At 44.7% G+C, this 72,089-nt stretch overlaps 1 protein-coding gene across 2 annotated transcripts; it reads right to left on the reverse strand.

Annotated features, from left to right (window-relative positions):
- Positions 1-6,406: 6,406 nt before the first annotated feature.
- Positions 6,407-54,774, reverse strand: CARNS1 (carnosine synthase 1). Of its 2 annotated transcripts, none has more exons than XM_040320830.1 (10): positions 54,690-54,774; positions 25,700-25,715; positions 21,040-21,298; positions 19,519-19,608; positions 12,812-13,275; positions 12,522-12,726; positions 11,772-11,857; positions 11,309-11,540; positions 10,283-10,566; positions 6,407-8,146 (listed from the first exon to the last, which is right to left on the reverse strand). In XM_040320830.1, the coding sequence occupies exons 2-10, from the start codon at positions 25,700-25,702 to the stop codon at positions 6,776-6,778; spliced, it is 2,994 nt and encodes a 997-aa protein (XP_040176764.1). In that variant the 5' UTR covers positions 25,703-25,715; positions 54,690-54,774; the 3' UTR covers positions 6,407-6,775. The 2 variants fall into 2 exon arrangements, with proteins under 2 accessions (XP_040176764.1, XP_040176763.1); XM_040320829.1 differs by lacking the exon at positions 54,690-54,774 and adding an exon at positions 27,518-27,612.
- Between the last annotated feature and the right edge of the window lie 17,315 nt (positions 54,775-72,089).

Here is a 72,089-nt window from a genome sequence, read left to right on the forward strand (position 1 = left end):
GTTCGGGTGACTCCTGAATTTAGAAAAGAGTCACCTGGAACCCTCACAGTCCTACATGTTTCTCAGAGCCCTCTTCAACACAGTATTGGGCATCATCTCGCTGCCCGAGGAGAAGATTGCAGTGGTCCGAGACAGAATCCGCTCAGCTCTCGCTTCATCTCACCTTGCCCTCCAGTATCTGAAATTTATTGACACCATGGCGGCCACAATTCCCATGGTGAAGTGGACACAGGGGTGGACACGACCTTTCCAGAAATGTTTTCTCCAGCAATGGAGATCAGACAGTAAGAGCCAATGCATCTACCTTACCCCAACTATGAGGGTGTCTCTTCTTTGGTGGCTTCGGCAGGAAAACCTTCGCAATTTCTACTCGATAGTTCCCATCACAAGGAAGCAAGGAAGAACCCGCAGCTGGTCCCTGCTACAGGAAGTAGAGCCAATTATGAGCTGGGCACAGAAGAACTTGTCCAACATTTCAGCGGTCGACATACCTGGGATCCAGAATGTTCAGGCAATATTCCGTTCTCGTTTTCAGATGAACAACAACGTGTGGTCTCTCCACAAATAAATTTTCGAGTGGCTCTTGACCGTGGGAGTGCCACCAAAAGTCAACCCTTTTGCCTCCCCATGCAACAACAAATTGGCCAAGTACTCCTTAAGGTTCCGAGACCCTCAGGCCTATGGGATACATGTCCTCACAGATCAGTGGAGGTTCCAAAAAGCTTATGCCTTTCCTCCAATGCCTGTGATACTCCAGTTCCTCCAGAGACTCAGAACAGAGAAGGTGGAGGGGATTGCAATAATTCCTTTCTGGCCCAATAGGCCATGGTTCCCTCTCTTGACACTCCTTAGTTATCGGGACCCAGTTCCCCTGCCACTCAGGCCAGAACTATTGTCTCAGGGCACAACACTGCACCCTTGTCTTTCCCACCTGCGCCTCAGGGCTTGGTTCTGGAGAAGGGAAGGCTCAAAGCTGTAGGCTGCCCAGAAGAGGTCATCCCTACCCTCCTGAACTCCATAAGAAGAAGAAGAAGCACCAACAGGGTCTATGAACAAATATGGGCCAGGTTCATGGATTACATGTCCTCCAGGTCCAACCCATGTAGTGCTCTGGCAGTCCAGGACATTCATAGCTTCCTGCAATCAGGTCTAGACCTATCGGTTAGAGCACTTTGGGTACAGGTATCGGCCATCTCGGCTTTCGCAGTAGAAAGTAGAGAGTAGAAAAATCAAGATGTCCACCCCTTGATGTGGGGCACACTCTGAGGCAATGTCTGTAAGCCACGGCTCCCTTTCATCGATCAGATTTTCTCTTCGTCCTTCTCCATGGGGAAAACAGAGGATCATTCAGACCATTCAATGGGCTTATAAAGCAAAGGCCTCTGGAAGCAGTGACAGCGCAGTGACAGCGCATTCAACCCGGAGCATTTTCAACATTTTGGGCAGCTTAGCTCCACGTCGCCCCTAAAGTGATCTGTATGGCGGCTTCCTGGTCGTCTAGCAACACATTTGTGTCTGATTGAACCAGCTGCCTTATAATCTGTCAATTTTGGCTTGCAAGTACTGTTGGTTGGTGTTAAATAAAATTTTCTTTGCTCAGCATTTTCCCTCCCAGTCGTGTATGGCAAGTTATTTCCCACACTGATGCTGCCATTGAGTCTGTCAGGAAAAATTGAAAATTTCCTATCAAATACTTACTGTAATTTTCCTATTCTGATAGACTCCATGGTAGTAAGGCCCCGTACACACGACCGAACATGTCCGCTGAAACTGGTCCGAGGACCAGTTTCATCGGACATGTTCGGTCGTGTGTAGGGCCTAGCGGACAGTTTTCCGGCCTAGCGGACAGGTTTCCAGCGGACAAAAGTTTCTTAGCATGCTAAGAAACTTGTCCGCTGGAAACATGTCCGTCGGACATGTCCGATGGTTAGTACGACTCATCGGACATGTCCGCTGGTTATGACGTATAACTAGCGGCCTGAAATCCCGGGCATGCGTTGAATTGATTCAACGCATGCGTGGAAGCATTGAACTTCCATGTTAGAGAACGTCGGTGTCTTCTACGTCACCGTGTTCTCTGTCCACGGGGATTTTGGTCTGATGGTGTGTACACACATCAGACCAAAAGCTCCCAGCAGACATGTCCGATGAAAACGGTCCGCGGACCGTTTTCAGCGGACATGTCTCCTCGTGTGTACAAGGCCTAAGAGTCCCCTCCCAATGCCTGGAGTAGGCTAGCTACGGAACATGGCTTAAAATCCAGAGCAAAGGTTTATGGGAGAGTTGTCCTATAGTGTAGTTATGAAGGCGGGGATAACTACATGTATGCTGCCATGGAGTCTATCAGGAAAGGAAAATGACAGTGAGTATTTGATAGGAAATTTTCCGTTATTAGGAAATATGAATAACAAATGGTCAGCAGAATGTACAGGAAGTTTTTGGCAGGATCGACAGTTTTTTTTTTTAAAGAACACTTTCAATAATTTATTTACCAGCAAATAAGAAAGGAGCCGAACGGCGAGTCTGCGCTATACTGCGCATGCGCATCGCCGTTCGGCTCCTTTCGCCAATCGTGACGCGGCTTATGCGACGGGGGGGAGCTCGTTTTTGGTCAAACGTCAATCACAGACATGTTAGGAACGCCCACTCCCGCGGGACTCGCAAGCCGGATGCCACGGGTGAATATGCTGTACAAAGGTATGTACAGCATAAAAAAAAAATTAATAGCCTTAATCGTATTGTAATGTGGGGGGCAGTGTAATAAAAAAAAGTAGTTTTTAGGGTGAACCACCCCTTTAAGGGGAAATTTCACCCACCTATGTTCCTCTGTGTTAATTTTTTGTTCTGGAGTTTCTTCTTTCTTTTATCCTAATTTCATATAGTTACCCGCCCCCAGCAAATCCCTGCAGTAATAAACCATTCTGCTACCACACTCCGGATCTTGCAGTGTTATTTTCCTCTATGACATCATTGGGAGCTGGTGGTCTCTTTCTGGTTCTTGCAGACAACCCCCTGGCGACATGTCACCAGGTCCTTCTTCCTGCAGCTGTTGTGTGAAAGCTGGCGCCTGCTGGGATATGTGATGTGCACGCTCACTTTACTGTATGTATAAAGGAGAAGTGTGTTGTCACCCTAGGCAGCTCGCTCCTGCTTTGAAATATACAACGCTGTCCCCGCTCCTCATTTCTATAACACAGGGAAGAGGTGTTTTTTACTTTTACAGAGGTGAACTGAGTAGGGCTAAAAGCACTGCTTGGTGTTTCAGTGCATCACAGACAGAGTATACATGAAGTTACAAGCCCACTGGTTTTTCAACAGTATCAGCAGGTATTTTTTTTCTTATGGAACTTATATAACATTTTTTTCAGTTGTATATTTAGCAGACCCCTCCCCACTCTCTCCTTACACAATTTGATTGACAGCAGCTGGAGCCAATGAGTCTCGGTCACAGTGTTGGATCGAGATTGGGCTCAGATAAGTATTCAGAGGGGGACTGGGGAGGTGCTAAACATTTTTTTTTGCGCAGAGAATGCAATAAGGTAAAACATTTTTTTAGCCCTTTCAACCACTTTAAAGCGGTGTTCCACCCCAAAAAGAAATAAATTCAAAACCAGCAGCTACACATACTGCAGCTGCTGGATTTTAATAAATGGACACTTACCTGTCCTGAAGTCCAGCAATGTCGGGTGCTGTCGCCGCCATTGTGGGTAAGGGTACCCGGCAGTGTAGCCTTTCGGGCTTCACCCCGGGAACCCTACTGCTCACGCGCGAGGCCCGCTCCTCTCTCCTATTGGCCTGGGGAGGAGGAGGGAGCCTCGCGCTGATGTCATGGGCTGCGGTCCGTACTCCCGAAAGTGAGAAAGGATACCTGTCAAAGACAGATATCCTGTCCCCCCTCCCCTCCGAAAGGTGCCAATTGTGGCACTGGAGTGGGGAGGAATCCGATGAGCGGATCCACTGTTGGGTGGAACTCCGCTTTAAGTCAAACATGTGCCCAGAATAAACCAAAAAATCTTTTATCCCCCAAAAAAAATTTTTTTAGATTTGTTATTTTGAAGAGCCAAAATAAAGGAAAAGTAGTGATTTAAAAAACAATAATTATCAAACCAATTATTTTTGTGCATTCATCCTCTCACTGTCCTTAATACTAAAAAAATGGAAGGGGTGTGTCCTTTACCTGTATACTTCGTGATTAAGGCTAGGTTCATACTGGTGCAATGTGGGAATCACAGCAATTATTGTGCGGGTTCCTGTATCACATCTGAATCGCAGGCAAGTCACACTGCGCTCTGGAAACCACTGCTGGTGTCAATATAAAGTTAATGATGCCCCCAAATCGGTTTGCAGAGCGCAGTGTACTGATGGAATCGGATCGCATAGGTCTGAACACCCATGCAATCCGATTCCAGCATGGACAAAAAAAAGGGTCGTGCACCAATTTGGTGTAAATGCGATGCAATGTCAGCCAAACTATATGGCTGAATTTGCATTGCACAGACATCGCATGTGATGTGCACAGAAATGCAGTGCGAATCACATGCAATGTCTGCAATTGCAAAAGTGTATTTTATGTTACCATTTCAGTATAGGCTCATAGGAATAATATTTTTGGCACTTGGCACATACACGATTATCTGAAATACCCAACAAGAAACAACTAAGCATTCCTAATTAGGAATAACATTTTTAATTTGTTTTGATTATACATAGGCAAGCCAAAGCATCTACACAGTGACTATACAATTAAGATACAATAAAACTTTATTACAATGATCAACAATCCTTTCAAGACTGACAATTCAGTGTAAAGGGTATTAAACATAGTTACTTAAAGAAGATGTACAGTTTAAGTGAAAAACAGACTCATAAGTCTAATGACAGTAATTTGTTTCACAGTGGCATTATAAACAACAGGAGGACATCTTTCCCATGTTGTTTACAAGGCTTAGTGACCAAAGATCTGTCCTATATAATACATTACATTACACATGCGTTTTCATTCCTACGTTGATGTGCTCATTGCCATTGCATCAACCTGGAAAAGCTGCAATACTGGACACATCCCTAGTTGGTGCGTTAACAGTTCCTGGTTCTGGAATCACTGGGCAGCTAAGAAAATTGACAGATGTTCCATGTTACTGTGTTGAGGATGGAGATGGGGGGGGGGGGGTCACACATAAATTGTTCATTTGTATTTAAACTGGGGTTTGAATTTAATGAGAATAACAGTTTGTAATTAATCTTAGAAGCCGAATGCTGAGCAATTTTTATTAATATGACACTATACTGCTTAATGCTTATTTCCAGTTTTTTTTTTTTTACAACATCTGTTCTGTATTTTACATTGTGTTATGTTCCTTGTTATGAATCCCTGGTGTTCCTGCCAGTTCCTCTGCTTTCCTATTAAAAACTGACCATGCTAGGCACATTAGAGCACAGTGTGGTCAGTCCCCTAGCCATACTGGGAACTCAGTCTGCTCTCCTGCAATGATCATACTTGTCCTGACACCCCCCCCCCCCCCCATGCACAGCCATTCCATGGAAAGCTCAGTGTGCTGCTGCTTCCAGCTGAGAACAGAGGGAATGTGATCACTTATAAAAATGAATATCTATATTTATACTTTTTATATCGATACATAAATGTTTTGCCTTTCATATCAATTTAAAACTGAATGGGTTGTTTTATAAAGTGAAAGGTTACAATCGCATTGATGTATGTCAGTGACCTGAAACAAGTATGCAGATTTTGGGGCAGATCCACAAAGGTTTTACGCCGGCGTATCTCCTGATACACCGCGTAATTTCAAATTTTGCGCATCGTATCTTTGTTTTGTATCCTCAAAACAAGATACGACGGCATCTCGGCTAGATCCGACAGGCGTACGTCTTAGTACGCGGTCGGATCTAAGCTGCAATTTTTCGGCGGCCGCTGGGTGGCGTTTCCTTTGAATTCCGCATCGAGTATGCAAATTAGCTAGTTACGGCGATCCACGAACGTACGTCTGGCCGGCGCATTGTTTTTACGTCGTTTGCGTTCGGCTTTTTCCGGCGTATAGTTAAAGCTGCTATTATGAGGCGTACTCAATGTTAAGTATGGCCGTCGTTCCCGCGCCCAATTTTGAATTTTTTACGTCGTTTGCGGAAGTCGTTCGCGAATAGGAATTTGCGTAGAATGACGTCACCGTCGTAAGCATTGGCTGGTTCCGGTTTAATTTTGAGCATGCGCACTGGGATACCCCCACGGACGGTGCATGCGCCGTTCAAAAAAAACGTTGTTTACGTCGGGTCACGACATATTTGGATAAAACACGCCCCCATTACATCCATTTGAATTCCGCGCCCTTACGCCGCCAGAGATACACTACGCCGCCGTAACTTACGGCGCAAATTCTTTGAGGATTCTAAATAAAATAAGTTACGGCGGCATAGTGTATCTTAGATACACTGCGCCCGGCGCAGAGGTACGTGGATCTGGCCCTTTGAGTTTAAACTTCCCCAGCAACTGCTAAAGTGAGTAAGTAGTAGAATTGAAAATTTACAATTTGTGATCTATCCATCTTAAAAATGAATATAAGTTCAATTTGTTATATCAAATGATTAACCATATTTAAATTTCTTGAAAACAGGAAAACAGCAATAGTCACGTTACCCAAGGAATAGGGGAACCAACATTGTTGTTCTTTGCAAAATGGCTTGTTGCTTTTTTAAAGTTATAATGCTGTTATGATATGGCCATATTAGAAATGGTACTTAGAGTTCTTCTTTAATGGATTTCTTATTGAAACTCTCCAGTTAAATACGGTACTGGGTAGTTCAGTTTGTCAAACCCGAGTACTGAGCATACCCCAAGAAGTTTTTGTCTTGCTTCCTTCTGATTCTTTCCCTCACAAGCCACATTGCAGAAAGGTTCCTGATCTGGTCCATGCACTGAGCTACCCTCCAGACGGTTGAAGCGGATGTGCCCAGCATTATGAAGCTCTACCAATCTCTGTGGGTTTGCTGTGCTACTTAAAGCTTCCTCATGAGATTCCCCTGTACACATCAGCCCAACAAGTACTGTAGACTCTAGAGAACCTTTTTCAGGCAATGCTGGCTCAATACCACAAGACAGTGCCAGAGCCACAAGCACTAGGTCTGTGCCATAAATATGGCGAATCCAGTCTCGTAAATAAAACCCACCCATGCGAGGATTAATCTCTAGTAACCTTGGACCAGATTCAGTCAGTTTAAGTTCTACATTGAAAACCCCGGGATAAAGGTTTAGTGCCTGGCAACTGCGCAAAGCAGCCTGAACTAATTGGCAGCGTCTTTCTTGATTTAGACGGGAGGGAAGTGCTGCTGCTGTTTCAGTAAAACCAGGAAGGAGTGTTGGCCCATTATCGGACACATATGCAGCCAAAAGACGGCCATTAGGACCTAAAACCAGATCCACATCGTGCTCAGTGCCAGTAATGTACTCTGCAAGAAGAGGCAGGGGTGTAGTTTGAATAATATCTCTGGCAGGCTGGCTTTGGTTAAGATTGGTTTCTCCATTCTGTACTCCTACACCAGCTATTTCTTGTCTCAAACTTAACCCCACTTCACCATTACAGATTTTACTTTCATCTATTCCAACACCTGTTTCATTTTTTGGCTTGCAAGTTTCAGGATCCACTCCCATTTTTTTAACTAGCTTCCTACACTCTTCTGCACCCTGCACTAAGCGTACACCAACAGCACCTGCACCAGATTCTGGTTTTATAACCAAAGGGTAGGAAAGAACAGATTCTGCAGCTTCTATTCCACCAGTTCCTGGACCCAGAGGGAAACAAGGCACAGCAAATGCCTTAGCATATGGATATGGTGGCAATTTTGAGGCCATGTTGAGGAGACATAGTTGTGTTTGTGTCTTGCGTTTGGCAAGTCTCACTGCACTTGGAGGAGGACCAGGAAGACCTAGTAAGCGGCATAGTATGGCAGTGAGGATAGTGCACTCATCCCAGAATGCCATACAGCCAGAAAAATGTAGAGCTTTCTCCTTAACTATGGTCAAGATATTCTGAGCATGTTCCTCATCTTCACAGGAGTGGTCATCATAGTCATAGTGGATGAATGTGGTCACAAGAGAAGAGGCAAAATGGTTTGGATTCGACTCCACTAAATGGATCTAAAAGAAACAGGGGTGTGAAAAGAAGTAACAGGTTTTATGAAAACACCATCAAAAACAAAGGAATCAAAACAGTCAGTATACCAGTAAACACAACAATATTACATTTGTATGTCTGTTGCTGGCAGATGCAACCATTGCCAAGAACATGGAACATATATAAATATAGGGCCTACAAACATCTGGGTGCCTGTAATGTTCTAGAGACTAAAACCTGGTACACACAGTCTGCTTATCGGCAGGTTCAACAGAAACTGGACGACTGGCCTGTGTGTACATCAGCCTGTCCGACAGAAGCCAGCCGAACGGGCATGCTGATCGGCATCCTTATTAGCACTGGCAGCCAATGGCTGCCAGCGCTGACCGATGTGTTCTGGTAATGGGGCAGTCCCCTGTTAAAACACAATAGCTCAGTGGGGAGATCGCTGTACGAATATTGCATAGTTAGTACAGCCAGCTCCTCCCGGGCTTCTCTGTGTTTTTGGTTAAAAAAAAAAAAACGTAAAGTGTGTACTGAGCCTAACCCTGGCCTACTATAAAATAACAGATGACCTAAGACCATTGGAAAGTACATTGCTTTGCTGTACAACTTTGTAATTGTTTTTGTAAAGACCTAACTGAATGTTCAAACTCTGCCCTGAAACTAGTATGTAAATTGTTAGATGGGGAACAGCTGCTTCCATCAGAGATATCATACATTTTCTTTCTGACAGAGTCCTTAAGAGCCCTTTCACACTATGCCGCTCCGAGCATCGGCGGTTAACACGCCTTTTAACCACCGATAACGGCCAAAAAAGGGTTAAAACTGCCCGCAATGCACCGCTACAGTGGGCAGGAGCGTATTAAGAGCAGTGAGTTCACCGCTCCTAATGCGCTCCAGAGAAGCTGCTGGCAGGACTTTTTCTGACGCCCTGCCAGCGCACCGCTCCAGTGTGAAAGCCCTCGGGCTTTCACACTGGAGTGAATGGAGCAGCTGTTTTAGGGTGATTTGCAGGCGCTATTTGTAACACTATAGCACCTCCAAAATACCCCAAGTGTGAAAGGGATCTAAATACACCAGCAAATTATATTTTAGGTACAGGTGGATGTAGATGGACCACTCATGCTGGTATGCACTGCTGTATTTCTCAAGGACCCTAGGAGAGTGGAAATCTCTTCAGGGTTTCTTTGCCCTGTTATTACTATTCTAAACCCAATAACCCAAAGGTCCTAAAGTCCTTCTTCTCATCACAACTGTGCTAAGAAGAATCAATTGTTTGGAGTTTAACTGAAACATTTTATTTCAGGTATGGCATTTTATTCATAGCAGCACATTGGTTCAACCTGGACCAATGTACCTATGCATATACGATACCCAGTGCAGGGACAAGGTCATCTAGAGCCCAGGGCAAACATGCCAAATTGAGCCCCCCCCAAGATGTATGAGCATCATATGTCAGCAAAAATTCCCCACAAAAAAAGTGAAAAGCATTCATCTGCATGTTTACCCCTAAGCATAAATTCCCCCTCCTCCCAGAACAAATCCACCCCCTGCTGAAATCACCTTCCCAGCACACATCCCCCCCCCAGCTCAAATCCTCTAATTTCCCGTTTGCCCCTAGCACAAATCCTACCCCCTAAAAAAATGTCCCCCTCCTACAAATTCTCTATCCCTCAAATTTCCCCTCTAAGCACAAATCCTCTCCCCCCAGTCTAAATCCCCCCCCCCCAGCATAAGTTGTCTCCAATCCCTCATCCTAGTACAAATCCCCCCCAAATGTATTTTTCTAGCACAAATCTCCTCCCCCGCAACCATATAACCTTTTCTAGCACAACCCCCCAAAATTCCCACTCTTAGCACAAATCTTTGTCCCCATCCCCCCTCCTAGCATAAATCCCCTCAAATCTCCACTCCTTGCAAACCTCCCCAAATTTACCCTCCTAGAACAATCCCCTGGCACTATTCGGGGGAATACTTTTCAATTTCTCAATGAATTCAAAGTTTTTCATAATTAGACAAGGTCGAGGGGCAAGGCTGTGACAGAAACATTGAAGACAGGTGGTCCCACACCACAGAGAAAACTAAAGTGTATGAGTCTTATATCATCAAATAGAATGATGTATTTGCAGTATAAAGAAAGTTACGTCTTTACACACCTTTATTCCATAGTCACGAGCTGCTTGCCAGATAAATCCTTTACTGATGCCACCAGCTCCAATCACCAGGACCTCTTTCCCTTCCATCATATAGGTCATGGAGCGTCTCAGCATAGTCTCTATCAAAGGGCTTGATGCAGAGCTAACAGTTACAGATTTCGCTGCAGCCAAGCTTCCTAGAAGACACTCATGTATTCCACAGGTCTCCAGGCAGAGGGCAGTGGTGACACCAAGAACTACTGGGGTTACCATGTAGTCGATGCAAGTAAGCAGAAGATCAACTCCTAGAGTTCAAACAAAGAAATAAATATAGTTTTATTCTGGAGAGGTTAACAGGAAGTGAGAAATTCAGACAAAGAAAAAAAACATTTAGAAGGGAAATGGAAGGAAAAGGTAAGTGACCCAACAATGCACTAGCTTAAAGGAACCTATTTAGAAAATAAAAAACTAACCTTTACAACCCCTTTAAAGTGGAGTTCCACCCATTTTTTTTATGTTTGTCTGTGCTGCATGCTCTAATCTCATAGTGTTCAGAATGGACAATTTTTATTTAATTTGTTGCTTGTAAATACCTTTATTTTGTAGTCCTTCATTACTTCCTCCTCCTTATTTGCCTAGGCTATTTGCAAGGGTTTCTGGGATAGGCATCATGTTTCCCAGTAGTCCTTGCAAACCTGACTGAAACCCATTACATTGCTTGTGCACTGAGCATGTGCGAGATATGCAAAGCTGAAATCCAGGAAGTCATACAGTCTGGCTTCATGATGCCCACACTTAAGATGGCCACGGTCTATTTCTAGATTATAAACTATTTAAATGCTGTAACAACCTAACAAAATGGACCTTAGTTTACAGACTAACTTTACTAGAATACATTAAGCTTGTGTATTACAGGGGTATTTATATTTAAAAAGTGAAATTGTGGGTGGAACTCCCCTTTAAAGTCTGTGTTCTTATCTTTGTAAAAAGGTCTTATATTTGTTAATGCTACAGGCTACATTTTTTAAGAACTTTTGTAATCCTTACCAAGTACATCAGTTTGCACCTTGCTTCCGCCTCTTATTTTTGGGCTCAGTTTTTTCTCTTCCTCTATTATCACTTTCATGACCCTTTCTGAGGTCTCTTTGAGTTGGACCCGAATATTGTTCTTCTGTCCCTCATCTTGTATTCCCCATAATTCCAAGGTTGTGTCCAGTGACTGGGGAAGAGCCGATCGATGGCAGATAGGTTTTTCTGCCCGGCCCACGGTACATACCACCTAGAACCGAAGCATCAAAACCCTTCTAAATAACAGAAAACATAAGACCAGCAGCACAAGATAAAACAATTGCTGATTAGCCAAAAATACACTATTTGCTCATGAAATTTGAGATAGTGATTTTCAATTATGAGAAAATCTAAAAGAACTCTTGTCTTCAGGGGCTCAGGATAAGGGTTTGTAGATTGGAGGGGTTACAAGCCCCAGGATAATAGGGGGCAGCCCCGTTACCTTGCTTAGAATTGGTTGGTCTCCGCGAGATCGGCAGACAACGGCACAGAGACGAATCGCCAGCTCTGGGGGGCGCACGGAGCAGCCTGGGGGGTGGGGCAGAGACAGTAATACAGGAAGAAAGAGGGGGAGAAGGAAAAGAGGCAGAAGTCGAAGAAAGTGGAGAATGATAGAAGTAAAGATGTACAAGGAAGAGAGAAAGAAAGAACTGACCCTCCTTCAATACAGAAGTAATATATCTCACAATAAAAAAAAATATTTGGGATGAGAAGAGGGAAGCCTCTTCTCAGATTTCTATGAAGCTGCTGTCCTGTGCTGGAAAAGAATGTCACCTCTATACACCTAGAAAAGATGTGAAATCTTACCCAGCACAGGAGGCAGGCCTTATGATTGAGTAAGGGCCCAGCGAGATACAGAGGAGGTCAAAAAGGACAAGTGTGACAGGGTGTGCAATAAGAGAGGAACATGTTTAATACAGAACATGAAAAAAATGCAGATTGAGTATAAAGCAAGAACAGGAAAACAGGAAATCGAGGTAAAGATGAAAGGTGTCAAGAAAAAAATAAAAATAAAAACAAAAGCAGTAAAAATAAATAAATAATGAGACAAAATGAAGAGAGAGAGAGAGATGGGAAGGAAGAGACAGAAGGAAAGGGGTATCAGGAGAGGATGCTGCAGAGTATCACTCTCTCTTTGCCCCTCCCATAAAGAAGCAAATAGATTCCCCCCCTATTACATCCCAATACTTACGTGGTATACAGGCAGGAGGCTGCGGTGGCTTGAGTCTGCGTGGGGGCATCGTGGTTATAAACCCCTCAAGCAGAACTGCTTGACTCTCTGGATACTCAGAAAGAATGTCCAGCACAGCACCAGACACAGCACTTGGGTCATTAGTGGAATAGAAGGTTGGTGAAGGAGAAGGGTTTGGACTAGGCCAACAAGTCTTCACCACAACCTGAAATAAAATACAACTATTTATAGAATCTGCATAAGCAAACTATATAGCCGAGTCATAAAATTGAAAGACATGTCTTTCCTACCTTATGATGACCCTTTAATTTCAGTGATGTAAGAAATGCAGAGATCTCTTGTTGTACTCTTTGTTCTCTACCTTCCTTTTGAAGGAGCTCCACCACTTTTGTGGATTTAGCCTCCCCATTATGTGGTTCCCAAGGGTCTAACTGGTGAGAAGAATTAAGAATCAGGGCAGGAGGAAGTGGAATTTCTTTGTGATCTAGCAACAGGCGCACTCCCAAAGTATCAGCAAGGAGGCAGGAAAGCTGGGGAGATCCTCCCATCGGGCAGTCCCACTGATCTTCCAGCAAGAACTGCTCTCCTAACCAGGAGAGGTATGTTACTTTTCGAGGAGGAGAGAAGATATCCAAGTAGGTTTGACCCCCATGATCAAATGTTATAGCCTGTCTGATGAAGACAGGTGATGGGCACGCTGAGGCAGGAGGCCGTGGGCAGAACCATGATGAGGACAGGCAGAGGAATATTTTGCCTGTAATGAAAAGAAAAATCTGTAATAGAAAACCTGTAAATTGCATTAAAGAGGAACTGCAGTCTGCTCACATAATTTGTAATATGTTTGTCATTCTGAAGGTTCCCTGGCGCCCACTGCAGTGTCTCAGCCAATCAGGAGGGAGAGTCCCAGACATCTCTCCCGCAACATCACTGGATCAAGATGGGGTTTAGGTATTAGGGGGGCTGCTACACACAGAAGTTGTTTTATCTTAATACATAGAATGCATTTAGATAAAAAACATTCTGCCTATAGAACCACTTTATTTTCTTATAGTCAGTATTTAAATTTTATATATAGATGGGTAGACCCAGCAGCCCCTTTAAAGCGGAGCTCCACCCTAAAGTGGAACTCACGCTGATCGGAACCCTCCCTCACATTTGACACCTTTCAGGGGGGAGGGGGGTGCAGATACCTGTCTAAAGACAGGTATTTGCACCCACTTCCGGCCACACAGTTTCGGGTAAACTGCGGGCAGAACGTTACCTCCCGCCCTCCCCCGTTGTGCTCTGAGAACACTCGGCTCCCAAAACACAGCGGGAGCCAATCAGCGGCGCAGCGCAACTCGCGCATGCGCCGTAGGGAACCCGGGTAGGGAACCCGGGTAGTGAAGCAGGAACGCTTCACTTCCTGGTTCCCTTACTGAGGATGGCGGGGGGAGCAGCAAAGTGACGAGCGATCGCTCGTCCTCTGCTGCGGACGGCGCTGGACTCCAGGACAGGTAAGTGTCCTAATATTAAAAGTCAGCAGCTGCAGTATTTGTAGCTGCTGGCTTTTAATTTTTTTTTCATGGCACATCCGCTTTAAGTGTGAAACACTTAAAAGCAGGCGCTAGCCCTTCAATACATAATATTCCCACATCCTGTGATACAATGTTTCAAAATATTATTATTATTTTTTTTAACATAAAAATATATGTATATAAAGTTCAAAACACATACAATTATGAAAGGTCCCAAGTCACTGTGCTCTGTGTTAAAGAGTGTGATAACTATCTCTTCTTTAGATGTGAAAAGTTGTTTATCCACATGCCCAGGTGAAGTGTACACTCACCAGATGTATGCGGCTGACAAAGCAGCCTACACGCCTTTTGGGGTAAACTCTGTAGCCGTGTTGTCAGATCTTCTCCATTTTGTTGGTGCCTTATATAACCCAAGATTAAAGCTGATTGGTGGGATCATAGGGCCAGATTCAGGTACAAATACGTTACGCTGCGGCGGCGTAACGTATCCCATTTACGTTACACCGCCGCAGGTTTACAGCGTAAGTGCCTGATTCACAAAGCTCTTACCTGTAAACTTGCGGCGGTGTAACGTAAATCCGCTCGACGCAAGCCCGCCTAATTCAAATGGGGTGGGCACTATTTAAATTAGGCGCGTTCCCGCGCCGTACGTACTGCGCATGCTCCATCCGTCAAATTACCCGACGTGCATTGCGCTAAATGACGTCGCAAGGACGTCATTGGTTTCAACGTTAACGTAAATGGGTCCAGCGCCATTCACGGACGACTTACCCAAACGACGTGAATTTTTACATTCCGACGCGGGAACGATGGCCATACTTAACATTGGCTAGGCCACCTAGAGGGCAGCCTTAGTTTTACGCGGCGTATCTCGACGGAAACGACGTAAATTTAGAGCGACGGGTAAAGCGTACGTTCGTGAATCGCCGTAACTAGTCATTTGCATATTCTACGACCGCAATGGAATCGCCACCTAGCGGCTGGCCTAGAATTGCATCCTAAGATCCGACGGTGTAAGTCAATTACACCTCTTGGATCTTAGGGCTATCTATGCGTAACTGATTCTATGAATCAGCCGCATAGTTACGACGGGCGGATCACAGAGATACGCCGTCGTATCTCTTTTGTGAATCTGGCCCATAGTTTACTACCCAAAAAGAGGAAATTTTCTAGAATATTGGATATTACTCAGTAGGAGCTGCATGTGTTGGTGGATTCTTCCCTTCATGGGACCCCAATTATTTAAATCAGACATATTTTATATTCTTTTAAAACACTTGTGATGATACAATGCAAATAAATTATATTAAACTTCGTATTTCGCTCTTCTTCTTACTAATATGCCCCAAATCCTTTTTTTAATTTAATTATTGGGGGCTAATAAGGGGGCCAATGAGAGCTGCAGAGCTGGAGGTGTGCCTCTGTGTGTCAGTGTAAATACAAGAAGTGAACAGGCAGCAGTTTCAACTGCCCACAGTTAAAATGGATGCAGCCAGATTCAGTGGAGGACTAAGTAAAATAAAAAATAAAATTATAAAAAAAAATTTAAAACGACCCTGTCCCCAGTAGCTCGCGCTCAGAAGCGAATGCAAACGTAAGTCCAGCCCACATATGTAAACGCTGTTCAAACCACATATGTGAGGTATCGCCGCGTGCGTTAGAGTGCCAGCAACAATTCTAGCACTAGACCTTCTCTGTAACTCTAAACTGGTAACCTGTAAAAAAAATTCAAAGCGTCGCCTATGAAGATTTTTAAGTACCGACGCCATTCCATGAGTGTGCACAATTTTAAAGCGTGACATGTTAGGTATCTATTTACTCAGCGTAACATCATCTTTCATAATCTTTCATATTTTATAAAAAAAATTGGACTAACTTTACTTGTTAAAAGCAGAAAAATACAAACAGCCCGCACAGAGCATGCAAATAGTCCTGCAGCAGCGCTGCAAACTCCTGGTTTGAGAAAAATAATAATCAAAAGGCTGTGTGTGATGACTCGATCAGATGTAGTTAGGTATGTGCTCCAATCACCAAAAAAAGGGAATTCACCACGTGGGGGGATATAGGGTCCCCTTCGGGGGAAACACTCACCAGATGGTTTCTTTAAACTCGCATTTCCATATCCATATAAATCACCTCACGTATCACTTTCAGATGTTTGGAAACTGTATACCTCTCTCCTATCTTGATCACCGTTATTGCATTTACTTCCAGGATGTATTGCTCGCAAATGTATGAGGAAATGAAAAAAACCATATGGTGCAATATCGTTTTTGAAATTTTAATAATACCCCAAAAACAAATATACAATGGTCCCCTCATAAAAACGTGCGTACCAAAAAATGCATAGAATCAGGCACATAAAGGTTTCTTTAGCATTGCTCACTGTTAGGTGTAGACCCCTGAAGACCGCTCTATAGGCTTTCCTGTGGCTGTTACTTCCTGGTTTCTCCTACAGTGGAACGCATGTGTCACTTCCGGTCGGATGCTGGATAGCAGCGCTCTGACGTTTCGTCCGTTCGGACTTTTTCCAAGAGGACTAACTTTACTGTTTTGTTATTTTTTAATTCATGAAACCATTTTTTTTACAAAAAGAAGGCGTTTGAAAAATGATTGCGAAAATGGCATGCAAGATAAAAATGACGGACATTTAATTCCCTAGGGCAGGCATGTCCAAAGTCCGGCCCGGGGGCCAATTGCGGCCCCCCTGGTGATTTAATACGGCCCCCCTGGGGATTTGGATATATATAGCCATTGCAGCCTCACATGTGCCCTGGGGGCCACAAAAGATATATACCGTATTTATCTGCGCTGCCTCGGAGGGGACAGGACGTGCGCCGTCAGATTACATAAAGAGAATCTCCTGTTTACTCAGCGGCGTCTTTAATAGGAAGTCCCGTTTCCTGGGATGCCATTGGGTGTCTGTTCTGTTTATCATAGGCCACAAGTAAACAAGAAATTCTCCTGTTTGTAATCTGACGGCACTTGCCCTTCCCCCTCCCTGTCCCCTCCGAGGCTGCAGATGGGCATCAATTAGACTGCACTGATAGCAATGGTAAGGCTGCATTCATGGCACATGTGAGGCTGCATTGATTGCAATGGTAAGACTGCATTCATGGCAATGTTGAGGCTGCATTCATCGCAATGGTGAGGCTGCATTCATGGCAATGGTAAGACTGTGCGTGTTATACGCTGATAAATACGGTATATCCAAATAACATGCCCAAGCTCAACCTTAGTCCTGAGCAGCACTCAGGGATTTGTTGGGGCCACAAAAGAGATATATACAGTATATCCAAATAACACGCCTGAGCTCATCTCTTCACCACACACAGCCACAAAGGCAAGAGAATTCTCGTTGTGCAGTGTATTAGTGCTCGGGCAAACACACGTAGATCAAATTTTAATGGTTCAAAGAATGTCAGGCAAAATGGTCGGCCCTCGAGCATGTTCTCTTCATCAAATGTGGCCCTCTTTGAAAAAAGTTTGGACACCCCTGCCCTAGGGTGTCTGCTAAAAAAACATATATAATGTTTGGGGGTTCTGAGTAATTTTCTAGCAAAAGAATGATGATTTGTACATGTAGGATAGAAGTGCCAGAGTAGGCCCGGTATTGAGGTTGTATAAAAGCCCTGTATTGAAGTGGTTAACCACTTCCCGCCCGGCCTATGGCCGATTTACGTCCGGGAAGTGGTTATGAAATCCTGACAGGACGTTCTAGAACGTCCTGCAGGATTTCATGCCGCGCGCGCCCGTGGGGGCGCGCATCGCGGCGATCGGTGATGCGGGGTGTCAGTCTGACACCCTGCATCTCCGATCTCGGTAAAGAGCCTCCGGCGGAGACTCTTTACCACGTGATCAGCCGTGTCCAACCACGGCTGATCACGATGTAAACAGGAAGAGCCGCCGATGGCTCTTCCTCACTCGCGTCTGATAGACGCGAGTAGAGGATAGCCGATCGGCGGCTCTCCTGACAGGGGGGGTTAGCGCTGATTGTTTATCAGCGCAGCCCCCCCTCGGATCGCCACACTGGACCACCAGGGATGCCCACCCTGGAGCACCAGGGTGGGCAAAAAAAAAAAAAAAAGCTAAAAAAAAAAAAAAAGTCTAAAAAATAAAAATAAAATAAAACATAAAGAAAAAAGATGCCAGTCAGTGCCCACAAATGGGCACTGACTGGCAACAATCAGTGCTGCCACCCCAGTGTCCATCAGCGCCACCCCAGTGTCCATCAGCGCCACCCCAGTGTCCATCAGTGCCACCCCACAGTGCCCATCCATGCCCAGTGCCCACCTAGCAGTGCCCATCTGTGCCACCCATGAGTGCCCATCTGTGCCGCCCATGAGTGCCCATCTGTGCCGCCTATGAGTGCCCAGTGCCGCCCATGAGTGCCCATCAGTGCCGCCTATGTGTGCCCATCAGTGCCGCCTATGTGTGCCCATCAGTGCCGCCTATGTGTGCCCATCAGTGCCGCCTATGTGTGCCCATCAGTGCCGCCTATGTGTGCCCATCAGTGTCGCATACCAGCGCCGCCAATCAGTGCCACCTCATCTGTGCCCGTCAGTACTACCTCATCGATGTCCATCAGTGCCATCTCATCGGTGCCCATTAGTGCCGCCATATCAGTGCCCGTAATTGAAAGAGAAAACTTATTTACAAAAAAATTAACAGAAAAAAATAAAAACGTAATTTTTTTTCCAAATTTTCAGCCTTTTTTTAGTTGTTGCGCAAAAAAAAAAATATCGCAGAGGTGATCAAATACCACCAAAAGAAAGCTCTATTTGTGGGGAAAAAAGGACGCCAATTTTGTTTGGGTACAGTGTAGCATGACCGCGCAATTGCCATTCAAAGTGCGACAGTGCTGAAAGCTGAAAATTGGCTTGGGCGGGAAGCTGCGTAAGTACCTGGTATGGAAGTGGTTAAAGAAGAGACAGTTATCACATTATTTATCACAAGAGCATGGTGACTGGGGACCTTTCATCATTTTATGTTTTTTGAATTTCATATACAGTATACTGTACATATATTTTTATGTTAAAACATTTTTTTAGAATATTTTGGAACATTGTATCACAGGACACTGGGAATAATATGTATTGAAGGACTAGCACCTGCTAGCCACATAAAGCCTAAATAGGCACATATCAGAATTATAAAAAAAAAGGCTGCACAAAATAGAAGAAACCTTAATAAACTTTCATCTACTCACATATATTATCAAATTCACCAAAACTGTTAGAACATTATTCTAGACCTTTTTTTAAGTATAATTTTAAAAGAATTGTTTAAAATTGTTGGAATTGTTGTATTTAATTGTTGTATTTAATGATATGAGGACTCCAGGATACATTTGGGAAACCCAACATTAGTTCTGTTCCCACAAAAATGCTTTAATATTCTGCCTTTCAGGAAGCTCACTTTCAAACGTTCATCTCTTCCCATGGACCAATGATTTTATTTTTATAGAGATATCATCCTACCTGGACACTGTCTCACACCTTCCAGAAGAATGGATATAGTAAAGCTTGGAGCCCCAGCAACACAAATTGTGGTGGTGTCCTCTTTATGGCCTGGGTAGAGAACAAAATAGTATTGATTGACATTACTAGTATAAGGTAAATAGAATTTTTTCTATGTTTTAATATAGAATCTTTTCTATGTTTTAATATATACGGTACATGTGGAAGACATTAACAAATTAGAATTTTTCAAATATGAACGCAAACATACATATGCAGGCTCTGTTTCCTGTTTAGTAGTGCTGTACAGTAGATATGCATTTTTTATATTTTTTTCTTAATTAATACCTATTTTATAGCCTATTTTTGTAAATACTGGTTGAACTAGATTATCGTTTTTAACCTATGGGGTCAATTCACTAACGTTTACCAAATCCGATTTTTATTTTTTTAGGATTATGCAGTATTTACCAAAAAAAGTTCAAATATCGCTTTAAAAACTCTTCTTAAAAGGGTTGAAAAGGTTCAGGTTTTTAAAAAAACAAACAAACATGTCATACTTGCCTCCGCTGTGCAGATGGTTTTGCACAGAGTTGCCCCGATCTTCCTCTTCTGGGGTCCCATCTGAGAAGTGCTCTTATTCGTGGACACCCATGTGGCCACGCTCCCGTGTCCTGCTTCTGCATCTATTCACACAAAAGCAGAACTCGGCCTCGCCCCCCAGCGCCCGCGTCATTGAATTTGATTGACAGCAGCAGGAGCCAATGGCTGTGCTGCGATCAATCTATCCAATCAAAACACGAGACACGAGTCGGAGATGGTGCGCTCGTCCCTTTCATGGAAAACACAGGGCTCAGATAAGTATAACGGGGGCTCGGGTGGGGGCCTGCTGAGTGACAGAAGGTTTTTTACCTTAATGCATAGAATGCATGCCAGGCCCTTCGGGGGAACCCCACGCCAAAAGGTTTTAAAAAATGGCCTTGGGGGGGGGGGGGGGGTTTAATTGTCTGCTTTTTTTTGTTACATTCAGCTGATAAGTCATCCATTGTTAAGGACGCGGCGGCCAGCTTCCCAGGCTGCTCCGTAGCAGCCAGCTCTATGTGGTAAATTACTGCATTATATACATGCTGTATTTAATGCAAAATTCTTATTAAATTGAACACTTGCACAATTGTTACCCCATGCAGTATTTTACTAGTGTATTAGCTGTTATTTAACTCTTAGTGAATTGACCCGTATAAAACTATGGCAGTTCCAGGTGCAAAATGTATTGATTTTAACAGAACCAGTCTATTAAAACCTGAGGCTATATTTAATTTTGAAAAACTTACCTGACATCTATTTTCAGCCTAATGGTATGCCTTCAAAGTTAAAATCTGTGTGTAGATTTCTAGCACACGGTGATAGCTAGATAAGATAATTATTACTTTTTATATAACTTTTTTACAATTGAGCCCAGGGCTCAGATATTTGTTCATCATGCTATTTTTGTTGCTAGTTAGGTCATTCTGTTTGACTTGTCTTGAATATGGTTTAACATACCTGTGCGTGGTTGCTTGGTCCTGTCTTCTGTCTCTGGCAATCCTGCATTAATCAGAATTCTCTGTAGCTCCTTATACCTCTCAGTGACATTTGGTTGATGGTCTATTCCATTGCTGCTATTCTTCAGTTCTTGTGAATTGGCAGATGAGCCTTTTTCCCATGGTGGACCATCAGGAGCTACTCCTGGAGCCCACCCCTTATTTATGTCTCCATCTTTGGAGTACATGGGGTGATCCAGTATAAGTTGATCAAGTGACAGCTGAAATAATTAAAAAACACAACAGAATAAAAACGGTTTTATTTTACCAAGATGGCTTAACAATCTGAGAAGCCCAGTAACCAAAGCAGATAAAACCTTCAACTGGTAACTGGTAAGCAACTTTTGGAAACATAGTTTATTGTCAATAATGGAAGCACATTTTACTTGTGCTCTAGTGCTAAAAGTGTAGGTAAAGTTGTTTTTTTTCTTGCGTTAGGCAGAGACCTCCCTTCTTTTTTAGAATGTACTGGAACCTTCTAGAAAGATGGGAGGGGAAATAAGGTGGAGCTGCCTGGAGGATTCTGATAGCCCTGGCCAATCTCCAACTAGGGTTGCCAGGGTGCAGGCCCCCCTCAAATATTCTGGGTCAGCCTAGCTGGGGAGGAGAGTTTGGCTGCCGTGGCCTTTGGGGGAGCTCTCCATTCTGGGGGGAGGGGGTGACCTTGGGCCTGAGCTTGGGTGTGGATGGGACCACACATGTGTTTTGGCCAGGAGGCACTGGGAGCGAGGAGAGGACAGCAGGAGAACACTACCAGGCTAGTCCCCAGGAGGAACAGCCAAGAGGGCTGGTTAGAAATGGCATCCCAATCTTAGTCTGTAGGGTTTAATATTGATTTTGCCACCCTTTGCAGCTATAACAGATTCAACTCTTCTGAGGAAAAAAAATGATTGCAGTTCTATGCTGTTCTCTGCGGGAGGTCCAACTGTTGGGCTTTGGCCCCACCTGGTGGATACACGTTTGCACTCCTGGACATCTCATATTTACATTGGTTACAATGCCTCTTCGTCATTTGACTAATGTTTGACTATTCTTCTAGAAGCGCATTTGTGAGGAGGTCAGGCACTAATGTGGATGAGAAGGCGTGGCTCGCAGTCTCCACTCTAATTCATCCCAAAGGTGTTCTTTTGGGTTGAGGTGAGGCCTCTGTGCAGGCCAGTCAAGTTCCTCCACCCCAAACTCGCTCATCCATGTCTTTATGGACCTTGCTTTGTGCACTGGTCCAAATCATTTGGTGGAGGGATTATGGTGTGGTGTTTTTTTTCCCGGGGCTGGGCTTGGCCGGGTCGGGCTTTTCCAGTGACGTGGATGGGTGACCCCGCCCCCTCTGATTCAATGGAAACCACCCATCCACATCACTGGGAAAGCCCGGCATTTCCCCTTGCGTCAGAGGGGTCACGTGATGGGTAGCCCCATCCTCAGCTACATAAGAGCTTTCAGGCTAGCGCTGCTTCATTCCCAGGGTGTCTCTGGTGGAGTCAGGATTGTGTGCGTGTTTATTTTCAATAAAGGACCTATAAAGCTGTGTCTGTGTGGTTTTTAACAATTTGACTCTTTTTTTGTGAAATGATAGGGGTACAATGTACCCGTTAACAATTTACATAGGGGGGTGCGATCTGGGGGTCCCCTTTGTTAAAGGGGGCTTTCAGATTCCGATAAGCCCCCTACCCGCAGACACCCACAACCACCGGGCAAGGGTTGTGGGGATGAGGCCCTTGTCCCCATCAACATAGGAACCTCCTCCCCATGTTGAGGGCATGTGGCCTGGTACGGTTCAGGAGGGGGGGGGGCGCTCTCTCGTCCCCCACTCTTTTCCTGCGGCCTGCCAGGTTGCATGCTCGGATAAAGGGTCTGGTATGGATTTTTGGGGGGACCCCACTCCATTTTTTTTTATTTTGGCACAGAGTTTCCCTTAAAATCCATACCAGACCAGAAGGGTCTGGTATGGAGTTTTTGGGGCAACCCCACGTCATTTTTTTTTAACCAGTTGCCGACCAGCCGCCGCAGTTTTACGACGGCAGGTCGGCTCGGCTGTGCAAAATCACGTAATATTGCATTTCAGCCACAAGGGGCACGCAAAGGCCCCCTGCTCGCCACTGGTGCCGACGCGCGTGCCCGGCGATTGCGATCACCGCCGGGCACCCACGATCGCTCGTAACAGAGCGAGAACCGGGAGCTGTGTGTGTAAACACACAGCTCCCGATCCTGTCAGGGGGAGAAATGACTGATCGCATGTTCATACAATGTATTAACAGCGATCTGTCATTTCACCTAGTCAGTCCCACCCCCCCTTCAGTTAGAACACAACTAGGGAACATAATTAACCCCTTCCTCGCCCCCTAGTGTTAACCCCTTGCCTGCCAGTGACATTTTTACAGTAATCAATGCATTTTTATAGCACTGATCGCTATAAAAATGCCAATGGTCCCAAAAATGTGTCAAAAGTGTCCGAAATGTCCGCCATAAGGTTGCAGTACTGATAAAAATCGCTGATCGCCGCCATTACTAGTAAAAAAAAATATTAATAAAAATGCCATACAACTATCCCCTATTTTGCAGACGCTATAACTTTTGCGCAAACCAATCACAAAATGCTTATTGTGATTTTTTTTAACGAAAAATATGTAGAAGAATACGTATCGGCCTAAACTGAGAAAAAAATATTCTTTTTTTTTCAAAATTTCGCTCTATTTTTGTTTATAGCGCAAAAAATAAAAACCGCAGAGGTGATCAAATACCACCAAAAGAAAGCTCTATTTGTGCGAAAAAAAGGACGGCAATTTTGTTTGGGAGCCACGTCGCACGACCGCGCAATTGTCAGTTAAAGCGATGCAGTGCCGAATCGCAAAAAGTGGCCCAGTCATTGACCAGCAAAATGGTCTGGAGCTAAAGTGGTTAATTACACGGGGTTCCCCTTAATATCCATTCCAGACCTGAAGGGCCTGATATGGAATTTGGGGGGAACCCCACAAATTTTTTTTTTACTTTTGGTTCCCTGCACAAAATGTCATTTTTGAAGGGAAAAAAAAGTAATTTAAAACTACTTGCACTATTAATGAATTGTCGAGTCCCGGCAATACAGATAAAAGTCATTGAAAAAAATGGCAGGGGTTTACCAAAGGGCCTGGTAAGGACTGGGGGGGGGGGGACGACCCCTGTCATTTTTTTTAATTACTTTTCTCTTTATTGCCGGGACCGACAATTCATGAATAGCCGCGAGTAGTTTTAAATTACTTTTTTCTTTCAGAAATCACACTTTGTGCAGGGACAATTCTAAACACGGGAAACATGCGCTACTTTACATGCATACTTTAGACACCCCCCCAGGTATGAAATTTAAAGGAATATTTCACTTTTATCGTTTCACTTTAAGCATTATTAAAATCACTGCTCCCAAAAAAACTGCAGTTTTTGCATATTAACCTTTAAAATTAGCACTTTAGAATTCGCCCATAGACTTTTACAGGGTGTTCCGCGGCTTTTCGAATTTGCCGCGAACACCCCAAATGTTTTGCTGTTTGCTAAACGGACGAGCAGCCAATGATCGAGTAGAACTCATGTTCGAGTCGAACTCATGTTCGAGTCGAACTCGAAACTCATCCCTACTCTTAAGGCATCAGCATACCAAGACATTTTGGACAATTTCATGCTCCCAACTTTGTGAGAACAGTTTGGGGATGGCCCCTTTCTGTTCCAACATGACTGCGCACCAGTGCACAAATAAAGTCCATAAAGACATGGATGAGCAAGTTTGGGGTGGAGGAACTTGACTGGCCTGCACAAAGTTCTGACCTCAACCTAATAGAACACCTTTGGGATGAATTAGAGTGGAGACTGCAAGCCAGGTCTTCTCGTCCACATCAGTGCCTGACTTCACAAATGCACTTCTGGAAGAATGTTCAAACATTCCCACAGACACACTCCTAAACCTTGTGGACAGCTTTCCCAGAAAAGTTTAAGCTGTTATAGCTGCAAAGGGTAGGCCAACTTAATATTAAACACAACAGACTAAGACTGGTATGCCATTAAAGTTCATGTGCATGTAAAGGCAGGCATCCCAATGCTATTAGTAATATAGTGAAGTTTTAATTTAACCCCACTCTACTCAAAGCTAGAATATTTTTGGCTTAACATACACTTTCAAGAACAAACTAAACTGGTAGATGAACTGCAACTCCGAGCGCTGTCTCTAACCCTTAAATGTGAACCACCAACATGTTAGAGAGACTCCATGTATTGTGCTGATGAAACTGGAGAGTTAAATAAACTCAGAACATATTTAAGTGATATCCGTGGTGCTTAGGAGTGACATTCAATTAAGTCTCAGTGATTTTATACTCAGTTTGATTGGAAGTACTTTAGGTAGAGCCAGAAGAATAGTGTCACCTGTTTTCACTGTATTTGGAAGAACAGGCACATTCAACATTGCCTTTCAATGACAAAGGACATGCCCCTTTCTGAGAAGTATTTATGTCGAAGAAGATGACACAGTAACATTATCAGATAATCAGCTTAAGAGTGAGACGACAGATAGAGGAAAGCAAACACAAGCTGACAAGTGTAAGAAAGAGTCAGACAAAGTAAGACAGGCATAGGACGATTAAGCATTATACTCTACTTACCATTGCTGGTCTTGTTCTGAAAAACAAACACACATTACAGTTATGGTTACATTACAAACAGAACCTTGGTATTGAAAATATATCTGAGATTCAATGGTAATAATGAAAATCAGACACATAAAATAAATAATTTTTCACATTTTCATCAACTTATACAAATCAATAAACCTAGGTTGCCCTTATTAGATACTTGGTACAATGAACTGCAGACCATGCTGTTCGTTGATTGCATAATTAAAACCATAAATCGTAATTCGCCCCTAATGTAATAAGGTATTGGTCAACTTTGCAAAAAGTATAAATCATTAGCCTACTTTCATTATGGTTCTACAAAAGACATCTCAAGTTTGAGTTTTTCAAGGCTGTGTGCTGCCTTACAATTTTTTGTGCCCTTTGGCTGTTTTGTGAATTTTAATAGTGCCAATGTCTATGCTGTGCTTTTTTACTTTCGGATAAAGTCAGGAAAGATGAGAACCCATCAGATTTTTAGTGCTGTCTATGTTCCCGAGAAAGGAAAGTGATTGAAAATGGAAACATTTTAGAGTTGGCAAAAAATTAAGAGACAAGGGTAACTCTTCCACTGGTTACAGCTCTGTTAGCAACATGAATCTGACAAAAGAATTCCTCTTTCTTGTACAAATTTTTTCTTACTTCCTGTTACGCCTCCAAGGCAAGAAGTCTTCCCAACACAGGCAGCAAAAAATAAACTGACCAGGATTTTAACCATGGATAAAATACTGCAGCTACAGTTTCTTATATTATCATCACTAAAACTGTGTCATTTATAATCAGGTAAGTACGACCCACTGTAAGTATTATGCTACTACAGGTAACAAACAGTTCAGATTTTTTATGCATCACACAAATTGTAGTTCTATGATAAAATTGTGGAAATTATTTGCAAGTTCAAACATAGGCAGGAAATAGATTATGCAATTTTCTTTCTTCCCACAAAGGGAGGAAGGCAAGACAAGTGCACATTTCCCCCATCAACACTGATTGCTTGCTATACTTTAACATTTCTATTACATGCAATATTAGAACTACAAGGTGCCACAGACTGGTTCATAGGTGGGTTTGAAAGTGCAGTAGCCTTTAGCAACTGTTTTCAAATTATCTTTTGTCCTGTCAGGTCTTGCGTTCTATTATAATTTATTTTAATGAGGGTTTTACAGTTCAATTGCACATTATTATGTTTTTGTTTTAGAAGTCAGTAGCCCTGCACCAAGAAATAATAATAAAAAATGATTGTGCTTTAACTGTAGCAGAAATCTTGCAGCACAAAGAGAAACACTCAGCAGACTTTAGCATCACAGCAAATTTTCGAAACAATAGGCAATATGACCTAGGGCTACATAAACGTAAATGAACTCTACTTTCATAACATGCATAGCTGCTCAACCACCCACTCTTTAGTTTGTAGAAGATATAAATTTACTAAAATTGGCAAACAAAATAAATCTAAGTTCTAGCATCCATGGCATAGCTTTATTTGTGTATTATCTTTATTAAACTCACCCAACCTCTCCCTGCTAATGTGATTATCTCACTGCTTTTTACAGATGTCTTCTTTACAGAGCTTGTAGTCAAATTACAGTCAGGCTCTGCAAAAGCATATTTCCAATGCAAGAGAAGATCTACTTTAGAGCGCAAAGAATTTCCACATAAAATAATCCAGACGAGAAGGTGAAGCAGCACTTCATGAAAACCACAGTTCCATTAGTTCCAAAAAAAAAACATATCCAGGTAGGGGCTATATCTGGGAGCACATGTGCTGATTAAAAAGAGAAAAAGTGAAAGAAAAAAAAATGTGCTCACCTTTTACATAGGATGTACAGTACCATATAATATATAACAGCTAAATGCACTTGTTCCCATCGGATGTGAGTATTGAAGTTTCACAGTGAAGATGGAGGCAACTGATATCGACTGGCAACCCGTGGTTATGTAAAAATTCCAGATCCTGTGAAGCCTATATATGGAGTGTTGTAAAGTTTCTAAGATGGGGTCATTTGGAAGCTTATAACACTCCATAAATAGGCCTTGCAGGATCTGGAATTTTCACATAACCAGGAGTCGCTTATACTTAATAAGGAAAAAAGCTGGATCGTACAGTACACTGAAGTTTTAAAGCAGTTCAACAATGTAGCTTTCTCTGCAACATAAAACATAATTTTTGAAAAATTCAAGGGACCAAATAAGTGCACAAATTGAAAAAAAGTATGTTCTTGTTTTAACGTATATTTTATTTTGTTTAGTAAAAATTCTTCTGCTATGAGTACAATGCTGTAAACTAGCTGGCTGTTGAACCAGCAAGGCTAAAGCTAGCCACACACTGATTGAAATTAGGCCTGTTTGACAATGATCAGTGTGTGGCAATCCCTGCTTAACAGCTGTTGTTCATTTGATCCAATGAAGAAAAAAAAAAGTGCTGAGACTTGGGTGTGAGTTCATAAAAAGTACTGAATGGACGAGAACTTTTGGAGAGCTCACGATAGACTGCTCACAAAAATCAGGGCTATATACGAGTATATATACGTGCATATATAAATACAATTAGAGGTTGATTTACTAAAACTGGAGAGTGCAAAATCTGATGCAGCTGTGAACTGTAGTCAGCTTCTAACGTCAGCCTATTCAATAAATGTTTGACAAAAAACAAAAAAAAACACGGAAGCTGATTGATTTCTATGTAGAGCTGCACCAGATTTTTCACTCTCCAGTTTTAGTAAATCAACCCCATACATGTGCACATGCACACATATTTGTTGTAGCCCTGATGAAGGGGGGGGGGGGGTAGCTGTTAGCTGTTTTTCAATGTAAATTAATAAATGGATTTAGACTTTTTTATCCTTTGGTCTGGTGGTGCTCTTTGCATTGCTGCACATTTTTTTCTGGACGTTTATTTTCTAGATTTTTAGCATCAGCCATTGATGAGTGTATTCTGACAGCTGCAGGTCCAGCTGTGAGCATATAATGTTACGGGGGGGGGGGGGGGGTTCTGCCATCTACCTTGTTTGTATGGATGGAGGAATCTGCTAGTTTTTATTTTTCGGTCTCCTGGCTGAACAAAAAAACTAACAGTATATGGCTAGCTTAATGGAGATACGAGTGGGTCTGCAGGGTGCTTTCCAGATATGTGGACTTGATTCAGATGGGATACGTTATTTAAATCTCTTTGTGTATTTATCTCCTGCTCATTGATGACAGCAGTTGCATTAATAAAGTGGTTCTAAAGGGTCAAAAGTCTTCTGTGTACAGCATGCCCCCTCTTATCTGAGCCCCCTCTCGATCCAGCAATGTTCATGAGAGCCTCGGCTCTCCAGGGAGTCTTACTCTTCATTGGCTGAGGCAATGGCTCCCACTGCTGTCAATTACAGCCAGTGAGCCAACCAATCAGGAGTGGGAGGTGGCGGGGCCAAGCAGAGCTGCGGCTCAGTGTGGGAATGGACATGCAGAGCCGCGGTTCGAAAGCATTGCTTGGGTGCATTTGGCATGAGGGAGGGACCAGGAGCGCTGGCAGGGGACCCGAGAAGAGGAGGAGCCAGGCTGCCGAGTGGGTAAGTAAAACATGTTTGTTGTTTAACAAAAAAAAATAAAAAAGACTTTAATATCACTTTAAAGGCTCATATGGCCTTTTTCTCTCTTAGGCCCCGTACACACGACCGGTTTTCTCGGCAGAAATCAGCAAGAAACTCGATGGGAGACGTATTCTGCCGAGAAAACCGGTCGTGTGTACACTTTTCGCCGAGGAAACCGACGAGGATCTCGTCGGGCCAAAAAGAGAACATGTTCTCTATTTCCTCGTTAGTCAATGGGAAAAGTTGGCTCGCCGAGATCCTTGGCTGCTTCACAAGGAACTCGACGAGCAAAACGATGTGTTTTGCCCGTCGAGTTTCTCGGACGTGTGTACAGGGCCTCAGAATGTATGACTCAAGCAGTAAGTATAGTATTTGACTTTTGGTCTAGAATAAAAATGACATCCATTATTTTATTGCATTTGTACTCTGCCCCTTCGGATGTGTCTTTGAAACAATGTTTATCTTTTGCTTTCATATCTGATGCAGTCTGTCATAGCATTCTCACAGCAGTTTTTCATTTTCTGAGCCCACCCTGAAGTTTTATTACCTGTTTGTCAGTAAATCAATTCCTACTTCCCTTAACAAGCTAAGCTGTCCAGCAAAAGTGGCAGTCACTATTTTAAAAGCTTTAGCTAAAGTTTTTTCTCAAAAAGAAACTAAACTAACCAATGTAGCATTTTTTAGCAAAAGAAAGCTGAGGTTACACATGTTCAATAAATGGTAACCAATAAGTTCACTGCATACACTTTAATTTTATAGCATCAGCATTGTAGTAGCAATGCAAACAATAGTTGTACAAAAGTTTTAGGAAGGTGTGAAAACTACTGAAAATTTTAAATTAAATAGAAGTTTTATTAGTTTGTTTTTATCAAATTACAAAAAGACAGCCCGGAGCTAGGACCAAGGGGACTCGGTGGAGGGCCCACATGACTCAGTGAACAGGGCACAAATTAACCATTGGCTGCTCAGGGGGCGGGGGGCGGAGAGAGGAGTTGATAAAATGGTAAGTCCCCGCCCCCAGGGCAAGCAGAGCACGCAGGAAAGTTCCCACCCACCCTCCCCTGCTGTTGATATTCCTTTTCGGTGGTTTGAGTTGTATGTCAGTGTTGTGGTGTTGCGTGTTGTTTGTGTTTGCTTGTTTTTCCGTAGGTTTGCAAGGGATTGTCGTGGCAGCGACGAGGTTTGGTCTCTGCGGGTGAAGGAGGAGCCGTGTTAAAATAAATGATTGAAGACCTGTCGGTGACAGGGGATATGATGATGCCCAGAGAAGGTTACCTGGGGAATGAGTATGGAGCACTGCGGTCGGGAGGGTCTTTGAGCCAGCATCGGCTTGAGGCCTGTCAGAAGGGCAGTGCAATAGAGAAGTTATATGGTTATATGTATATATGTTTATATATACAGTTAGTGTTTTACAGTTAAAAGCTTTTGCCTGCGGAGACCAACGTCAGTTCAGTTAGTATGACAGGTGTGTTTACATTAAAAATGTTAAATTATTATTACCTTTAATAAAACAGGCTGCTACGGCCTATTATTTACCCAACAAAATGGTGTGGTCTCCATGTTAATGGGGAAGAAAGTTGGGGGTTGGTTATGGGTAAATTAAGTTGGGTTAGTAGTACATCTGTTATACTAGAGTCATGGAAAGTAAATGAACTGAAGAGGAATCCAAATAAAATCAATATTTGTTGTGTCCACCCTTTGCCTTCAAAACAGCATCAATTCTTCTAGGTACACTTGCACACAGTTTTTGAAGGAATTTTGCAGGTAGGTTTTTCCAAACATTTTGGCATACTAACCATATGTAAATCTTTTGTGGATGTAGGCTCAAATCCTTCTGTGTCTTCATGCAATCCCAGGCAGATTCACTGATGTTGAGATCAGGGTTCTATGGGGGCCATTCACCACTTTCAGGCATCTTTGTTCTTCTTTATGCTGAAGCTAGTTTTTATTGACATTGTCTGTATGTTTGGGGTTGTTGTCCTGCTGCAGAAGACATTTGGGGCCAAAAACACACATCCCTGATGATATGGCATGATGGGTAAGTACCATATCTGCCTGTATTTCTCAGCATTGAGGACACCATTGATCCTAACCAGATCTCCAACTCTATTTGCAAAAATGCACCCCTGTCATGTCTTTGGCCTACAAGGAATATCTTCTGGACTTGTAATTCAAATATTGTCCACTAGATGTCACTCTTAACAAAGGACTGTTGATGGGCAAGTTCTATGGTAATGTACATTTCCTGTTGTGTTATTGAAAACTGTCTTCACTTCCTATCACCACTCTTTCTTCTCTTTTCCACTGGACAGTCCACTTGGAGTCAGCTAAACCTGCAACACATGTTTCCTAAGTCCTAATCCTCCTGGGACAGCATCGCTGGTATGATAAAGACTGTTTATCTATATGCCTAGTATACATTTGTCTGTGTTCATATCATTCTTATATGTTCCTTTATTTGCTTATCTCTAGTTTCAACATTATTCATACGCATCTTATATGGCCATCACCTGTTCATCGTAATAAAGATCCAAAGTTACAGACAGTCTAGTTATTTAGGATGCAAGGTTTAAGCTGTATGTTGAGCTACATATACCCCAGGGGCAAACGTGTAGCGAGAACAGGACAACCCCCAAACTTGCAAGGAATCTCCACCATGCTTGACTGTTGCCTGCAGACACTCATTATTGTACCACTTTTCTGTCCTATGGCCAACAAATTACCTCCTGCTACAGCCAAACTCTGGGTGAGGAACAGCCAAACTCTGCTGCTAAAGTTAGATTGTGGAAGACAGTTGTCTTCCACAATCTAACCTTAGCAGCAGAGTTTGGCTGTTCCTCACCCAGTTTTAAGCCTCCTACACAGCTGTTTCTGTTTCAGTTAATGCCTGTGTTTCAACCTACATAGGAAATTGATAATCATTAGGACCTGCTTGGTTTAACTGATTAATCATACACCTCACTTTAATCCTACAAATTCCTTGACTTTGTGCAAGTGTACAAAGTGTGCAAGTGGAAGAATTAATGCTGGTTTGAAGCCAAAGAATGGTCACACCAAATATTGATTTGATTTAGATTTTCTTCTGTTCACTCGCTTTGCATTTTGTAAATTGATAACAATAAACAATTAAAACATATATTATTGAAAGTATTCTTACAATTAGGGTTGTCCCGATACCACTTTTTTAGGACCGAGTACAAGTACCAATACTTTTTTTCAAGTAGTCGCCGATACCGAATACCGATACTTTTTTTTAATGTCATGTGACCGTTTTCAAACCACAATACAGACCAAAGATATTTTCTTTAGAATTATGAAGAACTGGTACATCATGGTGTGGGGCTGTTTTTTAGCATACGGTACTGGAAAACTACATATCATTGAAGGAGTGATCACTGTCAGTGCAGCTCATCGGTGCCAGTGCCCAAAAGTGCAGCTAGCCAGTGCCACCTATCAGTGCAGATCAGTGCCCATTAGTGCATCAGTGCAGGGAGGCAGCTTATTAGTGCATCTCATCAGTGAGACCCAATCAATGCCAGTGCCACCTATCAGTGCCATCCATTTATGAGTGCCATTCAATCAATGCCAGTGCCACCTATCAGTGCCATCCAATGGTGCCATCCAATTTGTGTTCGATGTCACAAAAAAATAAAAAAAAATAAAAGTATTCTATTTTGGTATCGGGAGTATTTGCGCGAGTACGAGTACTAGCGCAAATACTCGGTATCGGTCCCGATACCGATACTGGTATCGGTATCTGGACAACCCTACTTACAATACAACGTTTCTTCACACCTGCCTAAATTGTCTGCACTGTATTTGACAATCCAATAAAAACTTACTTGAAATATCTCATCTGATGTTATAAGCACTGCCTTTCTGCTGGCCATCTATTTCTACGACAATCTGGATTTTGTGCATGCATTGTAGCATCTGTTCTGCTGTTAACTGTTTACTTTCCAAGCAGTACATATCCCATAGTTCCTGTATACTGACTACATCTCCTGAAACTCCTCCTCGCAACATCTCTGTAGTTCAAAATGCATGCTCTGTGAAATGTGTGACACACCAATGCCTGCTTACAGGACATAGTGAATACGTGTCACAGAATTTAAGTAAGTAAATGTGTGGGGATCTTCACAAATTAAGTGCAAACTTCAAGATTATTCAGATTAATAGGAGTAGGCTAGAAACAATTGAAGTACAATGTGGAAATTAATAAATTATTTAAAAAAATTATTTTAAAAAAACACATATAAGTGTTTGATTTTTTGCTGTGTTTTCATTTACATTCTACAGATAAAATCCACAGCAGACAATTCAGGAAAAGTAGCCAGTAAAACAGCCACTCAATCAGGGTTCCATGCAACCCTAGGGCTCATTTAGAGGTTGCTAGGGGTTCCCTAATGCTACGTTTCCACTGAGCGGATCGGTTCGGGTCGTTTAGAATGGAACGGGTTTGAATGGTCCGGTCTATTCTGGTGAGCGTTTCCACTGCAAATCGGACCGCCAGGGCCATACAGGTTTTAGAAAAAATGCCTCTCATGATGTCACACTAGTGCGACGAGAAACGTGATGCAGCGTCACTCAGCGTCAGCCAAACAACAACAACAACAATGGAGGTCATTCAGCAGCTCGTCTTTTCTCTGCTAGCCTTTTGGTTCTTTATAGGCAAAATTCATACCGCACTGTATGAGAGAAGGTTGCGAGCGGCAATGAGAAACACAGCCGAAAAGAGAAGAAAACTTTTAGCTTGGATGTGTAGCCGGGAGGAGAAGTATACATTTGTGCTGCTAAGACAAAGACGGCAGCGCTATAGGGTAAGCACAACTGACTGACTTACCTGAAACACACACACACACATACACTGACACACTGAAACACACACTGACCTACACACACACTGACACACACTGACCTATACACACACACACTGACACACACTGACCTATACACACACACACTGACCTATACACACACTGACACACAGACACACACACTGACCTATACACACACTGACACACACACACACACACACTGACCTATACACACACTGACACACACACACACACACACACACTGACCTATACACACACTGACACACACACTGACCTATACACACACTGACACACACACACACTGACCTATACACACACTGACACACACACACTGACACACACTGACCTATACACACACTGACACACACACACTGACACACACTGACCTATACACACACTGACACACACACACTGACACACACTGACCTATACACACACACACTGACACACACTGACACACACTGACCTATACACACACTGACACACACACACTGACACACACTGACCTATACACACACACACTGACACACACTGACACACACTGACACACACACACACACACACACACACACACACACACACACACACTGACCTATACACACACTGACACACACACTGACCTATACACACACTGACACACACACACACACTGACCTATACACACACTGACACACACTGACCTATACACACACACACTGACACACACTGACCTATACACACACACACACTGAGACACACACACACACACACACACACACTGACCTATACACACTGACACACTGCATTTTTTACAGATGCTTCTCCTTTTGGCAAAGCAGCGCCGCCGACCAGTGATTTGGGCATTCCCTCGTGCCAATGAGTGGTGGAATGTGACCGTCCCAGGATTCACCCACAGACAGTGGGTGCAGAATTTAAGGATGTCAGAGGAAACCTTCTCATTCCTTTGTGCCAAGCTACGTCCAGTGATGGAAAAGAAAAGCACCAACTTCAGAGCCTGTTTGCCTGTAAGGAAAAGAATTGCCATTGCACTGTGAAAGCTGGCTACCAACAGTGAATATAGGAGTATAGGTCATCTTTTTGGTGTCAGCAAATCATCAGTGTGCCGGTGTGTGCAGGACTTCTGTAAGGCTGTGTGCACATTGCTAGCTCCTGAAATTGTTCATTTTCCTAACAGGGAAAAGCTCAAAGACATGGCTGAGTACTTTGAGAACAGGTGGGGCCTTCCACAGTGTGTTGGTGCTATTGATGGCTCACACATACCAATAATAGCACCACAAGAATACCACACTGACTACTTCAACCGAAAAGGCTGGCATTCCATCGTCCTCCAGGGAGTAGTGGATGGCAAGGGACTATTCTGGAATGTGAATGTAGGAAAGCCTGGGAGTTTGCATGATGCTCGGGTTCTCCGATTGTCAACATTTTGGGATTGGGTTGGCCAGGGAGGCCTGTATCCTGTTAGCACTAAGAACATTTGTGGGGTGAATGTTGGCTATTATGTGCTTGGGGACTCTGCCTATCCTTTACAAAATTGGCTCCTGAAACCATTTTCTGACAATGGGCGCCTAACAACAGAGCAGCAAATCTACAACAAGAAAACATCCAGGGCACGTGTTGTAGTGGAAAATGCGTTTGGAAGACTAAAGGGTAGATGGAGGTGTCTTATGAAGAGGAATGACAGTGACATTCAACTTACAAAATCCATGGTCCTAACGTGCTGTACTCTTCACAATCTTTGTGAAAGCCATGGAGAAGACTTTGACCAGGATTGGAATACATCTCCAGAAGAGCCAGTACCAGTAATAGCAGCACAGGATATGGAAGAAGAGTGCAGCGAAATACGTCAGGCTCTGATGAGGCACCTTAACGTTAACGTTGTTACCGTGAATAATTAAAATCTTTAATTACTTTTTGCTAAATGCTAAATAAAATCAGACATACTCAGAGAAGTCGTTCTTGTTTTTTATTCCACAAAAAAAATCATCTTCATACATATTTTGTAAAAGCAAAATTTTGATAATGTAGAAACATTGTTTACAATAAAGAGCTTGTAAAGGTTTGTTTTTTTATTAAGCTAGTGCAGGGATACGCAATTAGCGGAAATCCAGCTGTTTTGCAGAACTACAAGTCCCATCATGCTTTTGCCTCTGGGTGTCATGCTTGTGACTGTCAGAGTCTTGCTATGCCACATGGGAATCGTAGTTCTGAAACAGTTGGATATCCACTAATTGCATATCCCTAAGCTATTGCATTGTAGTTTTTTTCTTCAATTTCACTACCAATAAATGTTTTTTTTTTTTTTTTCTTGGTCTGAATTTCTCACTTCCTGTTCCTCCTTAGTAAGCTGTTCAATAAGCTGTGCTGACTGACTAAACACAGCTCAGATGATGTTGTCAGGTTTACTGAGAAGGAAGAGGAAGTGAGAAATTCAGACCAAGAAAAAAAAATGTAGAAACATTGGGCCAAATCCTCAGCCAGGCGGCGTAACTTAACTTTCAGCAGTTAAGTTACACTGACTTAAAGTTTTTACCTAAGTGCCTGATCCTCAAAGCACTTACGTAAAAATTTCAAGCAGTGTAAGTTAAGTGCCGCCGTCGTAAGGCGTTCCTCCTCTCCGGGGGGCGTTTACAATTTAAATGAGGCGCGCTCCCGCGCCGGCCGTACTGCGCATGCGCGTGACGTCATTTTCCCGACGTGCATCGCGCGAACGTAATTGACGCCGGGCGGCTTTGTGGATTGCGACGGGACACTAAAGTTACGACGGGTGAAAAAAAGACGCGCCGGGAAAACAAATAATTGTAAAAAAATATGACAGCGTCGCTCGGCATGCATTCCTGAGGGAGAACTCCATGCCAATTTTCAATGAAAAAAACGGCATGGGTTCCCCCTCAGGAGCATACCAGGCCCTTAGGTCTGTTATGGGTTGTAAGGAGACCCCCCTCCGCCGCAAAATTGACGTAGGGGGTCCCCCTACAATCCATACCAGACCCGTATCCAAAGCACGCTACCCGGCCAGCCAGGAAGGGAGTGGGGACGAGCGAGCGCCCCCCCCCCTCCTGAGCCGTGCCAGGCCGCATGCCCTCAACATGGGGGGGTTGGGTGCTCTGGGGCAGGGGGGCGCACTGCGGGCCCCCCCACCCCAGAGCACCCTGTCCCCATGTTGATGAGGACAGGACCTCTTCCCGACAACCCTTGCCATTGGTTGTCGGGGTCTGCGGGCGGAGGCTTATCGGAATCTGGGAGTCCCCTTTAATAAGGGGGCCCCCAGATACCGGCCCCCCACCCTAAGTGAATGGATATGGGGTACATCGTACCCCTATCCATTCACCTGTAGGCAAAAAGTAAAAGTTAATAAACACACAACACAAGGCTTTTTAAAATATTTTATTATTCTGCTCCGGACGCCCCCCCTGTCTTCGTTATTAGCTCAATTACCAGGGGGGGCTTCTTCTTCCACTCTCCGGGGTCTTCTCCGCTCTCCGGGGGTGTTCCGCTCTCCGGGGGGGGCTTCTCCGGACTCCGGGGGGCTTCTTCCATCTTCTCCCCTCTTCCGCTCTTGACTCGGCGAACCCCGGTTCTTCTGCAGCTCTCCGGTGCCTTCTTCTTCAGCGCTGGCTGCCTGCTATGTTTGTGTGTTAGCTCGATTTCAAACAGGCAGCCGGCGCGGTCTTCTGTGATGTCAGGGTCTTCTGGTCTTCTGTTCTTCCTATGTTGCCTCGTCGCCTGTTGTCGCTGTAATGATGGAAGCGCGCCTTGCATCCCATTTATATAGGCATCACCGTCCCATCATGCTCCGGTAGGTACCCACGTGGTGGGTGCCTACCCACGTGCACCCACCACGTGGGTACCTACCGGAGCATGATGGGACGGTGATGCCTATATAAATGGGATGCAAGGCGCGCTTCCATCATTACAGCGACAACAGGCGACGAGGCAACATAGGAAGAACAGAAGACCAGAAGACCCTGACATCACAGAAGACCGCGCCGGCTGCCTGTTTGAAATCGAGCTAACACACAAACATAGCAGGCAGCCAGCGCTGAAGAAGAAGGCACCGGAGAGCTGCAGAAGAACCGGGGTTCGCCGAGTCAAGAGCGGAAGAGGGGAGAAGATGGAAGAAGCCCCCCGGAGTCCGGAGAAGCCCCCCCCGGAGAGCGGAACACCCCCGGAGAGCGGAGAAGACCCCCGGAGAGTGGAAGAAGAAGCCCCCCCTGGTAATTGAGCTAATAACGAAGACAGGGGGGGCGTCCGGAGCAGAATAATAAAATATTTTAAAAAGCCTTGTGTTGTGTGTTTATTAACTTTTACTTTTTGCCTACAGGTGAATGGATAGGGGTACGATGTACCCCATATCCATTCACTTAGGGTGGGGGGCCGGTATCTGGGGGCCCCCTTATTAAAGGGGACTCCCAGATTCCGATAAGCCTCCGCCCGCAGACCCCGACAACCAATGGCAAGGGTTGTCGGGAAGAGGTCCTGTCCTCATCAACATGGGGACAGGGTGCTCTGGGGTGGGGGGGCCCGCAGTGCGCCCCCCTGCCCCAGAGCACCCAACCCCCCCATGTTGAGGGCATGCGGCCTGGCACGGCTCAGGAGGGGGGGGGGGGCGCTCGCTCGTCCCCACTCCCTTCCTGGCTGGCCGGGTAGCGTGCTTTGGATACGGGTCTGGTATGGATTGTAGGGGGACCCCCTACGTCAATTTTGCGGCGGAGGGGGGTCTCCTTACAACCCATAACAGACCTAAGGGCCTGGTATGCTCCTGAGGGGGAACCCATGCCGTTTTTTTCATTGAAAATTGGCATGGAGTTCTCCCTCGGGAATGCATACCAAATGCCGTCGCTTGAATGGGCCTTTACAAGGTGTGACTAACTTTACACCTTGTAAAAGCAGCCCTAGTTTTACACCAGGCAAACTAACACTTACGGCGTAAAAACTAGGTACAAAAGCTTTGAGGATCGCCCTAAGTGCTAATTTGCATACTAACAGAGGCATTTCGACTCGAAATGCCCCCAGTGGCGGATGCGGTACTGCATCCTAAGATCCGGCAGTGTAAGTCCCTTACAGATGTCGGATCTTCTGCCTAACTTAGGAAAACTGCTTCTGAGGATCAGTTCCAAAGTTAGAACCAGAGATACGACGGCTTACGCCGGAGTATCTCTTTTGTGGATATGGCCCATTGTTTACAATAAAGAGCTTGTAAAGGTTTGTTTTTTTATTAAGCTAGTGCAGGGATACGCAATTAGCGGAAATCCAGCTGTTTTGCAGAACTACAAGTCCCATCATGCTTTTGCCTCTGGGTGTCATGCTTGTGACTGTCAGAGTCTTGCTATGCCACATGGGAATCGTAGTTCTGAAACAGTTGGATATCCACTAATTGCATATCCCTAAGCTATTGCATTGTAGTTTTTTTCTTCAATTTCACTACCAATAAATGTTTTTTTTTTTTTTTCTTGGTCTGAATTTCTCACTTCCTGTTCCTCCTTAGTAAGCTGTTCAATAAGCTGTGCTGACTGACTAAACACAGCTCAGATGATGTTGTCAGGTTTACTGAGAAGGAACAGGAAGTGAGAAATTCAGACCAAGAAAAAAAAATGTAGAAACATTGTTTACAATAAAGAGCTTGTAAAGGTTTGTTTTTTTATTAAGCTAGTGCAGGGATACGCAATTAGCGGAAATCCAGCTGTTTTGCAGAACTACAAGTCCCATCATGCTTTTGCCTCTGGGTGTCATGCTTGTGACTGTCAGAGTCTTGCTATGCCACATGGGAATCGTAGTTCTGAAACAGTTGGATATCCACTAATTGCATATCCCTAAGCTATTGCATTGTAGTTTTTTTCTTCAATTTCACTACCAATAAATGTTTTTTTTTTTTTTTCTTGGTCTGAATTTCTCACTTCCTGTTCCTCCTTAGTAAGCTGTTCAATAAGCTGTGCTGACTGACTAAACACAGCTCAGATGATGTTGTCAGGTTTACTGAGAAGGAACAGGAAGTGAGAAATTCAGACCAAGAAAAAAAACATCTAAAAAGGAAATTAAAGGAAAAGGTAAACCAAAAATGCCAAGTATATTCGCAATTACATCTACAATGCAAAAATGAGAAGAAATTAAGCGATCGGGGGTGCCCTTTGTTGAAATCCAGGCTCCACCGTCCAAGGGGGGGTGATAACGCAAAGGAGGCAGAAGGGAATCAGAGCAGCAGCACAAAGAAAGCCATGTGCAGCAAGGAGCAAATGTGTCCAATCTTGTGTGATCGCTGATGGCTCAAAGGAGCCTATTAAAAAAAAAATCTAACCTTTAAAACCCACTTTATTTTTAAACGTAAACATGGGTACAGGTCCTGTGCTGCATGAAAGGCACTAATGTCTGGGTGGTGACCTGGGTTGACGATTGGCTCCAATCACTTGAACAAGCTGACCAAGGACACCGAGGAAGGCCTGGTTGAAGGTAGCCAACTGCTCCATCTGCTGCCGGGCAATTTCTGCCTCCTGGCGCATAGCTTCCTGTGCATCCTGACGTAGTGCTTGAAACCGCCTCTCAGAAAGGTTATCCATTCTTTCCAGCTGCCTTTCTTCTGCTGCCCGCATATCCTCCATAACTGTGCGCAGATCCAACTGGAACCTTCTCCTTTCACCTGTAATATACAAAAGACCTAAATATTGCTTTTGGTAACATCTGCCAAACCAATACTGTAAGCTCCTTTCTCATCTGCCCCACTAGACTGTACCACACTGATTCACTGCCACACCTCTGTTCCCCCCGCTCATCTGCTACACCAATACACAGCACTGCTCATCTGCCCACTGCTGAACCCCCTTCTCATCTCTTCTACCACTGTACCTCCTGCTAATCCCCCCCTTCTCATCTCTTCCACCACTGTACCTCATACACATCTCCCCCACAGCTGATCTCCCCCTCCTCATCTATTCAACCACTGTACCTCCTGCACATCTCCCCCACAGCTGGTCCCCCCCTTCTCATCTCTTCCACCACTGTACCTCATGCACATCTCCCCCACAGCTGATCTCCCCCTCCTCATCTATTCAACCACTGTACCTCCTGCACATCTCCCCCACAGCTGGTCCCCCCCTTCTCATCTCTTCCACCACTGTACCTCATGCACATCTCCCCCACAGCTGATCTCCCCCTCCTCATCTATTCAACCACTGTACCTCCTGCACATCTCCCCCACAGCTGGTCCCCCCCTTCTCATCTCTTCCACCACTGTACCTCATGCACATCTCCCCCACAGCTGATCTCCCCCTCCTCATCTATTCAACCACTGTACCTCCTGCACATCTCCCCCACAGCTGGTCCCCCCCTTCTCATCTCTTCCACCACTGTACCTCATGCACATCTCCCCCACAGCTGATCTCCCCCTTATCTATTCCAACACTGTACCTCCTGCACATCTCCCCCACAGCTGATCTCCCCCTTCTTATCTATTCCAACACTGTACCTCCTGCACATCTGCCCCACTGCTGTTTTAGTTTAAGAAAATGCAGTTAAAAATTACTTTATTATCATCATGTCTTACCATTGTGCCTTGGTGCATTGGGAGTACTCTGTAGTTGGCTACTCTGTGGTTGGCTACTCTGTGGTTGGCTACTCTGTGGTTGGCTTGAGGAAATACTGCTGCTGTTGCTGCTGAAAGACATTGAAGGTCCATCTTCTGATAAGTTTGATGCATCAGTGGAGAGTCCATCAACTGTTTCTGAAAATAAACATATGGTTAGATATTATATTTTAAATGGTAAGCAGAGCGATATCCTATGCAAAGTTTTAAAAAAAAAAAAACTTACCAAAGGGGTCTACCATAGATTCGAGAATTACAGTTGCAGAGTCCAGACCTCCCTCCCTGCCTTGGTTTGCTGGCCGATGACCGTAAATGGCGTCCATGGCGTCGTACCACCTCCAAGCAGTTGGACAGTTTCCACTACGGCTGTTGGCGTCCTTAATTTTTTTATATTGTGCTTTAAGCTTTTTAAGCTTTGCCCTACACTGGCCCGACGTCCGTTCAAATCCCTCGGCTGCCATCCGCTGAGAAATATCTTTATAGACCTTTTCATTTCTCACTGATCCATCAAGCTCACTCTGAATAACGCCATCGCCGATGATTGCTAAGAACGTAGATAGTTCCTCAGATAACCAGACCCTGCTGTTGTTTGCTGGCATCCTTCTCCTTTATATGGACTAATAAGGCGACGTGGTGATTGTTTGGCGCTTTGCTTTGACGTCAGCATTGATGTTTTCTGACCACCAATCAGTGGAAAGTACTGTGTGACGCCAGTAGCTCCGCCCTAACCGTACCGTTCCATTTTCTATGGACCCACATGAGAAGCAGGACCCTGAATGGTGCGGTACGGTTCGGTTTTATGGCACGCTTTCATAATGGAAACACCCAAAATAGCGTACCGTACCGAACCGTACCGAACCGATCCGCTCAGTGGAAACGTAGCATTAGCAGTGACCTAATTTACCTTCTATCTGATGGTATCTGTATAGTTTGAGGGCCAATGTCACTTGGCAGGGCTGGTGCAAGGATTTTTGACTCCGCCCCTGACTCCACCCCCCTTTCACCTGCACATGTATCAGTGGAGGCATCAATAACCCCCAGCATTCATGACAGTGGATGCATTACTAACCTCCAACACTGTTATCAGTGGGTGCCATAACATCCACCAGCATTGCTGTCAGAAGATGCATTAATAACCCCCAACACAGGTAGCAGTGGACACATTAATAACCCCCAGCATTGATGTCAGTGGATGCATTAATAACCCCCAGCAGGGCAATGTTAACCCCTTCCTCACTTCCAGCCTGCTGCAGTCCCATTGCTCTAGTGCTCTGGCAATTAGGTACAGTTAGCTGAGCTTACCTCAGCACACGCTTGCTCCTGGCCGGCTAACATCTCCCTCCGAGTACCAGCGGAGGGCCGTTCAGCGGCCGGTTCGCACTTGTGAGCGAGCGGGGCGGCAGGCAGATCAGGCGGCGGGATCTACAAAACTGGCCCCATCCCGCCCAAACAACAAGAACTAGAGTCAGAAGAGATCCAGTCCCGCAGCTGGAGAAAGGGGGGGAGCAAAAGCCTCCCTCCAGCAGCCATTTCAGACTGCAATGTGTTGGGAATGACAGGAAGTCCCCTTTCCTTCTCAGGCTGTTCCTAACCCGCACAGCCAGCCAATGAGAAGGAGGCACCTCCGGCACCCTGACTGATGTGTGCTCTAGGCCGGTGCCTACCTTGCCTATAGGTAGTGCTGGTACTGCCACTTGACAGAGCCAGCAGCATGTCTCAGTGATCTTTTTTAGCTGTCTGTAAGGATGGCACTCTGACCACCAAGGTTAGGGCTGCAGTCTTCCTACTGACCACCAACGTAAGGGGAGTTTTCCCATTGATCCCCCTTTGAATTAGTTTTAGTAAGGGTTCTCCAAGACTTAAAAAAAATATTTAGGGGTTCCTCTGGGGTTAAGAAAGGCTGCTCTATATGCTATATCAATAGCTGCCTTGCTGAACTGGATATATTTCCAATTATCCAATATAAAATAAATCTACAAATAATATTTCAGCTAGAGCTTGCCCTCTTCACAGGAGAAAGCAAGCTGATATTATTTGTAGATTCAGTAATATTTAGCCTAAAAGTGCATGAGCAGAGCACACTACATTCAAGACATGCTTCTGGTGATAACACTCTGTATGTCAGTTCTCAACTGTCTTTTTAATCTGATGTCATAGCAGATCACATCTTTGGCAGCTAGGGGGTGCCATAGCATGAAAAAGTTTGTTTAAAAGTATTTTATTTTTAAGCTTTCAACACCATGAATCTGAAGTAGAAATGCAGATACTGCAAAGTATAAGAGCGTTAATTTCCAGAAAATAAATGCTGCTGTGTCAATGCTAGCAACAGACTGCATCATGGCATATGTTATTTTTTATTTTGCCCAACTGTGTTTTGTGAGTTTTTGAACACTTCAACTCTTGTTGACATCAGTAGCTGAGTGGGTGTTACATTTACATGTGAGGAATGTTCTGCAGTGGAACTGCTATGCGTGAATAAATACTTGTGTGACTTCTTGAAAATGGTCTACTGCCTGAATCATCATCTCACTGTACAATGGGTTAGAGGAATCATCTACTTAGAACTGCTAGCTGGGATGAAAATTACATATCATTTAAAAATGTAAACAAACTTCACAAATGCCAAGAATGTGATTTGCACATTCTGTGACCTGAAATTAGTAGGTATTCAGCAATAGATTGTGACACGTGCAATACCATAAATCCTGAAAATTGGGTTTGTTTGTAATTGTTCCCAACATAATATTAATTTGCACTTCTTTTATAATTTGTGGCCATATTGCCTTTCATAGCTACTTGCACCCTTGTGCATGCTTTAGAAATCAACTTACAATGCCTTGATAAAGTATTCACACCCCTTGAAATTTTACACATTTTGTCATACTACAACCAAAAATGTAAAGTGTGATCTATTGAGATTTTATGTGATGGACCAACACAAAGTGGTACATAATTGTGAAGTGGAAAAAAAATGATAAATGTTTTTCAATTTGTTTTACATATAAATATGTGAAAAGTGTGGCGTGCATTTAGATTCCGCTTCCCTGAGTCAATACTTTGTAGAACCACCTTTCACTGCAATTACAGCTGTAAGTCTTTTTGGGGATGTCTCTACCAGCTTTTCACATCTAGAGAGTGACATTTTTGCCCATTGTTCTTTGCAAAATAGCTTAAGCTCTGTCGGATGGAGAGCGTCTGTGAACAGCATTTTTCAAGTCTTGCCACAGATTCTCAATTGGATTTAAGTCTGGACTTTGACTGGGCCATTCTAACACACACATATGCTTTGATCTAAACCATTCCATTGTAGCCCTGGCTGTATGCCTTTTGCAGACTCAATCTCAAACAGGTTTTCTTCTTAGGCCTTGTACACACGACCGAGTAACTCGTCGGGCGAGACACATCGTTTTCCTCCACGAGTTCCTTGTTAGGCTTGACGAGAAACTCGACAAGCTTGTTTTGCGTACACACTGTCAAGACAAAATCTCCTTGTTCTCAAACGCGGTGACGTACAACACATACAATGGTCGGAGACGATTTGCACTTTTCAGTCTGTTACAGCGTGAAAAATGTGTTATCTCCATTACAAATGCTACTCCCGTCTCATACTTTATTCTGAGCATGCGAGGGTTTCTTAGCATACACACGCTCGCGTTCCTCGTCGAAAACCAGTTCTCTTTTTTCCTCGTCAAGTTCCTCGACGGTTTCCTCGATGAAAAACGTACACACGATCGTTTTCCTCGGCAAAAAAGCTCTCCCACCAAGTTTCTTGATGGATTCTGTCGAGTTTCTCGGTCGTGTGTATGAGGCTTAAGATTGCTCTGCATTTGTCTCATTCCATCTTTCCATCAATGCTGACCAGCTTCCCTGTCCCTGGTAAATAAAAGCATCCCCACAACATGATGCTGCCACCATCATGTTTCCCGGTAGGGATGATGTGTTCAGGGTGATGTGCAGTGTTAGTTTTCCACCACACATAGCGTTTTTCTTTTAGGCTAAAAAGTAAAATTTTGATCTCATATGACCAGAGCACCTTCTTCCATATGTTTGCTGTGTCCCCCACATGGCTCCTCGCTAACTGCAAATGGGACTTCTTATGGCCTTCTTTCAACAATGGCTTTCTTCTTGCCACTCTTCCTTAAAGGCCAGATTTGTGGAGTGCACAACTAATAGTTGTCCTGTGGACAAATTCTCCCACCTGAGCTGTGGATCTCTGCAGCTCCTCCAGAGTTACCATGAACCTCTTGGCTGCTCTCCTTGCCCGGCCTGTCAGTTTTGGTGGATGGCCATGTTTTGGTAGGTTTGCAGTTGTGCTATACGATTTCTATTTTTGGATGATGGATTGAACAGTGCTTCGTGAGGTGTTCAAAGCTTGGCATAATTTATTTTATAACATAATTCTGCTTTAAACTTCTTCATAACTTTATCCCTGTCCTGTCTGGTGTGTTCCTTGGCCTTCATGATGCCAGTTGTTTACTAAGGTTCTCTAACAAACCTTTGAGGGCTTCACAGAATAGCTGTATTTATACTGAGAATAAATTACACACAGGGGGACTCTGTTTACTAATTAGGTAATTAGGTGACTTCTGAAGGCAATTGGTTCCACTCGATTTTAGTTAGTAGTATCAGAGTAAAGGGGGCTGAATACAAATGCACGCCTCTCTTTTCACATATGTATTTGTAAAAATATTGCATAGTTACATAGTATGTGAGGTTGAAAAAATACACAAGTCCATCAAGTCCAACCTATGTGTGTGATTATATGTCAGTAGTATCTTGTATATCCCTGTATGTTGTGGTCATTCAGGTGCTTATCTAATAGTTTCTTGAAACCATCTATTATTTTTTTTAGTCTGCAGAGCAATGCACCTGTGATCAGTAAATCAGGGGTGTAATGTCAGGCTCCTGCAGACACTGCCTCCAGCTTGGTTGACAGTTTGAGAGTTGGGGGAATTGTCAATGGACTATCAGGGTGTTTATCAGTGTCCTCACATTTCACTAAGAACTATGAACTGCCACGGTGAAAGACAGGGATTGTAGTTCCTTCATTCACAGTCACACAAATTTTTAAATGTGACAGTGGGTGCTCTGTCATGGAGAGTGTAGGGGGGGTGCGGAGGCAGAAGCTGGAGCATGTTATATGTTACACCTTAAATATGGGTGTAACATGTAACATGCTTCAAAAAGTTAGCCTTTAATCCCAGGAGACGCCCCCCTCCAGCACACGGCGGGTGATTGACAGCCTCAGCTGTGCATGTTTATCTATGAGACTGTGTTGAGGGGGTGTATGTCCATTTCCTCCACTCAAGCCTCAGATTACACTCAGCTCTCCTCTGTGTTGCCTGCAGTTTGTGACATCAAATCCCAACCCTCTTTAAAGTGATTGTAAAGTCTTGTTTCTTTTGTTTTGTTTTTAATTAACAAACATGTTATACTTAAGCCTCGTACACACGATTGGATTTTCTGCGGACCAAGCCTCTGAATTTTGTCCAAAGGGCGTTGGCTGTAAACTTGTATTGCATACAAAAAGCAAAGAATTGTTGGCTAACAAATACGAAACTATGTGGTTTTCAGCTCTTTAGCGCCACCCTTTGGGCAACGTCTGCTATTGTTGTGTTATGTGAGCATTGCTTCTGAGCATGCGTGTTTGTACTTTGGATTTTATTTCGACGGAAACACACGATCGGATAATCTGATATCACACATTTGTTGTCGGAAAATTTTAAAGCATGCCATCCCACATTTGTTTCGGAAATTCTGACAATTGTTCCGATGGAGCATACAAACGGTCGGATTATCCGACAACATCCTGCCATCACACAATTCCCGTCGGAAAATCAGATTGTGTGTGAGGCTTTACCTGCTCTGTTGTAGTGGAATTGCACAGCGCAGACTGGATCCTCCTTTTCTCGGGTCCCTCTTCGCTTCTCCTGGCCCTTCTCTCCTGTAGAGTGCCTCCACAGCAAGCAGCTTGCGATGGGGGCACCTGAGCCGAGTCACAGCTTCCTTTCTCCTTTTAGACACTGTCCCCTCTCTCCTGATTAGCAAACTGAATTTGATTGACATCTGTGGGAACCAATGTTGCCGCTGCTGTGTTTCAGACAGCCGAGGGACTCGTAGACATCACTGGACAGAGACGGGGCTCTGGTAAGTATTAGGAGGTGCTGCTGCACATATAAGGCTTTTTATCTTACTGCAAAGAAAGCAGTAAGATAAAAAACCTTCTGCTTTTACAACTCCTTGAAGCTCAAAAATACTGTGTAAAGTGTGTGCTTTAGGAGGCTGTAGAGGAGAGAGGGCTGCAGAAAAAACAGGTACAACTTATTATGCAGGATGATTTGTTTCAGCTCTGTGTATCACCTGATGCCAGTCACATTGGGTATATGTAAGGGTTTAAAACCATTTTAAATCGAATCGAAAATGGCTGCAGATATAAACCTATAGGTGCCTGCATTTACCTGCAGCATCCTATAAAAACCTGCAATTATTTCCAACAGGTAAATCATTGACACTCCTTTATAGCTTGCTGGTCTATTCCTGGTTTCTGCACAATCCTATTTCCTCCACACTTACAAAATGTTATTGTGTAAGGGCATTTTAATTCAATGTTGCTCGAATGTTTATATTGGACTAAGCCCCGGTTCACACCAGTGAAGCTTTGCAATCGCACTACTTCAGTGCGATTTTAAAGCCACAGATCAGTGGGATTTGCACCTCGGATTTCATTGCAGCTTGCGACTTCATTTAACCACTTGCCGACCGTCCTATAGCACATTTACTGCTACAGGGCGACCGCGCTGCTCAGGATCACGTGTGTATATATATATATATATATAATTTCCTCACATCTGGGTATGGGGCGTGAGTGTGCGCTGGTGGGGGCTTGCTCCCGCTGTAAATCTACACAGCAGGAGCTGATCAGCGGGTCCCGTGGACCTGATGCCTTCCGACAACCGCTGATTGTTCTGTACACAGGTAGAATGGCGATCTGCCTATGTAAACAAGACAGATTGCCGTTCTGTCAGTACAAAAGGCATGGATCCTGTGTTCCTGTAAAGCAGGAACACCAATACATACTTTCCACTAGTAAACCCCCCCCCCCCCCCCAATACACTGAAACACCAGCTAGGCACACAGTTAAACCTCTGATCGCCCCTGATGTTAACCCATTCCCAGCCAGTGTCATTAGTACAGTGACAGTGCATATTTTTAGCACTGATCACTGTATTAGTGTCACTGGTTCCCAAAAAAGGATCAGTTAGGCCCCTTTCACACTGGGGCGGGATTCGGCCACTAGCGGTGCGGTATTAACCCCCGCTAGTGGCCGATAAAGGGTTAATACCATCCGCATTGCGGGCGGTATTGCCGCGGTTTCCCATTGTTTTAAATGGGAAGGAGCGGTGAAGGAGCGTATACACGCCGCTCCTCTCACCGCTCCAAAGAGGCTGCCGGCAGGAGATTTTTTTCTCTCCCGCCAGCACATCGCCTCAGTGTGAAAGCCCTCGGGCTTTCACATTGAGTATGCAGTGCAGGAGTTTTTCAGGTGGTATAGCAGCGCTATATTTAGTGTGAAAGGGGTCTAAGTGTCCGATTTGTCCACTGCAATATCGCAGTCCCACTATAAGTCCCTGATTGCCGCCATCACTAGTAAATATATATATATATATATATATATATATATATATATATATATATATATATATATATATTCCATAGTTTTTAGACGTTAAAATTTATGCGCAAACCAATTAATATACGCTTATTGTGATTTAATTTTGTTTATCAAAAATATGTAGCAGAATACATTCTGGCCTAAACTGATGAAGAAATTATGGGGCAGATCCACGTAGATCGGCGCTCCTCTCCGCCGGGTGTAGCGTATCTAAGATACACTATGTCGTGGTAACTTAAAAAATTTTTTTTCGAATCCTCAAAGAATTCGCGCCGTAAGTTACGGCAGCATAGTGTATCTTTGGCGGCGTAAGGGCGCGGAATTCAAATGGATGTGATGGGGGCGTGTTTTATGTAAATATGTCGTGACCCGACGTAAACAAAGTTTTTTTTTAACGGCGCATGCGCCGTCCGTGGGGTATCCCAGTGCGCATGCTTGAAAATTAAACCGGAACAAGCCAATGCTTACGACGGTGACTTCATTTTACGCAAATCCCTATTCGCGAACGACTTACGCAAACAACGTTAAAAATTCAAAATTCGACGCGGGAACGACGGCCATACTTAACATTGAGTACGCATCATAATAGCAGCTTTAACTATACGCCGGAAAAAGCCGAACGCAAACGACGTAAAAAAATGCGCCGGCCAGACGTACATTCGTGGATCGCCGTAACTAGCTAATTTGCATACTCGAAGCGGAATTCGACGGAAACGCCACCTAGCGGCCGGCGGAAAAAATGCACCTAAGATCCGACGGCGTACTAAGACGTACGCCTGTCAGATCGATCCCAGATGCCGTCGTATCTTGTTTTGTAGATACAAAACAAAGATACGACGCGGGAAGTTGAAAATGACGTGGCGTATCAATAGATACGCCGGTGTAATTCTTTTGTGGATCTGCCCCAATATTTTTACTTTTTTTTTTTATTGGATATGTTTTAGAGCAGAAAGTAAAAAATATTGTTTGTTTTTCAAAATTTTCAGTCATTTTTTATTTATAGTACAAAAATAAAAACCACAGAGGTGATCAAATACCACCAAAAGAAAGCTGTATTTGTGGGAAAAAATTACATACATTTTATATGGGTACAGCGTTGCACGACTGCGCAATTGTCAGTTAAAAATAATGCACTGCCGTATCGCAAAAAATGGCCTGGTCATGAAGATGGGTAAATCTTCCGGAGGGGTTAACAGAAGTCTATGCAAGTCGCAATGAAATTGAAAAAAAGTAGTGCACAAGGTTGCTGCGACATGAGTCGCAGTGATTTGAATAGTTCCATTGCCGGCAATGGGCTGCGACTTGACATGCGATTTGGAACTGTCAAATCGCATCGGTGTGAACGATGGAATAAAAAGAAAAATATCATATAAGGCCACTAGAGGGTACTGTTTTCATATGATATCTAGTGCCATCTAGTGGCCGATTGCAGTATTTTCTATTTCAAATAAATGAAAAACATTTAACAGGACAGGAAATAACCTAATAAATTATTTTGCACAAAATGAATATACAGGCACTTTATACAGATATTTTTATAAAGACATCCATAATGTAAACTGTACTCAAGCTTCAATTATCCTCAAATCCCAGACCCAACACTCTCTGTTGTTATACTAACCGATGAAGCTGACTGATGGTCCGTCGCGCCTACACACCATCGGTTAATTAACCGATCGTGTCAGAACGCGGTGACGTAAAACACAACGACGTGCTGAAAAAAAACGAAGTTCAATGCTTCCAAGCATTCGGCGACTTGATTCTGAGCATGCGTGGGTTTTTAACCGATGCTTTTGCATACTAACGATTGGTTTTGACCTATCGGTTAGGCGTCCATCGGTTCAATTTTAAAGCAAGTTCTCATTTTTTTGACTGAAGGTTAAATAACCTATGGGGCCTACACACGATCGGTTTGGACTGATGAAAACGGTCCTTCAGACCGTTCTCCTCTGGCGATCCTATCGTGTGTACGAGGCCTAAGGACAGCAGCCTATGTTTCAAAGTAGGTTTGGTCATGCTTAAAATATTTTGGGCTAGATTCAGCAAAGAATTACGCCGGCGTATCCATAGATACGCCGCGTAAATTCAAAGCTGCGCCGGCGTATCTACTTTCTGTATTCAGAAAGCTAGATACGCCGACATTAGCCTAGGATTCAACTGGCGTAATTCTATTACGCCGTCGTATCTTAGGGTGCATTCTCACGCTGGCCGCTAGGTGACGCTTCCGTTGTTTTGGCGTAGAATTACCTAGTTACGTTGATTCAGAAATGTACGTGCGCCCGGCGTTCGTTCTTTACGTCGTTTGCGTAAGGCCCCATACACACGATAGAATTTATCCGCGAATACGGTCCAGCGGACCGTTTCCGCGGATAAATCCTCTCGAGGATTTCGGCGGATTTTCATTTCGACGGAGTGTACACACCATCGCATTGAAATCCGCGCCGAAATCCTCTGGCGATGACGTGTCGCGCCGTCGCCGCGATTATGACGTGCGCGACGCTGTCATATAAGGAATTCCACGCATGCGTCTAATCATTGCGACGCATGCGGGGGATCCCTTCGGACGGATGGATCCGGTGAGTCTATACAGACCAGCGGATCCATGCGTTGTGATGGACTCCAGCAGATGGATATGTTCTGCATGTCAGCGAATATTCGATCTGCTGGAATCCATCCCAGGGGAGATATATCCGCGGAAACAGATCCGCTGGCGTGTACACACCATAGGATCTATCCGCTGAAACCCATTTGCTGGGATTTATCTGCGGATGGATTCTATGGTGTGTACGGGGCCTAAGGCTTTTTCGGCGTAACGTTGTGCCTGCTTCTATGAGGCGCACTCAATGTTAAGTATGGACGTCGTTCCCGCTTAGATTTTTGAATTTTTTACGTCGTTTGCGTAAGTCGTTCGCGAATAGGGCTGGACGTAATTTATGTTCAAGTCGAAACCAATGACGTCCTTGCGACATCATTTGGAGAAATGCACACTGGGATATGTACACGGACGGCGCATGCGCCGTTCTTACAAAACGTCAATCACGTCAGGTCAACACACATTAACATAAAACACGCCCCCCCTTACACATTTGAATTACGTGTGCTTACGCCGGCCCCATTTACGCTGCCGCAACTTACGGAGCAAGTGCTTTGTGAATACTGCACTTGCTCCTGTAAGTTGCGGCGGCGTAGCGTAAATACGATACGCTGCGCCGCCGTAAGATAAGGCACAGCTACCTGAATCCAGCCCTTTACCTCTAGGTTTGAGATCCTTAAATCAATTTTTTGCAGTTTTAAAGTTGTTAAATATTTGTCTGTGACCCCAAGATCAGACATTGGGTGAACTCAAGACTTATGTTTGATTTCACTAGTTTCCAAAATATATAAAACCTGCTTTATCCTTCAAGACAATAGACGGTGCAGTAAATGCATCTCATAAACTGAACTATTATAGTAGTTCTTTACTATTATGCAAACATGTAAATGCAACTCAGCAGATGCTAATACCACAGCAATATTGAAACTATGGATGTATGGAATATAGCACAATCTGAGACCCTAAGTGGCAAAGCAATACAGTACTGAGAAATTCACAGCAATCTCAAATCATTTCTTACCAGATCAGACTATAGACAGTATATTAAAAGCTAAATGGTTCTTAAGAATTACAGCACTTTGATGACTACCGTTGCTTTTAAGCTAGTTAATAAATGTATAATTATTATTGTAATAATTAGGGTTGTCCAGATACCGATACTAGTATCGGTATCGGGACCGATACCGAGTATTTGCGGGAGTACTCGTACTCGCGCAAATGCTCCCGATACCTAAATAGAATACTTTTTTTGTATTTATCAACATGTTCTATGAAAATTCTTTGAGTTTTTTACTACTGCGTGACAAGCAAATACAAATTTTTTATTCATTTTTACTCATTTTTATTCTTTTATAATGTCTTGAGTTAGAGTTCTTCATAATTCTAAAGAAAATATCCTTAGTCTGTATTGTGGTTTGAAAACTGTCACATGACATTTAAAAAAAGTATCGGTATTCGGTATCGGCGACTACATGAAAAAAAGTATCGGTACTTGTACTCGGTCCTAAAAAAGTGGTATCGGGACAACCCTAGAATAATAATACAATAATAATTACTCAAATCAACACCAAGATGCTTTGGAGGTACGCAATGTTATTATAATTTAAAACCAAAACAATAAAAATGATTGTAAAAAGCAGCGCAAATGACCACTGCAAGGATACTTAATAAAAAACAAATTATGTATGTTGATTTCATGTTATAATTGTGGCCCTATTTGAACCCATCCCTTCTTTACATGAACTTCTACTATGCCATAGTTGTCCCTCCATTTTACTAGCTCCAACTCTACCACACAAAACCGTGATAAAATGGCACTGGGCTCATAAATTTGAAGTTTAGAGGGGATGTAACAACATCACTTACTAAAGATCACAAAAACAATCTAGAGCCAGCTATAGACAATTGTGGTACAATTGTGGTACAAATTACTCACAATTGTGAGTAATGCTAGTGGTACAACCAGTTTAAGACATTACTAAATATTCTGCATATAAAAAGAAAAAAATCTTACTTTTCCCATGCTTCAATCTAATCTAGGGTAATGTAAATGTTGTTTACAAATTCAAGCTATTTAAATATCGCTATAGATTTATAGATGTTGTGATATAACAAGCAGCAACAATAAGCATTTATAAGTGATGCAATTTATCAGCATCGGTTATCAACATGTTTGAATTTTTTTTTTTTTATAACAGAAAAAAAAAAATTCACTGTATATGCATAAAATAGAAACATTTAGTCATGTTCTAATATGTTGTGACTGTAGCACACACGTACAGCTCTCTTTTCAAATTTAATGAAAAACTTGCCCAACTATTGCAAACCCAAGGGCCACCAAGGTATGTTTTCTAGCGATGCAACTAGTCCAAGCACCACTTGCAATAGGCTACACAGGAGTTAATTGTCGAGTGGTAACAAGTACCAGCAGAATTACTCATAACTGAATAAAAGTCCACATAGAACCACACATGCATCACAGACAAACTTCAACGAAGTTGGGAAGAAATGTTGCAACAGACCCTCATCATTTCTTCATCTGAAAGAACATAGAGAAAGCTCTAACCACTTGTTATTGGTACAAGATCTGCCTATATATTTTATTCTATAAAAAGAAGCAGAGGGTAAAATAAGCAATGTAGGCATATTAGATTTAAAAAGCTCCTGTGATGGCCCTTTTCATTGTACAATGAGGGTTAAGTGTGCATTATGTCTAGAAAGATCAGATCTCACCTCTAAATGTCCTCGCAGAAAGAATGGCAGGTAAAGAGGGACCTCACGAGACAGACCAGCACACAGAGAGCTCTGAGGGATTAGGGCGTCTCTATAAATCCTACTCTCCCCCCCCCCCCTCGCCTTCCCCCTCCCTGCTAGGCTTTGCTTGAGCTGCTCCCAGCTGTCACTCAGCCAGACCCATATCAGTGGGTCAACATCACAGCAGTGCCCGTCAATCACTCTGATGTGATATTGGGAACTTATTCCATTACACCCAGTGCTGTGCCCTGCTCTTTCTGCTATTTCTGTACAAAATACACACTCAGCTGTTAGTGAACAAGGCAGCATTCAAAACCACACTTCTCATTCTTATACTTCTAGTTTTAACAACTGCCTCTTATTAGCAGGGGTCACCCTTACTATTTATAGTAGTATTGTACATTACTACAATTGTACTGTAAAATTAACTCCACATTAACTGTAGAGCACATGCAGGAATTACACACAGCGTACGAATACTATATTTTTGGTGTTTTTCTTGCTTCATTACAGAGAAGCTACGGTATGGACACTTAGGTTAAATTTTGCCATGTATATTAACCTCTTATACCTGCAAACCTAAAATAAATTCTGCTTACCTTTGCCCTCTTAAAGCGGAGTTCCACCTAAAAATGGAACTTCCACTTAACCCACTCCTCGCCCCCTTACATGCCACATTTTTGGGGGGGGAGTGGGGGCTTCAGGAGAAGGGGACTTCCTGTCCCACTTCCTCCTTCCGCCGAGGGGCTGGTAAGGCGATTAGCTTAATCGCCTTATTGCAGCCCCTCCCTGTAGGTGAGCGACTGTCCAATCGAATGGCGCCGCGCCGCTCGCTCATGCGCAGTGGGTGCCCGACCGTGAAGCCGAAAGCTGTCACTGCCGGGTGCCCACACTAGGAATGAAGACGCCGGCCGGCGAGGGGGGGCGAGGAGCGGAGCCCCGGCCGGCGTGTCGCTGGAGCCATGGAGCAGGTAAGTGTCTGTTTATTAAAAGCCAGCAGCTACACTTTTTGTAGCTGCTGACTTTTAATAAACTTAAAAAAAGGCTGGAACACCCCTTTAAAGTCAGAAGCTTGAATGATACTGGTTTCAGGATTGGACAGACTGACCTACCTTCATCGCCGCCTTATAACAAAGCACCAATGGTACAAAATATAACTCCCAGCAGTCTAGGGCTCAAATGGAAGCTTGTGCAGACATCACTGCCACTGGTGTGAAAGAAGAGACAACTGGGTGGATCTAAAGTCTTCATGGGTCCAACTAGCCCAAGGCTGTCCTGATGGATTGGCCAAACTCAAATTAGGCACAAGATCACATGACTAAATACAGTAAATGGGTGACTCCAGGGGGGTTGTTTTCTGCAAAGATTTTTTTTTTTGCTAGCTAAAATAAAAAGCCTGTTTAAGGAAATGGAAAATACACTTCTTTATTTGTTATGGCTTATAGATATTTATGCCTAATTATAAGATTGCTGTTATACTTTATTTTTAATGAGTATCTGAAGTTCCAATAAAAGTGAGGAACAAATGTCCTATAATAATTTTCAAATATATATGGTTTTCACAAATATACTACTGTAAAAAAAAAAAACTGAGATTTACAAATCCTAAAAAGCAAATTGCAAAAGGAGACAAGGAGCAATGACAAAGAGGTTTATGCATGTTATTTTCACATAAATAATGTGGCTTCTGTCATCACTCAGAAACTGACTGCACCATATTCTGCCAGCACAATGCACGGGTGATAGTAACAAGGACTTTAATGCACTCTTAAAGTAATTAAAAAAGTTGATTTACTCACATGAAAAAGTTTTGATGCTTAAAGTATAACTAAAGGCAATTTTTTGTTTAGTTTTGTATGGAATGGAGACTGACAAGAACAAAGACTGACAAAATAAAATTCCAGATTTTGGGTTGTCCCCAGAAAAGTAATAGATGAGACCTCTCCCAATGGGGACACTAGTTCTGGTGACCTGGGGGCCCCCAAGGAATCCACTTAAAGGGGTTGTAAAATAATTATTTTTCTCCCCTAAATAGCTTCCTTTACCATAGTGCAGTCCTCCTTCACTTACCTCATCCTTCGATTTTGCTTTTAAATGTCCTTATTTCTTCTGAGAAATCGTCACTTACTGTTCTTCTGTCTGTAACTACACACCGTAATGCGAGGCCTTCTTCCTGGTGTGGAGAAAGCCTCTTGAGGGGGAGGGGTGAGCAGGAGTGTCAGGACGCCCACTAACACACAGCTCCTTTCTCTATCTGCAAAGTAGAGAGAGTGTCCTGACTTGCCTGCTCGCCCCCTCCCCCCTCAAGAGGCTTTCTCCACACCAGGGAGAAAGCCCCAAATTACTGTGTGTAGTTACAGACAGAAGAACAGGAAGTGAGGATTTCTCAGAAGAAATAAGGACATTTAAAAGCAAAATCGAAGGATTAGGTAAGTGAAGGAGGACTGCACTAAGGTAAAGGAAGCTATTTAGGGGGGAAAAAAATCCTTTACAACACCTTTAATTTGCAGGGATTTCCTCTCACTTCCTTTTTGGGAATGGAAGTAAAGGGAAATCTCCACAATGGAACATAGATAGAGAAAACATCTGACAGGGATTATAACATAAATTAAAAAAAAAATTTGCCTATAGTTCCACTTTAACTTCACACACTTCTGTCTTAAATGTGTTTCTTTAGTGTAGACGTAAAGTATTTGCACTTTTTCCATTAAACCTAAACTACAGATATTTTTCAGCTATTGAATCAAAAGACAATCAATTAATAATTTGCCTGAAGTGAGAAAATGGTATTTAGACAGAGTTGGATCTTTTCTACAACATCAATAGTGCCATCTTTGTTCAGGAATCAGAGACAACGCAGTCATATAAACTCTGATATCTGTACAGTTCTTGGCTATGTTCAGAAATGTCTGCCACAGATCAGCCCTGGAGTTGATTGTAATTCAGATGGCGTTCAATTCAGACCGAATTTCATGAATTCAGGTATCCCAAGCTAAATCTGAATTTTAGTTATGTAGCGCCCCCTTACTTTCAGTATGGGCACTACTTTAAAGTTAGTGGGGGAATGGGAGAGTTATTTTGCTCCCATTCATAAATTGTTAAATTTTGGGCTGCTGTCATTTCAGAACTGTCCTGTAGGTCAATCTGCGCTCCAGGGATGCAATCCCAACCCTGGGCAACAGTTGGCGCTGGAGGGGTTCTGGCAGAGCCGCTTTTCTTCAGCAGCCAATTAGAGGAGTTTTCCCTTGTGGAGCATGCTGGGGGAAAGTATATCGGATGCCATTTTTGTTGGTTCTTCACAGGTTCCTGGTTCCAGGTGTGGCACCCACCTTCAGGGTGTGCGCACATCGCGGGCCCCACCACTATGGCCTACCTGGCCTGGGGTCACGCACTACGCGGAGTTCCAGACTCTGGGTCCTCCTGGCCTGGAGTGACTGATGCTACTAAGGGGCCCCAGTGACTTACTGGGTCCCCCTTCTACTGAGGAGATCCCAGGCTGTGTGCCGCACGGTGGGGGATTGGCTTGAGGATAACCCAGAGGCAGGTTATCCAAGAGGGCTTGAATGAACCATTGAGGATCTGGTGAACGGAGCATTGACAGGTACACTTCCACTGTCAACCGGTGACCCTAGCACAATTTACTGGGAGGATAAGCTCAACCATTCAGCTCATCCAAGTTCTAGGCCTGTGGCAGAGGCCCACCAGAGCCAGGTCAGTGGCAGAGACCTGTTCCTCCCAGCCACCTAAAGTGACACTTCGGCTGCCAGGCTCGTGGCAGGAGTCTGTCCGGGGGCACTTCACCCACTCTGGCTAGAGTGGCGACGAACTGTATCTACTACTACTGAGAGCAAGATCGCTCTTTCCATATCCAGGCCTGATACTGAAAAGTTCTCTCTTGCTTCATCAACCTTTTCTCTCTACCTCATGTTGATGTTGGTCGTGTTGGGCCTGAAATAAAGCATTCAGAAAACCTTTATTTGATGACTGGACATTCGCTTAATAATCTACTCATCCACTTCACCCCTAGACAACGGTAAGAGGTAACTTAATACGCTGATCCCAAAAGAACCAGCGGCTCCTTCAGGGGTGGCGCTACACATGGGGGCTCGTCCGGGATCTCGGCTGTTACCTCTGGCAACAGAAATCGTGAGTAGCGATTTATTAAAGAGCGAAGAGTGTCGTGTATTTGGAACTGTCTGGCTACGAGGGAGTTAACCTCACACAGCTAAGCTTGGGCGTACGTGCAGCATAGCACGCGCCTACAACATGTCCGGACAAGTTCTTCAAGTGGGAGGAGCCACCCTCCCCTGCGTGAGACGTATAATAGAGTTTTGCGCCAAGCCAGCAGAGCACCGCCCATCTGCAAGAGGGAAGGAGAACCGCGTGGTGATGTCTGCCTTCCTGCAACCGGGTGTTGCCGTTCCACAGCTGAGACCTCCAACTACCTCACCGGGGGTCCTCAGAATGTTTGCACCGCCTGGGGTGCCTGTCGCTTGACCACAGAAGGACAGTTCGTGCTATTGTCCAGCGGAGGAACAGAGATGCTTGTATTGACCTGTCCTCGATGCGAGGAGCTGTCTGTCAAGATTCAGCCTTTCGCCCGGTGTCAGAGATGCCGGGCCTACTTGTTCGTTGCTACATCGCCCGTAAAGACTCCAAGGGAGTACAGGGTGAACTTAATTACGGCTGTCGTCACCGCGGAGGAGGAGACCGAAAGGCCGGAGCCATCCCCATCGGTGGAGCTCGTGGAGCCGGAGGCTCCCAACGTAGAGGTCATCTCGGTCTCATCAACCTTGACCTTGCAATCGGCTACCCCACCACCTTGCTCTCTGGAGGTAAGCCCTATGACCGAAGATGACCCAACCAGCGTGACCAGCCTGACGGAGGTGACAAGTGTACAGGCCGATACCACCTCGGAGACCACCACATCCACAGTGGTCTCCGTGTGGCATGCCTCGATTGGAGTGGAACCTGCTCCAGCCTCCCGCGGCCACGATCGAGGCCTGCCTCCCAGCCATTCCTGGCCGGATTGGCCCAAAGATCCTATAGCCAAACCTTGCAGCTATTTACCTGCGGAGGAGCTGCACTCCTCCGAACTTGACTCTTTATCTGAAAATGAGGACACACTGGAAAGTTTGTTTGAACCAAGGTTCCCGGAATCGCAGGGCCTCGGAGGATCCCGTGCCATCCACGGTACTCAGAGGAGAAAAAAGCGCTCCGGCCGGAGCGCGTCCTGTGGGTCTCAGCAGCCGTCCATGAACGTTACGCAGCTAACCTGGGGAGTCGGTGAGTCCATTTCTGTTCCCACTGTTCCACTCACCACCCCTGTGCCCCTTGTTGCTCCCATATTGAGAAGGGGCACCAGACACACTAGTGCTGCCGGGACGAGGAGACCCGCGGATCCTGCCCAATTTGGCTCGCCTACAGCATGTGGTGGTCCAAAAGGTTGCCACCGAGTATGGATACGAATACCCATATGTGCCACCCCCTCTCCTTTACCAAATTGATCAGGAGAGGGAGGGATGGTGCCGCAACGCTGTATGGGGGCGCTTGAATGTCCCAAAAGAAGAACGGGAGACCCCTTATGCTTTTGTTTGTGTGGGGAAACGTTTTCAGGACTGTCTCAGAGACTGGAGCTGGGGCAGACATATCTATAGAGACCGGGTCGTATTGAAATGCCCCGGGAAGGAGGATCAGACCTTTTCGGTCTCATCGACCACTGCAAGAGGGGATGCTGTTATGTTGCCTGATCCCCGCTTTTATAAGTAGGTCAGATGTTGAGTTTGCCTGACTTACTTTCTGGAAGTTTTGGACAAGGGTTGCCCCATTTGAATTTGCGTTTTTCTCCCAGTTTCCCCTTTCCCCCTGGCCTCTCCGGAATCCACATCAGAACTTATGTAAAGGACTTTGGAGGGGTTGGGTTCAGTCAGTTAGAGGGGTTCCTTGCCAACTTCTTCACAGCAGCACCGGAAGATTCAGCAAGAAAAGAAAAGTTCTGTCTTTTGCTCCCCTTTTGCTGCTACTTCTTTATACTTGCACTTGGACTGCCGCAGTACCAGCGCACTGACCGCTAGGGGCAGTGTTCTGCAACGTTCTCATTGCAGGACAAAAATGTACATTGGTTTAGATTTTTTTTATATTTCTTGCAAACAGTAATATTGCTCAGCACTAACACTTAGGACTCCTCTGGCGGACGCCATTTTTGTTGGTTCTTCGCGGGTTTCTGGTTCCAGGTGCGGCACCTTCAGGGTGTGCGCACATCGCGGGCCCCACCACTATGGCCTACCTGGCCTGGGGTCACGTGCTACACAGAGTTCCAGACTCTGGGTCCTCCTGGCCTGGAGTGACTGATGCTACTAAGGGGCCCCAGTGACTTACTGGGTCCCCCTTCTACTGAGGAGATCCCAGGCTGTGTGCCACACGGTGTGGGATCGGCTTGAGGAGAACCCAGAGGCAGGTTATCCAAGAGGGCTTGAACGAACCATCGGGATCTGGTGACCGGAGCATTGACAGGTACACTTCCACTGTCAACCGGTGACCCTAGCACAATTTACTGGGAGGATAAGCTCAACCATTCAGCTCATCCAAGTTCTAGGCCTGTGGCAGAGGCCCACCAGAGCCAGGTCAGTGGCAGAGACCTGTTCCTCCCAGCCACCTAAAGTGACACTTCAGCTGCCAGGCTCGTGGCAGGAGTCTGTCCGGGGGCACTTCACCCACTCTGGCTAGAGAGGCGACAAACTATATCTACTACTATTGAGAGGAGGATCGCTCTTTCCATATCCAGGCCTGATACTGCAAAGTTCTCTCTCGCTTCATCAACCTTTTCTCTCTACCTCATGTTGATGTTGGTCGTGTTGGGCCGGAAATAAAGCATTCAGAAAACCTTTATTTGATGACTGGACATTCGCTTATTAATCTACTCATCCAATTTCACCCCTAGACAACGGTAAAGGGAAACTTAATACGCCAATCCCAAAACAACCAGCGGCTCCTTCGGGGGTGGCGCTACAGTTATATTTTAAAATTTGGATTTCAAACAATGCCTCTAGGAAGAAAGGGACCAAAAGCTGTTTATGGCTTATACCTGCTTCAGATTTTGCCTAGGCACCCCAAACGTGACTTCCAATGCCACAGGATCCCATCCTTCTTAGTATCCATGGCAGAATTTAAAATAAAGTGACTTAGGTTTTGGCCCCCTCATATCATTAGGCAAGGCAGCCAGGAGGAGAACTATTTTTTATAATTTGCTGCTTTGTTATACACCCTTTTTTGGAGCCTAGTTCAGATTCTTATTTGCCTCGTTTCCACTGAGTGGATCGGTTCGGGTTGGTTCGGTACGGTGCGCTATTTTGAGTGTTTCCATTATGAAAGCGGCCCATACAACCGAACCATATCACACCATTCTGGGTCCTGCTTCAGATGTGGGGCCATAGAAAATGGTCCGGTTCGGTTAGGGCGGAGCAACAATACATTCCACTGATTGGCGGACACGTTAGGCATTTTTTCTAAACCCTGTATGGCCCCTGACGGTCCGACTTGCAGTGGAAACTCTGACCTGAATAGGCCGGACCATCCTAACCCTTCCAAACTGTATCGACCGAACCGTTCCGCTCAGTGGAAATTAGGCATTTGACTTCAGTGAGATTTTCTAATCAGAAATTCAGAATTTTGGATGGTTGAAATATTTAAAATAAATTTGGCCAAGGCAAAACTGATTAAACTTTTGAGAAGTTCACTGATCTCTTATCAGCCTCTACTGTGACTTTTCACTTTATGACTTGCTACAAAGTTACAGCATTGGAGTTTGATAACCAGGGGAGAGGAAAATTAGGAAATGCTCCCTTCTTCTACCAGCAGACTAAGCTCAGCAGCTCAGCCAAGGCAAAGTCTCCTGATGGGAGATTAAAGCTGAACTCTAGGCATGGTTTTGATTGCATAGTTGAATTGATCCAGCTTGGAATAATGAAAGTATACATATACATATGCTGTGGAACTTACAAATCTCTGTAGTAGTTAGTGCTTGTACAGTGATAGCAGTGACCTCCCAGGGCCCATGCTGCACGGTTCCTTTTGTGAATTGAAAACCACAAGGAGGTTGCTATACTGCACTAAAAGCCATTTACAGAATGCCTTGTATTTGGTTTGAATACATGCAAGGTGTCTTCTTAGACAAGGTGGAGAGAAGTGGCGCTGACATCACAATCTCCATCTCCTCCAATCAAATAATTCCATTAATTAATTTAAAAGGGGGGGGGGGTTGCACAGGACCCAGAAGTGCTGCTCTCACTGTAGTAGTGTGGACTAACTCATTAGCTTGAAATTTCCACAGTTGTCCCTCAGATATGAATTATGCATACTTGCAGGGCTGGACTGGGACAAAAATTTGGCCCTGGACTTCATCCAGACTGGCCCACTTTGACAGGTCTCTCCCATGGCGGCCGAACAACTCCCGCACCCCCACCCCGGCCACCTAAGCCCCCTCTCCCCCTTCACTAGCCACTAGCCGTTCTACTTTATTAGAGTAGAATGGCTGGTACTGGTACTCTTATAGGCAGTACCAGTGGGGAAGCCAGACATTATTTCACCCGGGGCAAAAAATCAGTTTGGTGCCCCCCCTTATGGGACAAGATTAGGCAGAAGTGAAAAACTCCCAGGCCATAGATGTTGAGTCAGCTGTCTGTCCCCTCCCCCATGTTCCTCTGTCGTCCCCCCTGCTCCTCTGGTCCTCCCCCTGCTTCTTTGTCCCCCCAGGTGGGCGCTGCAGGAAAGGAGAGGAGGTGAGCACTGCGGGAAGGGAGAGACAGAGGGGCGGAGGGGGGCGGCGGTCCGCTGTCACTGAAACCGGCCCACTGAGCCATCGGCCCACCGGGAAACTCCCTGTAGTCCCAATGGCCAGTCCAACCCTGCATACTTGCATTGGTCTAAGCTGGACCCATGTAACTATGCAATAGAAATCATACCTAAAGTTCAGCTTTAACCTCTTGCCTACCATGTAGGCTTATGTATGTTCGTAATGTGGGTTGGGCCTTTACGCCCACATGCCACACACACAGTAAGTGTCTATGGTGGCTGAGGTTTCTGAGTGCTTCCAGAAAAAGGACCGAGCTGTCACCGACAAATACCCATCTCTAGTTATGATCAGGAACCGTTGAGATGGGCTCCCAAAAATGCAATTACACCGTGGCAGCCAAAACGATACTGTACACAGCAGAGGAGAGGCACAGGTCTGGGGCAGTACTGTTTACCTGCTTTAACAGCCAAACACAATTATCACTTGATCAGCAAGTCCATTCCACCCACCCCACATTACGACCCAGTTAAAAGGGTTGTGGTAGGCATGTGGGAAAGGGTTAAGAACAGCTTTTTGTCAATAGCTGCAGTATATGTTGTATCCTTTAAGTGGAATTACAGAAAAAACACACTTACCTACCTAACTTCCAATAGTCCAAAGCTTGTAAGGTCACTTGCTGGCATCTTCTCTCCAGCCATGTTTGGCTGGCATGGGATAACGTCACTCCCACGGGAGTGTAGTCATCCCAACACACTGGCAGTGTGCTGGAATGTAAACTGTGTTGTGCACATGCAGTTCAGTGTACATTAGGCAGATGATTGTATATAGGCAGTTAAGTGTACTTTATTGCAGAAGAGACACTGCGTTTCTCTTCTGCAATAAAAAGCCAGCCTGTTTGCAATTTTTAGCTTTTTACTTTAGTTCTGCTTAAAGGAATTATTCATAGAGACTAGTAAAATGACTAAAAGGTCCACTTTAATAAACTAAGTATCCCTGACACCCGCAAGTCCCGCACGATATCCTGGCTGCAGTGCCGATCTGTCAGCCCTATCTCTCTCTCAGCCCCCTCCCTCTCTCTATCTCAGCCCCCTCCCTCTCTCTCTCTACCACCCTCTCTCTGAGCCCCTCTCTCTCTCTCAGCCCCCCATCTCTCTGTCAGTTGACCTCCTCTCTCTCAGCCCCCCTCTCTCTCAGCCAGGGCCGGCCTTAGGTGTTCAGGCGCCCTGTGCGAGCTAATCCTGTGGAGCCCCCCCCCCAGACTGCTAGACACTGACCGCTACACAATACACACTGACCGCTACACAATACACACACTGACATTACAGCATTGGTGCATTTTACTATAGATCCATTGATGGACTACAAGGTCCAGCATTTTACTATAGGAGGTATTGGTGGACATTTTAGTCCCACCAATGCCTCCTATAGTAAAATGCTGGGCCTTGTAGTCCATCAGGATTCCCTTTACCTCATATTGGTCCCCCCTTGATTAGATCAGGGAACCCACCCATCAGTGTCCCCTTCCCCACGAAAGACCCCCATTAGACTGCCTTACCAAGAGACGCTTTGAGCCAGGAAGTGTGGGAGCCGGAGTTTGGGGGGTGGAGCTCCTCTACTGTAGTGTCGTTTTCCTTCCTTTCATTGTGTGGAGAAGTGTGTCGGCGAAACACAGGATTCAGGACACATCCAAACTGGTACACTCACTCACAGGGCTGCTGTTAGCATACAGCCACCCCCTAAGGATGGAAAGAGGTGGGGGGGAGGGAGGTGAAAAGGGAGAGAGAGAGAGAGAGGGGGGAGAGGGAGAGAGAGATTAAAAATAGAGTGGGAGAGAGGGGGGGGAAAGAGATAGAGAGAGATTAAAAAAGAGTGGGAGAGAGGAGGGGGTGAGAGGGGGAGAGAGAGGGGTGAGTTGGTGAGGATGAGAGAGAGAGAGAGAGAGGGGGGATTAAAGAGTGGTGGGAGAGAGGAGGAGGTGAGGGGGTGAGAGAGAGGGGGGAGAAAGAGGGGGTTGGGTGAGTTGGTGGGGGGTGAGGATGAGAGAGAGGGGGATTAGAGAAAGAGTGGTGGGTGGGAGAGAGGAGGTGAGCGAGGGGCTAAGTGAGAGGGGGGATTAGAGAAAGAGTGGTGGGTGGGAGAGAGGAGGTGACCGAGGGGCTAAGTGAGAGAGTGAGGAGGGGGTGACACAGAGAAAGGGGGGTAAGCTGACACAGAGGAGGGGGGGTGAGACAGAGGAGAGTGGGGTGAGACAGAGGAGAGTGGGGTGAGACAGAGGAGGGGGGTAAGCTTACACAGAGGAGGGTAGGTGAGACAGAGGAGAGGGTAGGTGAGACAGAGGAGAGGGGGTGAGACAGAGGAGAGGGGGGTGAGACAGAGGAGAGTGGGGTGAGACTACACAGAGGAGAGGGGGTAAGCTTACACAGAGGAGAGGGGGGGTGACACAACAGAGGAGGGTGGGTGACACAACAGAGGAGAGGGGGGGTGACACAACAGAGGAGAGGGGGGGTGACACAACAGAAAAGAGGGGGGGTGACACAACAGAGGAGAGGAGGGGGTGACACAACAGAGGAGGGGGTGGGTGACACAACAGAGGAGAAGGGGGGGACACAACAGAGGAGAGGGGGGTGACACAACAGAGGAGAGGGGGGGGTGACACAACAGAGAGGGGGGTTGACACAATAGAGGAGAGGGGGGTTGACACAACAGAGGAGAGGGGGGTGACACAAGAGAAGAGAGGGGGGGTGACACAAGAGAGGAGAGGGGGGTGACACAAGAGAGGAGAGGGGGGGTGACACAAGAGAGGAGAGAGGGGTGACACAAGAGAGGAGAGGGGGGGTGACACAAGAGAGGAGAGGGGGGTGACACAAGAGAGGAGAGGGGGGTGACACAAGAGAGGAGAGGGGGGGTGACACAAGAGAGGAGAGCGGGGTGACACAAGAGAGGAGAGGGGGTGACACAAGAGAGGAGAGGGGGGGTGACACAAGAGAGGAGAGGGGGGGGTGACACAAGAGAGGAGAGGGGGGGTGACACAAGAGAGGAGAGGGGGGGTGACACAAGAGAGGAGAGGGGGGGTGACACAAGAGAGGAGAGGGGGGTGACACAAGAGAGGAGAGGGGGGGGGTGACACAAGAGAGGAGAGGGGGGGTGACACAAGAGAGAAGAGGGGGGTGACACAAGAGAGGAGAGGGGGGGTGACACAAGAGAGGAGAGTGGAGGGTGACATAACAGAGGAGGGGGGGTGACTCAGAGGAGGGAGGTAAGCTGACAGAGCAGATGAATAGGACTCACATCGTGAGGCAGGACTCTGGGAGCAAGCAGGCACGATGATTCGTATCCATCCACAGTGCAGCCCCGCCCACGCCTCCACACATGACCAGCACAGCCATTCACAGACCCCATATCTGCTTCCCGGCCCGCCCCGCACATCGCACATGGCCCGTTCGGCCAATCACAGGGCACCCACTGTCTCAGAGCGCAGCGCAGAGTACGGGATCATGCGCGCTGCCCGAGACAGAGATCCGGCTGCTACAAGCCACAGTGGAATGTGTACCCGAGCAAAACAGGTGGCAAGTGGCAACCCTATGCACGGCGCCCCTGTTCCCAACGGCGCCTTGTGCGGGCGCACAACCCGCACAACGCAAAGGCCGGCCCTGCTCTCAGCCCCCCTATCTGTTTCAAGCAGAAACACTGCACATACTGACTCCTACCACCATGACCACTTCAAATCATGGAAGTGGTCATAATGGTTAAAGTGCTCCTTTAATATCTCTCAGAAGTAGTAAATCTCTGTATGCTCATTCCATTTCCTGTGATCATCCTCTAGTTGTGTTAAATTGGTGTGGGGGGTGGCACGGAGCACCCCCTCCCTGAAATTAGTTTGCCACCTCCCTGAAATTTGTTTTTGCAGGTTGGGATGTCTGCAAACTGACGTAATTTCCTTGGTTACATTCCTAACTAAATTTTCATTTAATTTAAATTTAAACAGGCAAACTCTTAACTTGACAAGTAAATATTCCTCTCAGTACAGGTTTTAAACCGAACATTTGTATATCTAAACAGTGTTTCATCATAGAAAACATCCTTGTAGGCTTAATAGGGTTATGCAGGCCTTTGTTGCCTAGGTGATGCCTCCAAAAGAAAGCTTATCTCCGCAAGTACGCTTGGTCCCTGTTTGTCTCCCTCTCACTCTTTCTCGCTAAGCTCACAATGCAGGTCAAGGCAGAATGGAAGCTTCCAGCCTAACCTTAAAAAGGCCCCAATAATTAATACCCTGTGCACCCCATTAACTATACTCACCAGAAACAAAGAGTTGAGCAAAGATTCTCCTCAGCTTGCTTTTAGCTTACAAATGGCCTTGATGCACTGTCCTTGCGCCATGATATAGACTTTACACCTGTGTCAGCATGCCATATGCCACCAACTAAAGCAGGATCCCTGGGTTCACCAAGTGCTGCCCAGTGCCCACACACGGTGATACTGGTCAAACTAACATATAAAATAAATGCCTTTAAAGCATTGGGAGGAACATGAGCCATTAAGGGGTAGGATTACCACAAGGAGAAAACACTGGGTTAGATCCCATGCGCAATACACAAAAAATAAACATTTGTACAGCAGTAAGATAACCATGCCTAACCCATAGGAGCATTAGGCATAGCCCTAAGTATATATAATATTCAGAATCAGTGACTTTATGTAAAGCTGGGGCCTTGGTATTGCTGGGACCTGTATTCCTTCTCTGCAATTGCTTCTTCAATGTAGTGACAGAGCTCAAATACTGATGTATTCTCACATGCAAAACAAATGGCAAAAGGAGCCCACATAGCGTGATTCTATTTTATTAAAATTTTACTCAAAATTGGTTACACTCACTTGAAAACAGAATTAAAAAAGGACAAGATTGCTGGACCAGAAGTACAGCATCGGAGCGTGTTCCACCGACCGAATGCGACACAGTTACTCACAGGGTGTCTTCATTATGTTTATGTAGCATAATGAAGATGAACTGGGACACAAATTATTCCTGAACTTTTATGTTTAGCACACATTCAGCCAGATTCAGGTAGAGCGGCGTATGTTTAAGCGGGCGTAACGCAGCTCATATGCGCTACGCCGACGTAACATAGAGAGGCAAGTACAGTATTCACAAAGCACTTGCTCCCTAAGTTACGTCAGCGTAGCGTAAATGGGCCGGCGTAAGCCCGCCTAATTCAAAGTAGGCAGGTAGTGGGCGTGTTGTATTTAAATGAATAGTGATCCCACGTAAATGAAGCGCCGAACGAACGGCACATGCGCGCTCATGTTTAGAATCACGTCGAATTTACGCTCTAAGATACGACGGCTCAATGGCAACGATGTGGAACGGAACCTACGCCCAGCCCCATTCACGTACGACTTACGTAAACAACGTAAAATCCGACGGCAGTTCCGACGTCCATACCCTAACAGACTTAGACCAGCTATTTGGTGGTTTATCTTAACGCCGGACGTACGCCTTACATAAACAGCGTATACTCATGCGACGGGCGCAAGTACGTTCGTGAATCGGCGTATCTTGGTCATTTGCATATTCGATGCGTAAATCAATGGAAGCGCCCCTAGTGGCCCGCGTAAATATGCACCCAAGATACGACGGCGTAGGAAACTTACGTCGGTCATAGGAAGCCAAAATTCAGGCGTATCTTAGTACAAGAATACGGCGCATAGATACGACGGCGCATCCATGGACTTACGCGGCGTATCATTAGATACGCCGGCGTAAGTCTCTCTGAATCCGGCTAATTGTATTTATTTAAAATAGGCAGTGCTTTGATTCCCTATACTAACTTGAGGCTGTAGAACCTTATTATAACTGCACCCTTCATATAGACATGTACAATTCGTTTTGTAACGAATCGAAATTCGGCCGAGTGTCCGAAAAAAAATAATAACGAATTTTAACTAATACGAAATAAATTATTAAAGGTCTAATGAAACAAAAGGTCAACTCAGAGTAAATCTTACAGTCCAATCAGCAGATTCATTTTGTGCTGGAGGTTGGATTACTGGCAAAGTGCATTCCTGAGAACTGAGTGAGAAGGGTGTTGTATTGTATTTGAGCATGGAAGAGATATTGTCATTGTGTGTGTTAATTGATTCAATAAACAAACAACTTTCTGAACTATGAATCGTTATCATGAATATTTATACATACATAAATAATAAATTATCCGAAAACAAAATAATGAAACAATGAAAAAAAAAAAACGATTTGGTATAAGGATTATCTATGCTATTCAGAAATAACGAAGTACACAAAAACGAATTAACGTAACATAACGAATATAACAAAATTGTGTTTTTACGAATGAAAAAAAAAAAAATTCCGTTGTGCACAACTCTACTTCATAATAATTCTTTATGGAGTTTTTTTGGTTTAATGAAAAACATTTTTTTAAGCACAATAACAGAGAGGATTTTCCTAGCGCCGGTAAATAATAACTATTTCACCTTTAAAGGTATGCCTGGGCAAGCAGCTCTGATAGTCAGGTTAGGTTCTATACTTTTTGTGCTCACTGTTTGTTCTGACATAAGAAATAGTTGACAAACTGTTCTAAGCCTGGTCTGAAGTCATTTAAAAGGTTTCATAATGGTTTCTGGCATATGAAAAACAGGGTCAGTAAAGCACATGTGGGATATGAAGCGAAGCCACTACAAACAATGCTGTATCCTGGCCTGGGCTAACAAGGCCCAGGCCTAGGGCAGCACTTTGCAGGGGGGCAGCACGGACAGTGTCCCCGCCAGCTTGTGCTACACTGTTAGGCATATTAGTTTAGCGAACCCAAAAATCGCCCACACTGCTTCCAGTATGTGGGCGGTTGGCATTCTGCAACTGTGGGGGGAGGCGTTGCTTTTATTTTTTTACCATCCCTGTCCCATTGCAGAGATTTCCCTTCACTTCCTGTCCCATAGCCAAACAGGAAGTGAGAGGAAATCTATGCAAATTAAGGGAATGCATTGCCCCCCTCCCCCCAGGCCATCAGAACTAGTGTCCCCACTTGAAAATTTCAGGGTGGGTCTTAAACCGCAAGGGGTGTGGCCTTGACAGGAAGAGGTGGGTCATATTTAAATTAGGGGGTGCTCAAGTTAGTCAGGCCTAGGGCAGCACAAAACCTAAATACACCCCTGACTACAAAAGGTTGTCTCAGCAAGACAAGTAAGAGGAGGAATGTAGTTTCCTCTAGTTAACCAGTAACTTATGGAAAGTAATACCTGTTGTAGGCGACAGGTCCTCCAGTAGTGAAGGGAGCTGTGTTCTGGTTCTGTCCTTGGTGATCGTTTTCCCCAAAGTAACTGGAACCGAACCTGCGGTACAGAGACCTTATGTACCAGGCCGTGTGGTATAGGAGAGTGAAAAGAGTTAATTAAGTGCACAGTGGGACCCAATTCTGTCACTGGGAGTGAGGGGACTGAAGTATGCTGGACTGGTGGAGAAGGCATAGGCTCAGCAGTGTCCCTCCTGAATAGGGATGAGCCGAACACCCCCCCCCCAGTTTGGTTGGCACCAAAACATGCGAACAGGCAAAAAAATAGTTTGAACACGTGAAAACCGTTAAAGTCTATGGGACATGAACATGAAAAATCAAAAGTGCCAATTTTAAAGGTTAATATGCAAGTTATGGTCCTGCCCCAGGGGACATGTATCAATGCAAAAAAAAATTAAAAACAGAAGTTTTTTCGGGTGCAGTGATTTTAATAATGCTTAAAGTGAAACACAAAAAGTGAAATATTCCTTTAAATTTCGTAACTGGGGGTGTCTAAAGTATGCATGTAAAGTAGCGCATGTTTCCCGTGCTTAGAATTTTCCCTGCACAAAGTGTAATTTCTGAAAGAAAAAAAGTAATTTAAAACTACTAGCAGCTATTCATGAATTGTCGGTCCTGGCAATACAGAGAAAAGTCATTTAAAAAAATGACAGGGGTCCCCCCCTCCCCCCAGTCCATTACCAGGCCCTTTGGGTCTGTATGAATATAAAGGGGATTTTTTTATGACTTTTATCTGTATTGCCGGGACCCTACAAATCATTAATAGCGCAAGTAGATTTAAATTACTTTTTACTTCAAAAATGACATTTTGTGCAGGGAACCAAAATTGAAAAAACAAAAAAATTTGTGGGGGTCCCCCCAAAGTCCATATCAGGCCCTTCAGGTCTCGTATGGATTTTAAGGGGAACTCCGCGCCAAAATTTAAAAAAATGGCGTGGGGTCCCCCCCAAAAATTCATACCAGACCCTTTATCTGAGTGTAGCGGGGTCATACTATCGTGGACTATTGATAGTATGTAAACCTGAATTCCCCAGGAGTTCCAGTCACGTTGGACATATGTGTTTATTTTTCTAAAGCAATGCATTGTGGGATTTGAAGGCTTTGGAGAAAAGGACTACATTGACAGTAGTAGGAATAGACTACGTTACCCAGAATGCATTGGCTTCCCAGATAACATTGCAACCCCGCACAGCTTTATGGGGGAGGTTATTTAAAGGCGGGGAGGATCTGAGTTCGCTCTCTTGGGATCGGCCTTCTTCCCTTGCGTTGCAGAGCGGCCACTGA

The sequence above is a fragment of the Rana temporaria genome, chromosome 8 (genome assembly GCF_905171775.1).
Source record: "Rana temporaria chromosome 8, aRanTem1.1, whole genome shotgun sequence".
NCBI classification, from domain to species: domain Eukaryota; kingdom Metazoa; phylum Chordata; class Amphibia; order Anura; family Ranidae; genus Rana; species Rana temporaria.

Excerpts from the sequence above, each read along its gene's own strand:
- CARNS1 (XM_040320829.1), bottom strand. The coding sequence starts at position 27,543 with ATGGTACTGTACATCCTATGTAAAAG. Across the intron at positions 11,858-12,521 it reads GCCTCCTGCCTGTATACCAC|GCTGCTCCGTGCGCCCCCCA; the intron begins GTAAGTATTGGG and ends CCCACCCCCCAG. Across the intron at positions 11,541-11,771 it reads ACCAACCAATTCTAAGCAAG|GTGGTATGTACCGTGGGCCG; the intron begins GTAACGGGGCTG and ends CTTCGGTTCTAG.